General features: G+C 30.7%; 1 protein-coding gene across 2 annotated transcripts; it reads left to right on the top strand.

The window, feature by feature from the left end:
* Nucleotides 1-12,479: 12,479 nt before the first annotated feature.
* On the top strand, nt 12,480-58,916 carry LOC659130 (uncharacterized). Of its 2 annotated transcripts, XM_064357849.1 has the most exons (8): nt 12,480-12,659; nt 12,834-12,986; nt 13,034-13,187; nt 53,513-53,721; nt 54,221-54,356; nt 54,420-54,553; nt 57,903-58,107; nt 58,634-58,916. In XM_064357849.1, exons 1-8 carry the CDS (start codon nt 12,495-12,497, stop codon nt 58,720-58,722), a joined length of 1,245 nt encoding a protein of 414 aa, XP_064213919.1. In that variant the 5' UTR covers nt 12,480-12,494; the 3' UTR covers nt 58,723-58,916. The 2 variants fall into 2 exon arrangements, with proteins under 2 accessions (XP_064213919.1, XP_008192816.1); XM_008194594.3 differs by lacking the exons at nt 12,480-12,659; nt 12,834-12,986; nt 13,034-13,187 and adding an exon at nt 40,837-41,058.
* Nucleotides 58,917-72,089: the final 13,173 nt, after the last annotated feature.

Genomic DNA, 72,089 nt, shown 5'->3' with positions numbered 1-72,089 from the left:
TATTCTGGCTTTTTTTTCAAAACGCTGCAATTAACTGATTTGCACAGTTTATTTGTTGCTTTTGTGCATTAGAAGATCTGGGCGTCCTCACTTTTGAAGCATAACAATTTTATATAAATAATTTAACTGTTTAAATATTTATGCTATAATTAAAATCATATAATATTTACATGGTATCGATAATTCTAACATCATTCTTCTCACGACTGTCGGATTTTGCTGCAGCAATTAAAAAAATAATGTTTAATATACTGAAATAAGAATAAGTAAATTTTTATCATTATACTTTTTTTAGTTTTTTTTTCATGTACTAATTTACATGTTGCTATCATGGCCCTCTACTCATTAATGTTATTGCTCAAGTTAATTTGTTTATCACAAGTTTAACTCAAACTGAACTGAAATTTATTTAAAAAAGCTGTTTCTGTGCATCATCAGCGAATTCACTATTGAATTCGGTAATTTATTAGTTTTTTATCACTAATTATAATTAAAAGCAATTTTTGCCACATTTGTTAAAGTAAGTAGTATATGGGCTAGATAGCCCTTCAGCAGTCTGCTTTTCTTTAACATTGTTGGTCTTCATATTTTACGATTTTTTTTAATTGCCTCATATTTATCGTAATATAGCAGCCTCTCTACAGGTGTCTCCTGCTGCATTAAATCTTAGTGCAATTTGGGCCCATGCTCTATTTTTTCATCGAACGTAATCAAGTATCTTTTTTACAATCCAGTGTTAGTTTATAATTTTGAGCATAATTGACCAAATTTTTTTCTTTGCGCTTAAAATTGCTACTTCGTTTTTTTATTTATTTGTTAACGATTTCAATGAAATTATAAAGTTATGTATATTAAAAACGTTAATGTAATTATTTTCTCAGTGATGGATATTGGGAAAGGCTTTGAAATAGTTTTGTTTCTTCTTTCTGTTTCTTGTCCGAAAAGCAATCGATAGCCTGCGATCAGTTCTGTATTTTGTGTGTGCCATTAGGTGGACATAAGACAACGTCTTTGTTTTTGCCTCATGTCCTGCCTCTAACACTAATCTCGTAGTATCCAGGCCTACCCTTTAATACATGTCGTCCTCTTTTTGTCCCATTTCTTGTTCGAAAAGCATCGATTTTCTAATAAACACAAGTTCCATTTTTATAAACATGCCAACAATTTGCTATCTCATTTAATAACAATAAAACCTCCGCTCCTGGATATGGAAACAAATTGCTCTCCCTGAAATAAAACGCTTTTTGCCATTCCAATAAAGTTCCCTCTTTTAACAATAAATTCGGCTGCAATTAAATGCAAGTCGGTGATAGAAGCGTCGTGTTTAAAACGCTGTAAATTTTTAACGATGTAAATTCGCTTCGTCGCTCTTTTTAATATGTTGACGTGTTAAGTTTTACTACGCGATAAATAATCACGATTGGCGGGAATTAAACAAACATTCTAATTTCGGTGATTTGTGCTCATTGTGACTTTCCTAATTTCGTCTCAAACAGGGAAATTGGAATTGAACACAACGCAACATTATTGCGCTCAAGGATTGTCTCGAGCTTTGCAAATACCGGGTGAGGCACCCAAGAAAATCGCGACTTCTAATGAAATAAAAACCCAGAAATTTTACACACCAGCCTGTACGTTGATAAGGACTCTTCGCGATTTTTATTACATTTTTTTGTTAATAAATAAAGTCGTAAGTGTTTTGTGAGTTTTTGGGCACTAATTGTTAATGTAACTACAAAGTTTTTAGACTAAATGAATCCTTACCTGCTAGCCCATAGAACGCTGGTATCAGAATTATAAATTTTTACTTGGTTCGTTAAATAATTGGTCTTTTTATTTAAACGCAATTATTTAAAGGCAATCCAGACGCGTGATTTATTAGAAGATGGTATAATTTGTCAACAAAAAAATCATTTACCAGTAGCCGACCTTTTTGAAGCCCCTTATTTACAGTCTTGCAATAAAATTGACAAAAACTGATGTCTGCATTCAAATATCCCAACAAAAACTTTTACAATCTTACTCAAATTAGTAATTAGAGTTCATATTATTGTCACCTAAATTTACGACGCCACAAGTAGCAACTCATAAATAAAAATAATTTGTAAAGTTAAAATGTAAAATAGCGTTTAATTCACAATCTGTTTGGTATTTTTGTGCTAATTTCGTAAACAATTATCTGAAGTGAATATGCGTCTTTAGTTGTACAGTTTGAGTTATCTTCCGGTTATATAACATTATATAACCACAATACACAAACCTAACCATTGGTTATGTTAGACTCAGCTTATATTACAGTTATCTAACCGTGGTTACGTTTTGTGTAAATAACCATGGTTATATTACGGTTAGATAACCGTTATGTTTTTTAAGCAATATGGCTCAAGCTAGATTCAGGGTATAATCAGTTGTCTAACTATAGTTATGTCTAGCCTATACAGCAAAGGTTATGTGATGGTTATATAATGGTTATATGGTTATATTACGGTTAGGTAACAGTTGTTTCTTAATCAATATGGCTCAAGCTAGATTCAGCGTATATATCAGTTATCTAACCATGGTTATGTGTAGCGTATACAGAAAAGGTTATGTGACGGTTATATAACGATTATATGGTTATATTACGGTTAGGTAACCGTAATGTTTCTTAAGCAATATGGCCCAAGCTAGATTTAGGGTATATATCAGTTATCTAACCATGGTTACGTCTAGCGTATACAGCAAAAGTTATGTGACGGTTATATAACTGCTATGTATGTAATGCAATATAGCGTATGCTTGATTCAGTTTATATATCGGTAATCTAAGCATAGTTATGTTACAGTTATATTTAATATTCGCCGGCATTTTATAATAATAGTTACAAAGCGAAATAAGTGATCTAAGAAATTTTGGTTATATGGTTGAAACTTATTTAGTTTGTTGGTGATAAAGTGCATTCAACAGTGATTTTTGCTTTTTCTTTACTTGTAGGTGTTGCAACCACGTGTTGTTTATCACGTAAGTAGAGTACAGTTTTAATTTATACTTAATTGAGAACTGAAAAAGCTTGCCTAAATGTATTTCAGTTTTGACCACAAAGAAAATGAATTTGTTAAAACCAATGCAAATTATTTCAAGAATAAATGTTTTCAAACAGGCTGGATAAAAGCATTATTTTATTTATCTTAAATATTTAAAATTTTAGTTTGTATAAAATCTACTGAGTTTTTTAAATAAAAGTTATACAAAAAGATATAAGAATGGTTATATAAAGGTTAGATCACGAAACATAACCGAAATATAAGCGAGATGTAAAGGAAATTATATAACACGCGTAAATAAAGGTTATATAACGACACATATTTGCAATCTAACCGAAATATAAGAGGAGTTATATAACAACAACTTAACTGCGCGTAGATAACGGTTAGATAAAGTGGTTAACTAACAGTTAGCTTATAAAAGCGTCATATTTGGGACTCTGTCGGTTATATTGGAGGGTTACATCTCGGTTATATAAGTGTGTGGTTTAGTATAATATTTAGAATTTAAATTTTTGGTCGAAAATTACATTTTTTTTAAATATTATTTTTATTTATAAGTGAAACTAAAAAATTAGGGGAGATATCTTTCGAACGTACAGACAGACGTCTAAAATGATTTTTTTTTATTTAATTAGAAATGCGCGAGAAGGTTGCCGCACCTGGTATACCTGCCACAAAAAATTGAGTAGAAACCTAATTGAACGCTGAAATAAGTGATGCTCTGCTGTCGAACTTCATCCAAGTCAAGTCAGTGGTGTGCTCCCTGTTATGCCATAAATTCAAATAAAATTACAACCCCATCTTCGAGTATTACAATAACTTATCGTGTATCCTCAACGGAGCAACTTGTACCGCATTTGGCTAATGCAGAATGTTGTGTAATGAAAGCGTATCAAATTGAAGCGGAACTGTTGCAAGTCATATCGATTTTGTGCATTGTTCCAACGCTCAATCAAGCAACTTCACCGATTTTCGTTAAATGAATTTGTATTTAGTGTGCGACAAAGGTTGTTTTAATTAACATTACGACGGATTGGATATAGATTTTCACTAGCCTTTGTACATCTAAATAACCTTCTTCCTCTCCGTTTTAAAAGCGTTTAATGTTTCGGCTTGGAACGCACAATGAAGTGACGCCAACACAATTTTCCCACATTGCTGTGCTTGACGATATTAATTAATAAAGACAAGGTATTTATTTTTTCGGAATAAATTGAGATAGATAACGACTGTGAGGGTATTCAGAATTAATTTGTAATCAGGCATACTTGAAGCTTGTTTTGATATAATCCAGAGATTAATTTAGCATTGATGAGATTCGCAGCAGGAAGGGACCAGCACGTGGAGTAAATTACTGCTGAGCTATGCCGAAGCGGTTACAGAATAAACGGTACAATCCTGCTAAGGTGCTAAGTGGTAAACTATGATTCCCTAAGCCGGCGGTAAACCTGTTTTGGTGATTACACAATTTTTGTTGTGATAGTTTTGGTTTCTCCTTCGACGTATAGATGACGGATGAAAGCGCCCGACTATTGTTCCGTCTCATCCCCAAACAAATCTCCTTTATGTAACAGCTGAATATTTTCCTATCGAGTGAAACGTTGAATTTTTCATGTGGATGATGTAACGATGTTGCGCAACACACGCGCTATTAACAATAACCGAGCCGAACTAATCGTCGGTGATCAATTGCATTTAACAACGTAAACTACATGACATTACATTATGTAAATCAGGTGCCATATTGGTTTATTACAATCTGATATTCATCCGGAGTGGATTTGATGCCGTTTATGCTTCAATTCACCGTTTCAGGCTTCAATCAGAAATATCGGGACGACCAATAAAACCATTTAGCATATTATTTGCATCGCAAATATTGCAAACTTTACGTGCCAGAAAATTTTGTTTTCGCGGAAAAGAAAACGCATATTGCGCACGAATGGAAAATGAAAAATATTTTCAGACAAAGCAAAATACCAAGCGGGGAAAATACGCCATATTTTCAATGAAGACTAAACTAACTTTTGATAGAAAATATAGATCCGTTTTTAACAGAAATTCAACATAATGCAAAACATTATGCTAGCCGTCGAAAAGCTAAAAAACTGAATTATGAGCAATTTTTGTCTAAAAAAATTACCCAAAAATCACAATTTACGCTAAGAGCATTTGTTCTTGCAAAAATGTCGCAGAAAAAATCGAAGCTATTGTTTTGTACTGATAAAAAATGTTGAAATAATAATTATTTTTAATGATTGCACGACGTCATATTTTACAATAGTTTTCAAAGCTTCATTTTAACTTTATTAATTTAAATACCGGGTGCTCAAAAACTGGCGCATCAACTCAGTGGAGTGTGATAAAGAATTGCTTACATATAAAGGTAAAAATAGTAAAAAAATTCTTTGCATTAAAGTTATTGATAAATAACGAATTTTAAATAAATGATATGTGGCAACGTTGTCTAATAGTCGTGATCGCAATAGAATTTGATCAACAATAAAAATAAATTATTTTTGAAACGGTTTCCTAGGAAATAATTCCCAGTGTTGGCACATTTACAAACTGATTTTTTTTGTAAATTTTATTTTTTTAATCAAAAAAACTGCTGAAGTCTGATAGTAAATTTAAAAATAGTTATTCATCGTTGTGTTAGGGAACGATTACTTAGTGTGAAACATAAAAATATTAAAAAATAATGAAAACTGAAGAAGTTAACAAAATAAGTTTGTAGCAACAGATTTTTTAAAATATGACTTCAGGAATTTTTTCATGATTTTTCCCGTGATCTACACATGCTTCTCAACAACGTACCACCGTGTTGGTGCGCCAGTTTTTGAGCAGCCTCGTACATAAAAAAACTCGTAGAAAATTTTTATTATACAGAGTGATTGCATTTACACTGTGAAAGATATCTAAATGAATCAAACGGCACTGCAAATGGGAAGTCAACAGTCACGTTCTAAAATTATTTTGCTCTATACAGAGTGTTTCATTTTTACAGTGCAGTTTTTAACATAGTTTTTTTTAAATGGCATTCCTTGTATCTTTGTACATATTTAAATGAGCACTTTTTAAGCTTTATAAATCAGTTTAGTTTTTGCAATTTGCTTTAACGATTCAGAAGTTATTTAATTTTTTCTACAATTTTGTGCGTCTGCAGGCACAAAATAAAAAAATCGCAGTGCGCTTGGTTTTCGAGATATTGAGTTGAAATTTTGTTCCCGTGTACACAACTGTCGGGAGTATCTTTCGGCGACAAGACTTTCCATTTGCATTGTGGCATTATCATGCAGTGACACATTTATTTTGGTACAATTTGAAGAACCATAACTTGATTTTTTTCAAATAGCATTTTTGTGTTATTTTTTTTTGATATTTTTTTGGTATCTTATTACTGAGTATTATTCAGTATCTCATTTTACATCTTTTTTACCTCCTAAATTTTTTTTCAAAAGTTGATAGTTTCTGAGATCTGAAAAATGCACATAATATCTCTTGAATACCAACGTAGCCATGTAAAACAATAAATTTTGACATAACATCAGACTGGCGTTTAAAACAGTCTAAAAAAGTGCAAATTTTAATATGTACAATAATACGGAAGGTGCTATTTAAAAAAAAAGCTGCACACTAAAAATGAAACATCCTGTATAAGGCAAAATAATTTTCGAACGGACATTTTAACTTTCCATTTGCAGTGTCACCCAAAAACTGTCAAACTGTTTCAAAATATATGCATTTTGAAAATTTCATTCATTTCAATTAATTCTTACCTAATCATCATTTTATTATCACATTACTTAATGTTTTTAGACGAAATTTTTAATTGTTTATGTTTAATTTTTTTATTGATGCAAGGTAGAAAAGCATAATATTTAACAAAAAAATGCCCGGCGCATCCACCATATTTAACAAATACATCTTTAGTAAAATAATAAAATATAGTTCTTGTTAAAAAATAACACAACTGGAATTTTATAGTGGCAAATCAGTTTTTTAACATTATGTACAGAACTAAGACCACAAGTTGCAGTAAAAGTACAAATATAACTTCTCAGCAGAAAATTTTATTACAAATTGGCAAAAAATGTGTGTAGAACTTCCTTTTTTTTTTCAAATTAAAAAAATATAAACCAAATTAAATACCTTTTGATAATTTTTTTAATTATTTAATTATTTATTATCTTGGAATTGTGTCACATTGTTTTTCGGTTTTAAAGAAGTCGGAAAAATACTGTCATCTGTATTAGGCCCCAACTGGTCTGGAGTTTATTTTCGCGTTTAAAATATTAATTTGCACTAATTAGAGTAATTGCCAAAACGCTGTGAAACCTCCCTTGAAAGCAATGCGTGTGACACGCGATATTGACTGTTCTCTTGACAGTTTCAGAAAGGCCACACTTGCTATAGAAATCTCATCTCCAACCTTCAATCGGAATTTATTATGAATGGGAAGCTAAACACAAGTTATTATCCGCTGTAAAAGCCTAGTGAATAAAATCGGCAGGGAGATATCGCCGAAAGCATGAAATTAATCAAACAAAAGAGGCTTCGTTTTAATTGTACCGGTCTTAATGAGAATATTCAAACATACGATTAGTTGAATAAAACGTATATTTGCTGGCAAATAAAATCTACTTTATTGCCACTTTCGTGTAATTTAAATCGAATCACAGAAGCTTTTAAAGTAGAGGACTCTTCAAAACCAATTAAAAGCCGTGATCTTGATCAGATACAAATAAATCTTCCCAATAAATGTCGCAAGTCGAGCGAATTCTTACGATTGGCCGAGTGTTTAACAAAATTGGAAATCTTTGCAACTATTCAACTAGTCGATTGTCGCTCGCAAACGTATTAATTATAATGGAGCAAATTGCTTCCGGGAGCGTGACACGAGTATATGAAATTAATTTGAGCAAAAAAGCGATTAAAAAAGCAGCGTGGAATTTAATTAGCGACCGCGTAGCCTCTTAAATAAACTCTCTGGATCGATATTTTGCCCGGACTTCCGGAAAAAGCGGAGAGGATACGTTTATCCGTTTAATTTATTGGGTTTATTGAACACATATCGAGGTTTATTGTAAGTTGGCGCTCTTGATGCTCCTTCTGTAAATTCTGCACACGTAGCATAGCGTGTTCAATTTCGCCCGAGATGACGGAACGTTGTTTTATTATAGATATCCGCATCCGCGGACCAAGAGATAATGCTAAGTATGATCCTGCCGTTTGCTTCGAGAACTTACTCCAGACTCACATAATTAACTCGATCGATACGTCGACGCAAATATTTCCTTCTTTATTAACGAAGTATGTCGAAGAGCGGTCTTGGAAACGTGGACTGGAGGAGAGATACAAAAGCTGCATTTGCAAAATTGAAATAGATATGGGAATAGTGGAAGGCGTATTTTTTCACTGACAGGAGATTTGCTTCGGGGTTTTCTAATAAAGTAAATAGACAACTAGGAAAATTGGAAAACCAGGTTTTCTTTATTCCAGTCGAGACTACCAAATAAAATTCCAAAAATTTTAAACAGCAATTAACTCACAAAAATGTGGAATTAAATGAACTAGAACTTTACCTCCGTGACGGATTGTAAAAAACTATAAAACCCAATGGTCGGAACAAACAATTAAAAATAATTCTTTTTTTAAGAATTTCTCTCAAGTATGAATTTTTCATTCAGTTAACATTTTATTTTTAAAAGTTTTGTGGATTCTAATTTTTTTGTAAAGTTGGTGTTGGTTTGTCATTAGTCAATAGTTCCACAACTTTTAATGTAAATTTCTAGAGAAATTTTAATTATGTTTACCTGTTCAACAGTTTCAAATAAGTCATCTATTTCAAATCTTGTTATGCTACTTATTAAAGTTTCAAGATAAGTTTTGAAATTATATAGTAAATATAATTTTGTGTATTTTCATTTGCATTTGCTTAATAATCCTCACAATTAAAAACCTTAGAAATTAATTTAACAACCAAAGAATTAAATATTTGTAATTTGAAAATAATTTTATCTCTTCCATATAAATATCCTCGTTGCCCAAAGTGCGACAATAGGTTGGAGGTAATTGAACATCAAGAAGTGTTTTGAATTCACGATAAACCAAATTTTTACATTAAGCAGAATATATAAACAACTCATTTTCGAAATTTAAAAAAACAAAAAAATCACATTGGTTTTAATAGAGATGTTTAAAAAAACCGATTTATTTCGAGATTTAAAATAGATCTTGAAAATTGCATGTTAGAAGTTTTCTAAAATTTGGTTTCTATTTATTCTTAACAGGTTTGGACACAAACATAACAATTCCAAAAAATAGAAAAAATTAAAAAAATAAAAACAAAATAAAATCTTATGAAAAAGTAACAAAAACAACTGTTTTCAAATCTTTTCTACGAGAACAATAACATTTTAATTCAATATTTCAAGAAGCACGAAGATGGCTATAAACTATCAGATTATACAGAATTTTACATTGGTATTTTACATTAGTTTAAAATAACAGTTCTTTACATTCATTACGTTGTTTACGCATCCATTACGTGAAAACGTAAAGAATAATATTTTACGCTTGAAATTTAATGCTGAAATTTACCGAAAATAGGCGCTTAGAACTTTTAATCAAAAAATAAAACATTTGAGTCCAGTTTTTTTCTAGATAAAAACCAGCATCAAGAAAAAATTTATTTTGGAATTTTTTTTATTTAATATACATTACTTAATTATCAAAATATTATATTAATAGTTTTAAACATAATTTTAAATTGTTCACTAATTTGTTAGTAACAAGTCAGAAAAACATAGTTTTTAAGCCCGGCGCATCCACCATTTTTAACGAGTAATAGTTTTGTGTTTGTTTTTAATTTACGCAAAAATGAAACTTTTAAGTTTCAAAAATTAAATTTTTAGAACGTTTAATTACAGAATAGAACAACTGAAGATAAAAAGCCTCAAATAAACATTTATTTTTGCATTTTTTTTCTAAAGTTAATTACTGTACTATTAAAACACTTGTTCTGTTTACATTTTAAATGTTTACCGGTTGTTTAAGAAATGTAAATGAGACAAGTTACAAAAAATAAAATGTAGTTAATTAAACCCGGCGCATCCACCATTTTTGCAACCATTTTTAATCATTAAAATTTTGAGTTTATTTGAGAAATTACCTAAATTTATTACGTTGCGTTTAAAATGTTAATCGTTTATATTAAAGTAATAAAAGAATTACAAAAAATCTCCACAAATAAGCAAAACGACCAAAGGAAGTAGAATTTTACCTTCGCGCCGGATTTTTATTAATTTGATTGTTATTATTTACGCAAAAATGCGACTTTTAAGTTTCAAAAATTAAATTTTTAGAACGTGTAATTACAGAATAGAACAATTGAAGATAAAAAGCTTCAAATTAAAATTTATTTTTACATTTTTTTTCTAAAGTTAGTTAATGTACTATCAAAACACTTGTTCTGTTTGCATTTTAAATGTTTACCGGTTGTTTAAGAAATGTAAATGAGACAAGTTACAAAAAATAAAATGTAGTTAATTAAACCCGGCGCATCCACCATTTTTGCAACCATTCTTAATCATTAAAATTTTGATTATATTTGAGAAATTACATAAATTTATTACGTTGCGTTTAAAATGGTAATCGTTTATATTAAAGTAATAAAAGAATTACAAAAAAATCTCCACAAATAAGCAAAACGACCAAAGGAAGTAGAATTTTACCTTTGCGCCGGATTTTTATTAATTTGATTGTTGGACAAGTTGGTCGGACAATGAAGACAGAATTTTAATTGGAGTCATCACATTACAACAAAGAGTGTAATTATAGACGCGCTTTAATTTAATTATCGAATTAAATTCTGTTAGTCGAGTTTTCTAACTCTTGCGAACCGGTTCATTTTATCATTGTGTTGGTGCAGAACCGAGCCATTAACTCGATCAAAATTTAATTCGTTTAGTGTTCGGACGATTTCATTTCCATTAACAAATAAGTCTATTGTAGGAGCGGGCGGTAAAAATTATCATATTTATTGCTCGCATTCTCCGAGATTAATCGCTTCTTTTCACCGATAAATCGGTTTTCTCGTGCAACGCCAATTACGAAATATTTTTTGCCGATACGTTTCATTTTATTTTCCGGAGATCAGACGGGCATATAATAAAGCTTCAACTCCGGCTCAGAACCATCACGAAAGATGAATGTTACGAGCGGTTCTATTGTAGATGCGCCCGAAATGACGGCCGATTTCTAAATGTATCAACGGAAGTAGCGAAATGTTGCGGTTTTAAATAGGGCCACAGCAGTGATTTATTAAGGAAATACGCAAAAGTGGGAGCTTTATTAAATTTCCAATCATCTCTTGTGTTGAGACAGTCGAACGCCGCGCGGGAAATTCCACAATTAAGTGACGCTCTAGAAAGGATCACAAAAAAGATTGAAAAATAAGGAAAATGAGCTCTTTGTTTTCCGCGCGCGAACGGCCCTTTATTGAAATTTTTTCATAATGAATCGTAAATAATATCAAAGTAAATATTTGTAACTCAATTTACTTCATTATCTCCCATCATATTTTTTTTAATCTGGGATTTAGTTATAATTTAAATAAACTCGAATGAGTTGCGACCAATAAATTAGTTTCTTCTTATTGCTTTCGAGCTATTTCGAATTTAATTTTTCGGGACAATGTTCTGAAAGTTTAATTCTCGCAGCGTCACCTTTGGAAATCCGAAACTCGCCGCTGAGAGTCGATATTTTCTTCGGTTGTGTTTAACTTGGTGTGTAATAACTTAATCAAGTAACACTATGTGCTTGATGGTATAATGAACGTTTGAGTTAGTGAAACAGCGCTTGTTCCAGCTAAGTAAACGCCCCCACTACAATTAATTAGAGTGACTTCATCCACATCGCAGTTTTCAGCAAGCTAGTGAAAATTTTGATTTCGGATTAATTACTCACGATAAACACATCAAAACATCTGTTTTAATTCGAGACAAACCAGAATTTATGTTCAAATAGTTGGGAGTAATTAAGATTTAATTCACCCCACACCACTTTAATTTTGCAAGTAGTTATATTCACTCCCGCTTTTGCCATCTTGCCTTGACACATGTCATAGCAAGCAAACTCTTGAATACAAGAGACTGTTGAATATCATGACTTCGCAAATTAACGCAAACCCAAATAGAATTTTCGGAAAAAATTCCTCCCGTTGGAAAAATCCGTCTGAATAGACAACTTCCGGTCTCTGGAGTCGCAACGTCGCGGAACTTTATTTACCGAATCCTAGAATTCTCTTTCACCGCTCCTCCATCGCGTAAAAAATTCATTAAACTGCTAAATGTTGCAAGGAAACAACGGTAATTGAAAACAAACGATCCACGAACATTCTACGCGATATATGTCCGTTTTTAGCAGCTACTTGACTACACTTTACGATTAGTGATAACGATAAGAATGAGGATTTTTAACCGTGATAAAGTGTGCAGTCGTGATAATATTGATTTTGCATCATGTTCAGCTGTGATTAATAAAATGAACGAATGGCTCCGTAATCTTTACGATACACGATGTTGGTGTAATCTCAAACTTACGGGAAATATTATTGGATGGCTCGGAGTTGTAAGTAGTTGTTTATTCATTTATGATACCACAAAATAAAATTATGGAAGCACGGATAGTTTTCATAAATTCTGCAAGCGGTATTTACTTTCCATTTACGATAAAATTACTTCAAGATTGCATAAATTCTTTATTTAATACACAAGACCGAACTCTACATTCTTACCGTTTCAGATTTATCGAAGTGTCGCGATTATCGCTCTAGCGATATACATTGCAGAATTGCCAAAAGAAGCACATGTTTACACAATTCTTTTCAGCCTGCTCCTAGCTTATTGCTTTGTGTCTCTGATTGCAAACTTTACACTTCTGGTGGGAATTAACAAAGTGAGATAATTCATCTTATTTTCAAAAATTACGATCTTCTTTTATAGCAATGCCACAGATATCTTGTGCTTTATATCGGCGTTTTGGGAGCCGAAGTTTGTATTATTGTAATCCTTCTAGTTGCGGGAATTATACTCTTTTCAAAGATAAACACTCCCAATATTCTGGCATATTTCATTCCTTGCGGAGTAGTATTTCTAGGTAAGCTGGTCATAGTCATAAATTATTTATTTTAAGTTTTCTAAACAGATACAATAATAATAATAATAATAATAATAATAATAATAATAATAAAAGACTTTATTAAAAAAAAGTGAAAAAGGGAAGTCTAGCTATAGTGCTATTCAAGGGAATTTAAAAATAACTACTCGTAAAAATAAAATAAGTGCAAAAAAAATAAGAAATTTAAGTTTAGCATAAACCACTTTTATCAAAAACCTTCAAAAAGTTTAGTAATATCAGTGCAGTATTTAAACCACTATCAGCATTTCTGATTATGTTATCTAAAATATTTTGTAAACCCCAATTATGAAAAAAACTATATTATGAAAACTTACAAAAGTATAAATTTGTTAAAAAACTACTTTTTTTAATATTTTAGATAGAGTTGAAACAATGCTAATAGGCCTAAGTTTACTATAATTGTCTTGGTTTACCCACTTTTGGTAACAGTTTCACCAGAGTTGATTTCCAAACTTTTGTAAAATACTCAGATTGTAAACAAATGTTAACTATGTACGTTATGTATTTATTAATAAAGACAGCAAAGCTTTAGCATTTTAGCATATATTTAATAATGGAAGGTAGCTGAAAATAAAATTTAAAATCTTTATTGTGTGTATTTTGTAATAATAATAATTAAGTGGTTCTTTATAAGGAGAACTAGAAATGGTAGGTAGCTGAACATAAAATTTAAAATGTTTATTGTGTGCATTTTGTAATAATAATAAATAAGTTGTTCTTTATAAGAAAACCTAGAATTGAAAACCGTTAATTAATTTTATTAATATTATTTAAATACGAGAAAATTTGAAAATTTTTACAAAATTTTAAACCAATTTTTTGTTTTCGACAACATTTTATTATTTTTATTAATCTGATTCAGAAAAGCCGCTTTTCCTTTTATAATTTCAGATAAACAAAGTTACGAAGCAGTTAATTTGCTTCTAATTATTATCAAGTTTAGTTTGTTTAAATTTTGTAAGGACTATGTTTTTGTTTTTCATAATTTTTTTAATGATATCATTTAACCAAGCTGAATATTTTTTGTGAGTATGTTTGTGGAATAATTTTATAAGGTAGTTTAAAAAGGTATAACTTAGACACGATATCGGTAATGTAAAACATTTCATCTTACTTTACTTTTGTAAATCTTAGAAAGTATAAAAATATTCGTAATCTCTATAAGTAACATAATTTAAAAACTTCATACTTATTTTTATTTTCAAGGTACTACAGTGATCAAAAAAATGTCCAAATTCAATAATCATGTCTGTAAAGTTGTTATAAATAACATCTATTAAGTGTTTGACTAGACTTGGTGATAATGGTTAATAATCTCGATTATTTGATTGATTTGAAAACATTTTTAGACTTTTTAAATTCAAGATTAAATGCGTTTTAATATACAGCGTGTTAAAGGAAGATTTAACACATAAATAAAAATCCATAGTTTTCCCAAAAAATCGTTCTGAAATTTTGAAAACCGTTGAACTAGAATTATAAAAATTAGCGTAAATTTTAGTATAATTGACAAAATAGCAGAGCTAAATTAACTTCTTGGTCCACTATTTTATTCTTCTATTCCAACTTGTGTTTTGTTATTAAATTTTACGAAAAAAAATTTTTTTTGACAAGACCGGGATTCGATCCTCTCATACTAATGAACATGTTAGTCATAATTTAAAAAAAAATAATTAAAAATTTTTAATTTTTAAAACGCGCCACTATCTCTATTTTGTTTAGTAAAAAATTTAACTGCTATTCTAATAAGCGACACAGTGGCTCCCAACAGATAGGTTAATAATTTTTTTTTAACTTGTCTGATCATAAAAATTCACATAGAAAATATTGCTAAGCCATTTCCTAACACCCTGTATTTTTTGGGTTTAAATTTTGAACAATTGTTCATAAAGTAATATTTAAAAATAAAGTTAGTGAAGGTATGCAATTTTAAGCAGGTTTGATATGATTGTTTAACTTTAACCACATGCTAAACCAGAGCAATAAATTAACATTTTATATGAAACTCTGGGAACAACATTAATTAATTTTCAGTTTATACACTGAAATTATACAAACAATAAACAATCAGAAATGGTAAATCGACAAATTTTGTGCGGCGATAATTAAACTTAAGCACTCCTTTTACGAGTACAGCTAATTTTATAATTTGTATTTTTTGACAAGGAAACTATTTTTGCCATTTTTATAATAACAGTAGCTTTTTATATAAAATGATAAAACTGCATTTAATGGACGAGCGAAAACTGTTAATTCCCAAAAACGCATAGTTTTCCAAAAGCTTAATAAAAAAGTAATGTTCTTATTCAAAAACTAGCAATGATTTTCATTTTAGCACATACTAGGTCGAAGCAATTCATTCAAAATCCTGAAACACGTCTTTCTTCTTTTTTAACCAAAAGCCCAAATACTAATTTTCAAAAATATAACTTTAAAGATGATAGATGATGAATTTTTATTTAAATTTTCACATCCTATTTAACCCTTTTAGGAGGTGATTTTCCAAAAATCTTTTCTTAGTACATGCCTACGTTATAAAGGCTACCTATTGTAAAAATTACAGGTTTCTATACTTAGCCGTTTAGCAATTTTATATACGAGGGCAAGGTGAAAAATTCTCGTCCTAACAATAAAAAACTTCGTTTTTTAATTCAAATATGGATTTATTTTTTTTCTATATTCTCTATTTTTTTTAATCTCATCACTGAAGTGACTTTCTATAGGTTTGTATTTTTTGACAAGGAAACTATTTTTGCCATTTTTATAATAACAGTAGCTTTTTATATAAAATGATAAAACTGCATTTAATGGACGAGCGAAAACTGTTAATTCCCAAAAACGCATAGTTTTCCAAAAGCTTAATAAAAAAGTAATGTTCTTATTCAAAAACTAGCAATGATTTTCATTTTAGCACATACTAGGTCGAAGCAATTCATTAACAATAATTAATTTTTAGTTTATGAGCAGCGAAAACATACAAACATCGATTAGTTTTTGTGGCAATAACAAAACTTTGTAGTTCTTTAACAGTTCTGATTTATTCAAATTTGTTTCAGGTGTGTATTTTTATTTATGGCTGTGTCTGGTGCAGCTCTTCGAGCAGTTTAAGTCGGCCTATGAGGAGCGCACTTCGTTTCAATCTCGAGAAAATGATTTAAATCGGTTTTGCTGTAGTCTGAGTTGTTTCAGGTCGGCCTCACTTGACATCGCCAAATAAATAAAAGTAATGTTTGGTTTTAATCCGTTTTTGTGCGAGCTTTTGTTCGTCTCAATCATAAATTAACCCCAATAAACCCATTCACATCAATTCGCCATGAATTTAAGTCAATTTGTAGCAGACCGCCGGAAAAGCACTCTCCTTATCTTTTGTATCAATGAAGAATTTGTTCTGGAGAGTTCTTTATAGTTATGGATTGTTCCTTAAGTTTCCTCGGCACGGAAGTTATCCAATATCCAGTCGTTCCCAAGACACGGCCAAAAACGTGTCCAAAGATGCAATCTAACTTATTGCTTTAAATAATATTTTCGGGAAGTCGATGAGAATAAATATTTCTCCCCAAACGAAATTAAATTGCTTTCGGGGAGATAAAAGGAAGCTTTGTCTTTAATATATATACCTCATTTGTAACATTCTTGTGTTAACTTCCACCTTAGTAAGAAGCTACTATTAGGTCACAGTAATTTTCTCGTTCATTGAATTTTCTTCTTTCTTAGTTCGTTTTTACCACCGATCCTTTTAAGTTGATCAGGCATCTGTGCACTTCTTTCAGGCGATGCCTCTTTATAGAATGTCTCATTATCCCCGAGTCTTTCATCGGAGAAAGTTAAAGTTTAATCGATTTTCGCAAAATTTATGCATAATCCCCGCCTTGTCAACGTGATGCAATAATCCCGGAAAAACAGGCGACTTTTTGCCGATTAGGCGCCAAATCGCATTTTTAAATTTGTCATCTCTGCGGCAATCAATTCCTGCAAGCGCTAGAAATGAGAAGAGGCGCCCAAATCCTTATACGTCATTGTCTGCAACACATTGTCAATTTGTCACGAAGATTTATTTGCTTTAGTTTTTGCAAGAAACAGTGTTCTTGTGTTGCGCGTGTGTTATTTTTCAGATAATTTATCTTTTTCCTTCCACGAGGTGCACATCCAATTTGAAGAAAGCTTATTTGCAGTCGGTTGCCCTTTTCGGGATTCGAAATCGGAGCAGGTGCGCCCTCCGGAAAATTTCCTTTCATGTTTCCAGTCATCGGAATTACCGGATTTTAAATAATTATAAGCCGAGAGGAAACACTACACGGACGTTTTAAGCGACTTGTCACATTCGTTACGTTTTCTGAAATGTGTACCAAGAAGCGGATTAACTCGTTACTCCAACTTTAAACCGGCGATTAATTTTATCCGAATTTGTTAATCCCTTCAAGTTGAATTATTTTACGGAATTTGAAAAATCCGTGATGATTCTTTTATCGAACTGATAGACTGAAATAGATTACGATGCTTACGCACCGATTATCGCTCTTGCGCAAACATCTACGAATTAAACGTAACAAAATAAACTCCTGATGTTTCACTACTCACCAGTGTAAATATTTTTTTAGGATTAAACGTGGATACGGAGCTTTTGAACGAGATAAAAGTTTACTGTCTGATTTTATTTAGCGAAGGTTTGCTCATTTACAATTAGTAAAGTCCAGATTTAAGGACGCAACGTCTAAAAAGGGCAATGTTTTGGTTTGAAAATTATAATAATACTAGCAGTTGCCTATGGCTTTGCACGCATGTTCACAACCATTTTGAAAAAAAAATGTAAAACGTAATTTTATCGTGAATTTTAAAACCGTGACCCAATACAAACCCGAGTAAATTTTGCATTTTTTATAATTACAAACAAACTCATTCCCTGTGGATGTAATTTTTAAAAATCTTCAAACACATTTTTTTTAACCGTAAGTCCATATGCCAATTTTCTTAGATATAACTTACAAAATGAAGGACTTTTGCGTTTAACTCTATTAGGGGTGAAATTTCTAAAAATGCTGAAATATACATTTTTTTTTAACTAACTAACTAACTAAACTAAGATTTTAATTGAAGTGTATAACTTCCACAATAAAAAAAAATTATATCTATTAGGAGTGGAATTTCTAAAAATGCTTAAATATATGTTTCTTTTTTTTAACCGAGTGTCTAAGAGTTTAATTGATATGTATAACTTCAACAATAAAGAATTTTTTATATATATAACTTCAACAATAAAGGATCTTTTTGTTTAATCCTCTTGGAGTGAAATTTTTAACAAACCTATAACATGCGTTTTTTATGTTTAGACAAACGCCCAATTAGCAATATTTTTGATTATAACTTCGAAAATTACAGTTTTTTATATTCAACCTTCTTGAGGGTGAAACTTTCAAAATCCAAAAACACGTCTTTTTTTTCATTTTTAATCGAAAGATCAAATAACATTTTTTATTAATATAGCTTTAAAATAATAACGATTTTTTATGTTTAACCCTCCTTGGGAAAGAAATTTCTAAAAATGATAAAATACTTGTTTCTTTATTTTTGACCGAATGCCCAAATACCAGTTTTTACAGATATCAGTTGAAAAATGACTGATATTGATATTTAACTTTTTTGGGGATGGAATTTCAAAATGATGATTATATTATAAATCACTTGTTTTTTTATTTTTTGCTGAGTGCCCAAATACCAATTTTCATAAATATACGTTCAAAAATGACGAATTTTTATATTTAACTTCCTTAGAGATAAAAATTTCAAATGTGTGTAAACACAGGTTTTTTTTATCTTTAAATGAAGTTTAAGTACCAACTGCACGGATACAAATTAAATATTACGGATTTTTATACAAATTCCAACCTCTGTTCAACTCCCATGAGGTTTCTAACTAAAACAGTGTTTCTTTACTTTTCACAGAAAGTCCAATTACCAACTTTAATTAATTACAAATTTTATTAAGCCATTTAACCCTCTTAGAGATTAATTTTTCAAAAATTTTGAAACACGCTTTTTTCTATTTTAATCGAAAGCTCAAATACTAATTTTCAAGAACTTAACTTGAAAAATGAGTGATTTTTACTTAAATTTTAACTTCCCATTTATTCTTCTTAGAGGGTAATTTTCCAAAAATCCTGAAACACGTCTTTCTTCTTTTTTAACCGAAAGCCCAAATACTAATTTTCAAAAATATAACTTTAAAGATGATAGATGATAAATTTTTATTTAAATTTTCACATCCTATTTAACCCTTTTAGGAGGTGATTTTCCAAAAATCTTTTCTTAGTACATGCCTACGTTATAAAGGCTACCTATTGTAAAAATTACAGGTTTCTATACTTAGCCGTTTAGCAATTTTATATACGAGGGCAAGGTGAAAAATTCTCGTCCTAACAATAAAAAACTTCGTTTTTTAATTCAAATATGGATTTATTTCTTTTCTATATTCTCTATTTTTTTTAATCTCATCACTGAAGTGACTTTCTGTAGGTTTGCAAAATGCTTACAGCCGCAATCACCTACTCAATCGAGTGACAATTTTTCTTAACTATATATATTTTTTTAATTTGTGGTTGGTAGAAATCTGGGGAAGTCAAATCAGGCGAATACGAAGAATGTTCTAATAATTTATGTTTTAAATCCCACTATTTTTTCATTGCCAAAGTGCTTTTTTAGACAGGTACATTGGACCTTTGGCACACAATTTTTTCGTATCTAATTCTTAGTGCAAAATAAACTATACTCTTTTCTTAGATATCCCTATGACCTTAGTTATCTCATACATCTTTAATCGCCGACCATCCAATACCGAAATGTTCATTTTTTGAGGTTTTTATCCGTGGTTACTGTTTTTGATCGTCCTTCGCAAAACCTATCATTGAGACCATATTTAAATTTAGCTGACTATTTTTTATAATAGAATATGAAGAGGTTAACTCTATAAACACTGACCAACTTTGGATAAATTTTTGTTGGAAATAAGCCCTTCAAAACAAAAAATTTAATGACGGCTAAATTTTCCATTTTATCCATTGTTCAAAACAGACATGCACCTTTATTTAAAAAAATGCTCAGAAAAAAAACTATTTGTCAGATTAAGACGAAACTTGAGTGATGCCATTATGACACATGATGACTTGCTCTCGCATTAAAATTTTATTGACAACAGTGTTAATTTTGTGGTAGGGCGAGGGCATTAAAAGAGCTACCAAAAAACGGTTTTTTAAAAAATTGACCGATTTTAAGAGGAGGATGTTAACTTATTTTAATTTTTTTTATTTTCTCATTCACGGCTAAACTATTCCAAAAAGTGGAACTATTTTGATTCATACCTATGCAAAATGATCCGGGGAATCGATTAGCGTCAAAAAAATTGACAAATTTCCAACAGTTTTTTAGTTATGAATTTTTTTAAATTCTACCAATTTTTGCTTTTATCTGCAATTTGCTCGAAAACTGTTAGTCGGAGAACAATAATCTTTAAAAAAAATAGATAATGAAAAGAGCTTTCCAACGATAATACACTTCATAGGGTTATCTCTAATAGTTTCGGAGCTATTGCTCAACAAATGTTCCGGGTACTCAAAATCGACAAAAACTGCGTCGAAAATTGAAAAAATCAAACATCAAAAAATTAAACTTATGGACTTTTTGTAGACTTTTAACAACTTTTATGGGTTGCTAAGACATGTAGAAGTCCATAAAAATTTACTGGAGTGAATTTAAAAAAAAATTTTTTTTCACCACTTTGAAGGTAAGTTGTATTATTACTTTTAGCAAAAAAATTCAAAATTTTAAATCTTGTGAAAAGTTGGTATAAAACAGAAAATGAGCCGCTGAATTCAATGGAACAAACCGCATTGCTCTACAACTTTTAGTTTTCGAGTTATGAATTTTTTTGTTGAATAAAACTGTTCACCATAAATAATGGCTACGCTAAATTTAGGCAAAAAAATTTAAATTTTTTATTCTTGTGAAAAATTGATATATTACATGAAATGAGCCGTAGAATTCAATGGAACAAACCGCATTGCTCTACGACTTTTAGTTATTGAGTTATGAATATTTTTTGTAAATAAAATTTTTCACTATAGATATTGCCTATCTTAATTTTTAGCAAAAAACTTTAAAAATTTACATTTTGTTAAAAGATGGTTTTATAAGCAAAATGAGCCACTGAATTCAATGGAACAAACCGCACTACTCTACGACTTTTAGTTTTTGAGTTATAAATTTTTTTTGTTAAATAAAATTTTTCACTATAGATATTGCCTATCTTAATTTTTAGCAAAAAACTTTAAAAGTTTACATCTTGTTAAAAGATGGTTTTATACGCAAAATGAGCCGCTGAATTCAATGGAACAAACCGCATTGCTCTACGACTTTTAGTTTTTGAGTTATGAATTTTTTTTGTAAATAAAATTTTCCACTTTAGATATTGCCTATCTTAATTTTTAGCAAAAAACTTCTCACCTTGCCCTCGTATATAGATAAAAAAGTCATTTATTTTATTTCGATTAAAAGCGGAGCAGTTTTTGTAATTTGTAAGATTAATTTTATTTGAAATTATCCATAAATATTGACTGTTAATCGCATTTTTACTGACCACAGACTCAGATTATAAATTTATTAGACCTTGATCCAAAATTGCATTGTCAACTAAAATCGGCGATGAGTTTATTGATCAAACTGCTACTCCCGCGGCAGTTGTGCCAATGCAAAAAATCGAATTAAGAGCCGAATAAAATTTCGCGTAAAATATTGTTGTAAAAAGCGTTGAAAGCCGTCATCCCTTTCGGTGTTTCCCCATGAGAAAACAGCATCAGGAGCAAGCTGTCGTCAATCGCCATTAATTCCGATAGCAATTTACAAAAACGTGTCGTCTACGCCACCGTAAACTCGTCGATGATTTATAGGAAGTGGGATTATTTTTGAAATTATCAACTTGGTTCATTTGCATAGCTCGCTGCAACAGCATCATAATGACTAATGAAATTGCAAATCAGTCGCAGCATCTGTTCGGAAACGCCGCCGACAAGCTAAAACCGTGAGTAAATATAAAATTTCAATTATTTTCAATCCGTCACAAACGGAGAATACGCCGCGCTTTTGTAAATAAAAAAACGAGCCCGATATATTCAATTCAAGCAACATCGACAAATATAATTATGAACGCACCATTATTGCCTTTAATTTACTAATGAAAGTTTTTCAAGAGTGGCTCGTTTAAGCCGGGAATTCAATTAATTTAGCAATTTGGACGAAAGTGAAACGAAAATAGACTACAAACCGGGGGTTTGCATGGAGCGGAAGTTGACAGTTTGAACAAATAAACAGTTTGTTCTCACTGTTAACGATTCAAACTGTCGATTAATTAAACTTTCTTGCAATAATTCGCCTGAAATTGAATTTTCAGGTGAAAAATCAAGCGAAAACAAAGAGTTGCTAAATCAATACCGGGTTTTAGAAGGGTTTAAAGTCATAAATAAACTAGCGGCGGATAGTTGGTTGGTAGCACCCTACTTTTTCAGATATACTACATATGAGAACATAAAAATGCGGGCGCCTGAGCGACTATAAATTTAGCGACATATTTTTTACCAACTTTTACATATGTATCGCAAATTCCATCCGGAATAGTAGTTATTTTTTGCGCACGTGTTTCCAGATAAAAGGCGGATCGATTGTTTTAATTTTAGGGGAACACCCGACCTGTGTCCAAAAAGAAATCATCACCCTGTATATGCTGAGTCGCTTTAAAATTTTTCTTAAAAAATAACTTTTCACTGGCACGTCTTATTAGATTCTCCGCGTTATCAAAATCGACTTAGTGATAGAGTCTGACATTTTTTCGTCGGGATAACATCGTATTAATTAAAGGCGTGATAATGTAGCTTTAACGAGGCTCATTATCGAGCTATAATTAATCAACGTCTGCAGATGACGCCTTCATTTCGTTTCAGTTTACTTAGAATATTGATATTGTGTCATTTCGGAATTTAGATTTATTGCAATTCGTAATGAATTGCTTGTTTATTACAAGTATCGCGATGCGTTATTTGAGTAGTATGTAGTCGGAGGGGTGAGAGCAAACAAGGGTTGTACACTCAGCAGGCAATTTTCGCGCAATTAGGCGACGAGATGAAAGGGTGAATTTCAAATTTGAGAGAGACGGCACTAACGCACCAAAATTATTTCAGACTTTTTTGCAATTTTCTAAACTAGCTTCGAAATATTATAAGTGTTAATTAATATTTCAAACGCTACTAACTATATTCAATATTCATATAAACGATATAAACTAAAATGCAAATAGTACACAAAATATCAATTTTAAAAAATCTTAAAATTAATTCCCAATAAGCTGCATGTTTAAGCCAATAATATTTCAAATTATAATTTTGTTTCATGTATTTAATTGAATAAAATTTTGTTTGATAACATTTATAGCAATCATTATTTGCTGCTTTATAACTCTATTTTATTATTAATTTTCGCTTAGATATTTACTTGTTTAATGTATAATAATTAATTAATAATTAGTCTGTCTTGTGAAATATAGAATTGGTCTGTTCTTTTCTAAAAAACAACACAATAAAAAGACTGAATATGATGCCGTTGCCAAAGTACCAATATCAATTAATTTAATTAATTGCAAATTATCGTTAACAACAATTTCACAAAGAAAAACATTTTGCAAAAATGGTGGAGGCGCCGGGTAAAATTTTTATTTTATTATTTAAAGTGTAAAAATTTGATATTTTTAATAAATCAATAACTTGCAAAAAGTATTTACGTTTTTTTTCACGATTTAAATTACAAATAAGTAAACTAAACTGTCAGTCCATCTCAATGCACAAATTTTTAAAATTTATTTTTATTTTTTATGTACAGCAGAAGTAAATTTTTTGTCTCAAGAATAAGTTTATGAAACGGGACTACGGCGGACCAGACTTTTTGTAAAAATTTTGTATTATTTTTTTAAAGACTTTAACAATATCAATGATTTTATGTTATCGCCTACTAGGCTATAATTTTAGAACACAATGAATTACTTCTGTTAATGCTTATTCTCTTTTGTTTTAAATCGACACACAAAATTCTTTTTTTTCAAAATACATTAAATATAAAACAAATCGTGTATTTAAAAAAAACTATACATACTAAAACTATTTTGAAAATTTTGGTGTCAAGTTGCATTAAAATAATAAAAGCAGTAGAAAAATTAAAATAGAACATAAATGAATAAAAATATACGTTTAGTCAATAATTAACATTTAGCCAAGAGAGCAGTAAAAAGTTTTGTTTTGAAGTATTATATATCAAGAAACGAGTTGACTAAGGCGTACATTAGAATAATGCAATAACAATTATTGATTGCATCGGAATTTTTCTACGATTTTGTATCGCAAACATTAATTAAATATAAATATTAAAAGCCGGTAATATGAAAGCATCATTAAACTAATTGCAGTAAAACGATTAACTATCACGTGACCAAATTGAACAAATCTGAAGCTTACGCCCAATTCGCAATATAATACTTAAAAGCGAACTAATTGTAATTAAGCACTCTATACACCTAATATTATGTATATGTATGTATTAGAATTTAGTTTGCATTTAATTAATTAGGTTTTGAGAGTAGCGACATTTTTATAACTAATTTTTGTTCAGAATCACATCTAAGCCTTATTGATGTTAATATTAATTAATGAGTTAATTAATTTTTATTATGAGAAATTGTAGAATAAATTTGAAAAAAATAAATCCTAATAGAAAACAGCGCACATTACAGCAAACGCAAAATTTTATTTTTCATTTAGTAGTTTTGATTTAGATTAATTTTTGTAAAAATGGTGGATGCGCCGGTATAGCAATGTTTGTATTTTGAAAATAAATCATAAAATCTAAATATAAAATATTTTTATATTTATTTTTAAAAACATTGACGCCAATTAATCTTAAGTTTGCAGTATATATGTGTAAATAAATCTCTTTATTTAATTAGTGCAGATATACGTAGAGCTTTAACAATAATGGATAGTATCCCGTGTTAAAAGGAACGCCTCAACTTGGAGAACATCCTGTAAATTCTCACTCTTCTATTTGTTTTCTTTTAGTGAGTAGCGTTTATTAGTTGCTTAGACATATATTTTCTATAAGGTTTTTTTTTCATTACTGTGAATTTATTTTTATTTTGCACTTATTTTTTATTGTGTAAATTCTACTTCTGCAAGGCAGTTTTGGTAGTTGAGTTAGTTTGTACTACAGAGGACTATAACTTAGAAGATAAAACAGATACAAATTTGCAGGATTTTTTGAACACGAAAAACATAGTACGACAGAGTAAAAATAAAGACTCTTATTCGAGCATCTTACCGTCTAAACGCAAAATAGTAGTTTCAAATTTATTTAAAACCATCAAATTTTCTAATTAATTAAAAAAAATGCTGAATTTGGTTTCCATTTATTTAATTAGGTTTTGAAAATAGCGACATTTTTATAACAAATTTTTGTTCAGAATTACATCTAAGCATCATTGATTTTAATGTTAATTAATTAATTAATTAATTTTAAGTATTTTTGATTTAGAATAATTTCTTATTAGTGCGTTGTAAAAATGGTGGGTGCGCCGGACTAGCAATATTTGTATTTTAAGAATAAACCGTAAAACCTTATTATAAAATAAAGTTTTTTTACTAATCTTTATAACCATTGGCGCCAATTAATCTTAAATTTGCAGAATAAATGTGTTTATAAATCTATTTAATTAATCAGAGCAGATATACATGGAGCTTTGGTAGAATCACGGTAAACAGGTGTTCAAAACATTGTTCACTATGTTACCATATGATAGTAAGCCCAATTTGCAAATGTCTCATATTATTCAAAAGGGCAGTTAGACAAAACCGTATTCAAAATTTAGAAAAACTAAAAATAATCTTTTTTATTAAAAACATTTTTTTAAGTCGATTTAGGTTAAAACTCTTTAGAATAATGAATAGTATCTCGTGTTAAAAGAAACGCCTCAACTTCTAGAGCTCCTGTAGATTTTTACTTTTCTATTTGTTTTCTTTTAGAGAGCAGGTATAGGTACTTATTATTTTATTACTAAACATTTATTATTTTACTGAGCATTTATCATTTGCTTAGAGCATATGTTTTCTATGAAGTTTTTTTTTTATTACTACTAATTTATTTATATTTTGTACTCATTATTTTATTGTATAAATACTACTTTTGCAGGCAGTTTTGGTAGTTGAGTTTAATTTGTACTAGGGAGAACTACAACTTAGGAGATGAAACAAATACAAAATCGCAGGATTTTTTTTTAAATGAAAAAATAGGGCAGCAGAATGGAAATTAAGGCGGTTCGAGCGTTTTACCGTCCAGACGCAAAATAGTAGTCTTAAATTAATTTATAACCACCCAATTTTCTAATTATTGGGAAAAAATGATTAATTTAGTTTGCATTTATTTAATTAGGTTTTGAGAATTGCGACATTTTTATAACAAATTTTGTTCAGAATCACATATAAGCATCAATAATTTTAAAGTTAATTAATATATTAATTAATTTTAAGTATTGTTGATTTAGAAAAATTTCATATTATTGCGCCGTAAAAATGGTGGAGGCGCCGGGCTAATAATGTTTGTGTTTTAAGAATAAACCATGAAACCTTATATAAAATAAAGTTTTTTTTATTAATTTTTAAAAACATTTGCGCCAATTAATCTTAAGTTTGCAGAATAAATGTGTGGATAAATCTCTTTAATTAATCAGAGCAGATATACGTGGAGCTTTGGTAGAATCACGGTAAACAGGTGTTCAAAACATTGTTCACTTTGTTACCTTATGATAGCAACTCCAATTAGTAAATGTCTCAGTGGGAATAGAGGATACAGAGAGCCCGAACCGAAATTAATATTCGCGCAAAGCCTATTTGGGCTAATGCTTCCATTTCGCAACGCTGATGAAGTGTTCATCTCGAAATCCCCGATATTTCCAATCACTTTATCGATTCAATTCGAGTTAATTTCTTCATGTTTAAGTCAATTAAGTCGCGTCGGCATCCGTCTCACATGCCTCCGGTCCACGCTAACGTAATAATAAAGTAGTAAAAACCTCAACCACTATCTGTTACATTCACGGTTCATCAGGGTCTTTTCAGGAAGTCGACTTTCAACCGCTGATCAGCGCATTCATTCCGTGTTAACCGAGAAGAAGAGGCTCTGATGAGTGATGAGGCGTCGTGGGATATCACAAAAACTCCATTAAAAGTTGTTGCGAATCGATGAATTTCACTCTATTTGCCTTTCATGCCGCACAAAGCAAGGCCGGAAGTGCAACTTTAACGAACGCAGAGGATTTTTTTGCAGAGTGCAACTGCGGCTTAAGTTTAGATTAATTTGAGCGATTGTGGAAGCCGGCGCGCGAATGCTTACAAGTAGCATATTAATCAGAATTCCGACTCAGTAAACATTTCAGCTTTCTATGGCAGTTTGGGTAATGGCTTCACTGTCTTAAAATGCTTCGGGTAAATTCCCTATGTTTGTGTTGGCTTGAATTAAATTAACAAAAGCGAGGATTGTATTGCCGGCACGCATATTTTCATTGCCATATTTTGCAAATGTTTATGTGCGAAACTAGCAACACGAATGCTTCATTTCCTTCTCAAAATAATTGCAAAACTTATGTAAAACAACACGGGTTATTATTTCTATTAAAACAAATGCTGATCCATCGTTTGAGCTTTTAAGCTGAATTGCTAAATGTTACATTTCCTCGTTAAAGCACATGTAACATAATCTTTTTAAAAGCTTTCCATTCAGTTTTTAACAAGGTTGCGCGGAGCACTGTAATTGTTTTATTTCGAACTTGTTTTAATAAATTTATTAAAACTTTTAATTACTATTGAATGTTAAGCAGTTCGTGTTTGAATTTTGAAGAGCTCTCATGGCTTATGAAATTTGTGTGATCAGCAGAGTGCAAGAAAACAATTGAACTGTCTCAACGTTTTAATTAATACTTGGCAATTAATGGCTATTAAGAATCGTTTCAGCGAAAGTCGTAACAAGAAGTGTAATTACGGCACGGATCTAACTTATTTCAGTAGTAATTCCTGAAAACGTGAAAACTTTCAACAAACATCCGGATAAACTTGCCTAAACGTACGTGTTTTCTTCGTGTTTGAATTTATATTCCAAAGGTGTGCTTTTAAAATTACTTTAGTACTTTTAAATTAGTTGCATAATATATTTATGACGTCGAGTTTAAGAATTGCTTTCGACTTTGTTAAATTAGGTTTTAGTGTCGGTGGGAATTTCCGCCGAAAAAGTGACGATATTGCAAGAGTAATCGGCTAATAAATAAACAGAGTACATGTTGGCGGACACATTCAATCATAAATCTGATTGTAATGATGTAATCGCAGTTTCATTAGCTAATAGAGCAATACATAATATCGCTTTGAAAAGTTTGCCAATTAAAATGTTAAATGGAGGTTTATTTTTGTTGAAAAATGTTGCCATCGCGACTTTCATAATACTCATATTTCATTAAAAAATCCCCTGATATACTTGTTTACCCAGTTTGGAAATTTTCAATTACGAGTGTTTAGAACTTTGCCGATTACGACTTTATCGCCATGGCTTCTAATGTAACAAACCGATTTGCTAATTAGAGCTTGATAAAGTTGCGTATTAATTCAGCTGTGGCTACATCAAAACACAAATAGAGCAAATGCAGTTTTCTTCAAACGACGGCATTTCCTGCTCAATTCGCACTTTAATTTACGACGACAAAAGCTCCTGCAACATTTATCAGAGTTTAATTGCAAACAGACGTAATTGTACGATAGTTGAGATTCAGCAGGAAGCTCGCGAGCTCTATTTTTATTATTAATTCCAGAAAAGTATTAACTTTACATCGAAACGTTTGTAATAACATCTGTAAACACACGACTGATATTTACTTGCCAGAAGTCAACCAATTAACTGCGTATTTACTCACAATTTGATATGCACTTTGCAGGATTGCACCAGAACAAAAATCAATAATTACCTAATTGTGGATGCACCAAACTGAATTTCCTCACATTTACTTCCAATTACGTAATAATCTAACGTTACTAATTTTTGCACAAATAGAAATAGATTCTCATTCCTCCATTCGTTTTTTTTTAGTGAACAGATAGGTATTTATTGTTTTATTACTAAACATTTATCATTTTACTGAGCGTTTATAATTTACTCAGAGCTTATGTTTTTTATAAAGCTGCAATTATCATTTTATTGTCTAAATACTACTTTTGCTAGGCTGTTTTGGTAGTTGACCTTTAATTTGTACTACGGAATACTATATGTTAGGAGAAAAAACGAGGTACAAAATCGAAAAAATAGTTCGGAAAAATAAAAATGAAAGCGCGTCAATCGTTTTACCATCTTGGCGCTAAATTAAAGCTTAAATTAATTTAAATCTTTTCAAATCTTTTTTTTTAATTATTTAAAAGAAAATGCTAAAATGTTTAGCTTTGCACTTCTAGCAGACTGAAAAAAACAACTAAAATTTTTATAAGAAACATGAGAGAAAATTATTTAAAGTTTAAATTTGGCGCTTTGTCTCGTATTTCTTAAGACTGCAAATACGGTAATACAAAAAAAAATATGAAGAAAATTTTTGAATTTTTTTGTATGTTTAACCTTATCTTTTCCTTCAACGGTTTAAGCTTTAAAGATGTTTAAAAACGTTCAACCAACGGATTTGTTTTGTTTACCGGTGGTCTAGTGACGAAAAGTCACTAAAAAAAATTTAAATATCTACAAGTTTGTCATTTACATCTTCAACCGTTTTCCCTACATTTTAAAAATATGTAACGGTTGCCAAAAAATTATCGCAAGCAAATCGGTCTCTTGAGTGTCTTTGAACGACTTTGACCCGGTTGCTCACTTCGAGCTTAAGCTTTTGCTTACGTAAACTTGGTTTAAATTTATACTAGGTTTAAACCCTAGTTGTATTGTTCAGTAGAAAATTTAGCTAAGCCGTCGCTTATGCTGTACGCTTGCGCACTTCAAGTATGAGGTTTCTTGACGAGATTTTGTTTTGATAGTTCTGATTTTGAAAACTTAGGATAAGATGGTATAATATCATCATTTATCAATATTTTGATACATCTTAGGAATAATATCTTACTAAAGAATCTTAAGGTTAAAAATGTATCTCGATATAATTGTTAATTACTAAATTGGCTTTTTCTTATTTCTTTTAACTCTATTATGCGCGACATTTTCAGATTATGCTTACTTCTGACAAAGTGCAATTTATCGTTTTCTGGCTTTTCTTTCAAAACGCTGCAATAAACTGATTTGTACTGTTTATTTGTTGCTTTTGTGCATTTGAAAACTTGGAAGTCCTCATTTTTAAAGCATAACAATTTTATATAAATAATTCAACTGTAACTAATCTAAAATAACTGTTTAAAAATTTTTGCTATAATTAAACTTACATAATATTTACATAGTATCAATAATTCATCATTCTTCTCCTGACTGTCGGATTTTGCTGCAAAAATTTAAAAAATAATGTTTAATAAGTATACTGAAATAAGAATAAGTAAATAATTGTCATTATACCGTTTTAGTTTTTTTTTAATATACTAACTTACATGTTGTTGCCATAGCTCTCTACTCATTACTGTTGTTGCTCAAGTTTACTTGTTTATTACAAGTTTAACTCAAAATAAACTAAAGTTCATTAAAAACAGTTGTTTCTGTGCATCATCAGCATATTCACTATTGAATTCGGCAATTTATTAGTTTTTTATTACTAATTATCATTAAAAGCAATTTTTTTCCACATTTGTAAAAATAAGTATTATATGGGCTAGATGGCCCTTCAGCAGTCTGCTTTCTTCTAACATTGTTGGTCTGCATATTTTATGATTTTTTTAATTATCTCATGTTTTTCGTAAAGTAGCAGCCTCTTTACGGGTGACTGCTGTTGCCTTAAATCTTAGTACAATTTGGGCTCATGTTTCATACTTTTCATCGAACATAATTAAATATTTTTTTTACAATCTAGTGTTAGTTTATAAATTTAAACAAAATTGACGGCTTAAACTTAATGTTAAACTTGGTTTAAGCTGAGCAACCGGGCTTTCCTTTATTATCCCGGCGCATCCACCATTTTTAATCAATTTAATGTTCAAAAACTAGTTTGTATTTCCACCTGTCTCTGTTTGTGTTCTGTTCTATTTGTAAATGAAATGGTATTTTAAAAATATGACAAGCCAATACTTAAGCGACCAAAATCAACCGCTTAGTTAAACTAATTTTAAGCATTGGCTTAGTCGATATTTTGTAACTAAGCAACACTCCGCTGCCGCTTAAACTTAGTTTAAAGTTAAACTCGGTTTAAGCACAAACTGAGCAACCTGGCCTTTAATATAGAAATGGTTGGAGATAAGGATGTGGTTTTGCGAATTTTTTTGTAGGAAGTGTAATTCTCTATATTTTTTGCCTGTATTTTTTTGTTTGAACTAACTGTTTAACTGATACAACCATGTTTTTGATTCATTGCTCTGAAAACTTAGACGGTGGTGAAACAAATGACATTAACAGAACTATTAGGGACGGAGGAGTTTCATTTGTACCTTTAAATATTTGTATTTTGTACTTTATAAAACTTAAGTCTTCGTGCTTAAGTTTCGTCTTCCGGTGTCTTTGGCTTGCAAATCTCTGCCGTAATTGGTGTTGATATGAAGAGGTGCGAGCGGAAATGCGAGCTTATAACCCAGTGAATGCAGTTATTTCCTTTGGAAGTGATCTTTGCCACAAAATTGCGGTTCCGGGTGAACGATTACGTCCTGAGTGGGCCAGCCAACTTCGACGCCGCATTTCCATTAGGAGCTCTTGCGATAAACTCGTGGATATATTCCTATGCACGTGGATGGCCATTATTAAGCTAATTGGATCATTTCGTTTTGTAATTGTAAAACAAACACAGGGAAAAACAGGCGCTTTATCGAGAGATACCGCAATGTCTCCCTTTCAGCGCTTGTGTTTTTACACTGTTATCTGGTCAAATATTAGCCTCGCTTTCCAAAAGCCAATTTATTTTTCGTATTATGGACCAGAGGCGTTTCATCTGGACAAATAATGAAACTCCAATTTAATACTTTGCCAATTCTGGGACTGGAGGCTCGAGTAAACACCGAAAGTGATTTGTGGCAAATTTAAGGAATAACACAGATTTAATTAAGATTAAAAAACAATTAAAAAATTGAGACGTGACGGCACCACGTGAATAATTGCAGTCGAGCGTCAATACGTCCATTTTTTCGAGTTTTATAAACAAGGTCTGCGATCAGATAATGGCAGGCAATTGTGTTGGAGGTCGTCCGATTTCCCCCGAATATAACATAACAATATCATTAAAGTTCGATTAGGAATTTCTCGAGGTTGCAAGAGACATCTCTGCCAGTTGTCGGTGATTGTTGAAACGATTCGCTTTATTGTGTTTACTCTCGTAAAATAATTACCGCATTTTTCTGGGTCACTTTTTGCTAGAAATTGGAAATTCTTGAAAAAATCGCCTCGTTCAACCCCTTTGAAAATTATAGCCTACGGCGAGCTTTACACAAACCCTCGACAAACCCACTGTCACTTCAATACCGCACTACTAAATCAAAGCAAAGCAGGATTTCTCCATACCGCAAATAAACACATTACTTCTGCTACAGCAGGATTTGCTATAATTGCTGACAGGATCGCACAATTATTTGTACACCGAAAGATTTACAGCAATTTTAAAAAACTCCAATATTTATTAAACCCGCTTCAGTTCTTATTTTTCGTGCAATGCGAATACACTCGGTGAAATTAATGTAGCAAGTATATTAAAAGCGATAAACATGTCAGTTGCTATTTTTATATTTTGACAACACAACTTTTCCACTTATTCAACTTGAAACCGTTCCAGAAAGGTACAAAGAACAATCAAAAGATGTTTGATACTTTCCGCAATACGCTAGCCCAATGTAGCGGAAGATGTGAATATACACAAAGGATTGAAACGAACCAGAAAGCATTCGCATGCAACTACAAAAGGCGAATTTAAAGGAGAAACAATGCACAAAACTTGCATAGTTAATTTTTATTTGCATATGTAACGATAGCTTAAATAAAAACAGTAATTATTACACGGAACTCACCTACTGCTCGTATTTTTCTTTTAAAAAAACTTAATAATTTAAACACAAACCCCATGTAACATCTTGTTTACAAGCAACGAAAGGCAAATATTTGCCCTGATATTCCACCTACAAGCACGATTTCAATTTATTTTCTGTATTCCAAAGGTTAACCACTTGTTCTATTTTTAAAATACCATCTTATTTGCAAATGGAACACAAACAGAGACAGCTGGAAACACAAACCAGTTTTTGAACAGTTAATTAATTAAAAATGGTGGATGCGCCGGGATAATAGAGTAAAGCCTAGTTGCTCAGTTCGAGCTTAAACTGAGTTTAAGTTTAAACTAAGCTTAAGCCGACACTGAGTGTTGCTCACTTAGAAAATATCGACTAAGCCAATGCTTAGAATTGGTTTAACTAAGCGGTCCATGTTGGCCGCTTAAACATTGGCTTATCGCTGTACAATCTTAATATTAACATTATTAATACACATAATTTTATAATTTCATTAAAATCGTTAACAAATGAATAAAAAAACAACTAGCAATTTTAAGCACAAAGAAAAAAATTTGGTTAATTTTGTTCAAAATTATAAACTAACACTGGATTGTAAAAAAAAATACTTGATTACGTTTCATGAAAAAAATTAAATATAAGCCCAAATTGCACTAAGATTTAATGCAACAGCAGGCACCTGTAGAGAGGCTGCTACATTACGAAAAATATGCGACAATTAAAAAAAACGTAAAATATGCAGACCAACAATGTTAGAAAAAAGAAGAGTGCTGAAAGGCTATCAAGCCCATATACTGCTTACTTTTGAAAATGTAGAAAAAATGCTTTTAATGATAATTAGTAATAAAAAACTAATAAATTATCGAATTAATAGTGAAACAGCTGATGATGCATTGAAACAGCTTTTTTAAATAAACTTCAGTTCAGTTTGAGTTAAAGCTGTCTCAGCTAAGGCTTTTGAGCTTAATATTTCAGTTATTTGTCAACGGATTGTTATGAAATTTAGAATGCACATATTTTAGGAGGTGGTCTTTCAATTAGGGGAAAAAAAACTCAAGTTAAAAAATGAAATTCTAAAACACATTTCATTTATTTAAAATTAAGCCAAATTACCGTTGGATCATAAAACCGCAAAAAATAAATGGCCACACAAAAAAATAACCAAATCGCTCTGCTGATCCAAGAAAAAAATTAAATTTTGTTGTTAAAAACTTAATCCAAATTTTGATAGTAATTTGGGCAGTCACCTTTTGAAAGAATTGGTGAAGCATTTCTATGCGACATTTTGTGTACCACTGAAAAAAACTGTCAAAAGTGTGCGCGCTATCAGAAAATTAAAATTGTTTACATTTGGTGAAATTACTTTAAAAACCAACAACAGTGGCTGAAATTTCTGTGTTGTTAAAAAAGGAATCAATATTCGCCTATGGAAAGTGTCGTTGGACTTTTTGTGAAATGTTATTTATAAAATTTAAAGTTCAAAAAATCGTCAATAATTTGAAGACACAGGAAGCGTACCTGAACTAAATCGAGTGAAGACAAAACACGTCACTGGAAGTGAAGCAATAGTTGGGGCTGTAAATCAAGTTTTTGAAGAGAATTTCATCAGCAGTGTACGAAACATTTCCAAAGTCCTGAATGTTCAAGTGTCTAGAATTTTTGGGTTGTTGTTCAGTCTTTTAGTTCTTTTTGAAAAAATTAAAGCATCCAATACCAAAAATAAGTCAAAAATATTGTTTTTAACTTTGTATGGGTGAGAGGTAATTGTGTAATGTCCCTTGCGTGACAGTTACGTATCTGCGAGTAGGAGTGACCAAAATTTAATGGTAGTGCTCATTTGTCTCATAGAGATCTACGCTTTTGCATCTGTACCCACGTTTAACAGTTTTTTTTTTCTCGTGAAACGTCTTCCACGAACGAGTTTTTCACTGACGATAATTTTTTTTAATATAAGTCTTAAAAGGTTTAACATTTTAAAAAGGCATGTAAAAATTACCTTTTTAAGATTTGAGTTGTTACATTAATTGGATTTTAATCTTTATCTTCTAAAATATCTGCATTTTATATTTCATAAAAATCCGTTAACAAATATATGAGATATTAGGCTTGAAAGTTTTAGCTGAGAAACCCTGTATAATGATAATAATTTACTTACTAGTATTTCAGTATTCGGAAGTAAAATTACCGTTGGGGGCGCCACTGAGCTAGGTCGAAAACAGTAACCATAAATGGCGGGAAAATGTTTATTCGGATATTTTGAGTGTTGTACGAATGTTGGGGCTTCACAATTATTACATTGCCTATGCGGAATGATTATTGCATCTTTGATGCAAGAAACTTATGTTGACAAATGAGAGATGACGAGGAAAACACGAATAACGAATGACTGTTTGGTTCACTTTCTTTATTGGAAAATTATTACAAAGACATTGAAAAGCCTACCTTTTGGCATAATTTACGTTTAAATATATCAGCAGTTGTTAATCTTTATTGTAGTTTTGTAGATTTACCGCAGCATTTCATGATTTTTTCTGTGGAAAATTCTAACCTAAAATTCACACACTTCACTAATTTATTGGTTTCTTGAGCCAAACTTTGTGTTCGCTGTGATCCATTACTTATAATCTTTAATTAGACAACTGTTTGATAACACTTTGTAATCAAAATTTAAATATTTTTCACTTTTTATTCACTTTCAAGTTCCAACAATAAACACTTTATACCACGAAAAACTACAGAACCAAAGTCAACGCTAGTATTTACCACCACGTACTTTTAAAGTAATTCTTTCTATTGTAAGTAATTAACACTATACACGCAAAATTGTTGAACAATTCATTAAATGTCAGTTAAACGTGGCATTACGAAAATTTCTTTACTGTTTTCGACATAGTTCAAAAGTCATCACCAGAGGGCGTCTAGTTAATTTTATTTCCGAATATTAAATTAAATTTAATATCTTTGACCGTGACAGTGACAGTGACAGTGATCGAGCACGGCCATATCAATGCCTCACTCTGTATATTTGTCGTATTTTTGAATCTTGTTTGCTTTATTGTTGCGCCCGCTAAGGTCAGGTAAAGCAAACGGAATCCCTTGCAATCACCACCAGTGGCAGAATTAATCTTAAACCCTCACACGGCGATAATAGGAAGAACGATGGTCCCTATAAAAGCGGAGAACCGGCTTGTTGTCATCTCCTGACACAAATACAGTGTTAGAATTGCCGAGGGGCGGATTAGCCTTGTTTATCCTCGCCGAATTGGTGCCTATATGTGAGCATACTTATGTAAAATCGAGTTGTAGTGGGACAAATAAAGATGTTTTCTTGTCGTTTTCAATTATGAAACAACATAACGATGCTCAATAAAACACGCTCCATCAGGTCGCCAAATGACAAAATTGGGCTGTAATGGGCTCGGTTACGGCACAAGAACGCAGCTGGAATTCTAGGGTCGAAGGGCGAATAAATTGGGCTGTCTTGAGTCACAACGCTACGATTGCAATGCTAAGCATTTGGCAAAATTGAACTGGAATTATTTTTATGTAATTGGTGCAGTCGGTAGGTTGTTTAGTTTTTTGTAGCGGAAGGAACCCTTGTAAATCCCCCATTTGCATCATATTTCAGCCGGTCTTTCGCTGTGCTCACAGCATTGTTCTTTTTTCCTCGTGTAAGTTTAACCGCGAGAACCGAGATATATGCAGGGCAACGTGAGCATAAAACTCGATAAAGTGCAGAAATTGAAAGAGCCGCTACCACCTCTAACGAGTTGAGTGTAAACTTAATTACACAAAGTAAGGTGAACTCCCCCAAGAAGTGAAGTCGCGACTGAAATCGCATTAGTATATTGTATTAAGTTTACGCCTTTGACTACGAAACGAAGAAATACAGCAAAACTCATATTACGGAGTTATTTCGCAATATTCGGTTAGTTTCCATACTTTGATCAACATTCTGCTCGTAAATTATACGTTTGAAATTTACTACGAGCGAATAGTTGAACGCCGTTCTTGGAACAATCGTAGATAGTACTTTCGTAAATTAATACTTGAGCATCGCCTGCCTTGCTCTCCGAGGGCTTATTTTCGAGTTATCGGAGGGTGTAATTGTTCGGAGAATTTTACCCGAAATCGCTATGAGAAATAGTTGCTACTAAAAAGTTCACTTCGATCCAACAATAGTCAACAATTAGTTCTAGCTAAAATTTAACAAAGCTCTGGCAGAAAGCACACTTAAATAAAGGGCACACAGAAATATGACAATATTACACCAAAGAACAATTTATTTTATTCATATTTTTCATTTGTGTGATCTCAACCAATTGCAATTGTGATTTTTGAGCTAGGAACTTTGCAAAAAGTTAGAAATTAAATTAATTTTTGACTTCACACAAACACCGTAAAAAGGATAATCTAAAATAACTGTTTAAAAATTGTGCTATAATTAAAATCACTTAAAATTTACATAGTATCAATAGTTCTAACATAATTCATCCCCTAAATGTCAAATTTTAATTTAAAATTTTAATTTTTCATACACTTTAATTTTGACAAGAAATAAAAGTAAAAAAACGACGACACTTTTAACGATTATATGCAAAAAAAATTAAAAAAGCTTTTTGTAGAATTAATTAGAAGAGAATTTTTTTTTAAATGAATTGACCTATGTATTACTTTATTGCTTGAGAATGACGTCATTTTAAACAGTTTTGTAACAGTAAGTAATATGTTATCGCTGTTGATTTGTTATACCTCAGTTTTTTTATTTCTTTATTTCTCCATTGCAAATTTTTGTCATTTTTATTTAATGATTTCTTGTCAAAATTTTATTAAAATTTATGTTTAGATAAAATTTCTAGGTATGCATTTTACGCGAAAAATTTATTTTTACAATAAAATCAAAACGTGACGTACTATAAACGCCATTTTGACATTATTATGTCAAAATGTATTGTTTTTCACAGCACGCTACATTAGTAACCAAGAAATTTTGTGTGCATTTTTCAGAAAAAGCGAGTTATCTTCTTAACTATCAACTTTTGGAAAAAAACTAAAGAGGTAAAAAAGATGTAAAATGAGACGCTGAATAATAATTAGTAATAAAATACAGGAAGTGCTATTTAAAAAAATCAAGTTATTGTCCTTCAAAATTTACCAAAATGAATGTGTCACAGCAAGGTGATGCTACAGTGCAAATGTATGGTCTTGTCACCAACAGATACCTCAGACATTTGTTTACCTACGGACAAGGTCATATCCCAAAAACCAAGGGCACTGTGATTTTTTAATAATGTGCCTGCAGACGCACTCAATTGTAGAAAAAATTAAATAATTTCTAAACGGTAAGTTTAGTAAGTAAATTGCAAAAACTAAACTGATTTATAAAGCCTAAAAAAAGTCACATTTAAATATGTACAAATATACAGAAGATGCCATTTAAAAAAAAACTATGTTAAAAGCTGCACAGTAAAAATTAAACAATTTTGGAACGCACACTTTGACTTCCCATTTGCTGTTTAAATGATATAAATCTGATTGTTAACAGCTTTTATTATTAAAAAACTGTAATTGGCGCAGTCTGTAGGACGCATATAATATGTGAGTCCAAATTATAAACAGGAAGCCATAAATCCAAAAAATAAAAATCTCGTAATTTGCATGGCCGCACACCTAATAAAAAATACTTTATTTCTTTTTTTTTTTTAATCCGACAATAATAAATTATTTATTAATCTCCTGACCAATACATCGTAGAATTAATTTATTAGGAGGCGAAACGAGATACCAAATAACTGGATCTTCACTAACCAAAAATGTTATAACAGCAAATTCAAAAATTGCTTAAAGAAAAAACTGACGACAAAAGTGACGACGAACGTGAGAAGAAATATTTAGGCTGTAAAAACATTAGAAACTGCTCAAACAATAAATTAGTGTCTTTTTACAGGTGATTAAGTAGTAGAGCAAAGCTTTAAACGTAAAGCTTTGGTTGAAAAACAATAATTTGTTCATTTTTGTCCTCCAATAATCATTTCGTTTCATTAAACGTATTAATAGCGTTTTGAGAAAGATGAATCGTCGCGCAAATTGGTAAAAGTTTACATTTATTTAAATAAAGAATACAAAAAAAATCTTTTAACTTAGACTAAATAGGAACAAATTTTCTATCTGGAATCCTAATGAAACTAACATGAACAGAGAACTTTATTTGTAGAATAACGCATTCTTAGATTTAGGCACCTGTACTAAAACGGAGATAATTTTACAAAAAAAAATATCTTGTTGGGCGATTTCATAAAATGGCATAGAACCGGAAAAGTAGTTCTTTTCGGACTGTTTGGTGTGACAGACTACTCCATTCATTTCAAGTTCAAAAAAACAGTACAGTATATTAGGTACGGTACTAAAAAAACAAAATTTATATCATATTTAAAAAAAAATTTTAAACAACTCAATTTTATTTTTTAAATGCTACATTTTGACATAATACTGAGGGTACAATTTATGGTCCTTCAAAGTTTACCAAAATGAATGTGTCATAGCAAGGTGATGCTACAGTGCAAATGTATGGTCTTGTCACCAAAAGGTACCTCAGATATTTGTTTACCTACGGACAAGGTCCCAACTGGATATCCCAAAAACCAAGGACACTGTGATTTTTTAATAATGTGCCTGCAGACGCACTCAATTGTAGAAAAAATTAAATAATTTCTAAACGGTTAAAGTAAATTGCAAAAACTAAACTGATTTATAAAGCCTAAAAAAGGTCACATTTAAATATGTACAAATATACAGAGGGTGCCATTTAAAAAAAACTATGTTAAAGGCTGCACAGTAAAAATGAAACAATTTAGGGACGTACACTTTGACTTCCGATTTGCTGTATAAATGATATAAATCTAATTGTTAACAGCTTTCATCACTAAAAAACTATAATTGGCGCAGTCGGTAGGACGCATATAGTATGTGAGGCCAAATTATAAACAGGAAGCCATAAATCCAAAAAATAAAAATCTCGTAATTTGCATGGCCGCACACCTAATAAAAAATACTTTATGGGTCGATCCTGCACGTCGATGTGCCAATTTATGCTTGCGCGATAATTTACATCCGATACCCCGCACTTTCACCCCGAATAAATCAATTATCTCTCGCAGATAAAATTCCATCTTTCACACCAATGGCAAGAAGTCCCGGTTTAATAAAAGTGTGATTAGGCGAGTGTTAGCATTGATCACCGTCCGAGTGGAGTGCAGATTCGTATGCAAATAGATGTCAAAGTTGATAATTGCTGGTAATCATATGCATTGCTCCTCGGGGTGTTTCATTGTATTGTAAACAGCGGGGGTGCACGCTTGCGCACCCTCCGCGGCCGGAGATTTGCTACATCCACTTCTCACTCGGTCCAGCGCGTCGAAACTTCGCGGAAGAAGTGTCTTGTGGGACTTCGAAACGGCCCGAACAAGAAAACGATAAAGTTATGTTGCGATTTTGGCAGTGCTTGCAAAAGTTTGATATGGAGTGCATGTGGCCGTAGAGGACCATGCTGCAAAGTGGGCGTTTTTTGCTGTGGGTGCTGGTGGTGAACTTGCCAAGAGGTGAGACAACAACACGCCAAACTTGAGAAACACACTTGTTTGAGTAGAAGAAACAGTTTTTGTTCGTTTGAAGCACGTATCAAATTAATACTCAGAGTTAATTGTATTAAATTAAGAAAATAAAGGAATAACTAGACATTCCAACAAAAAGAGAACAACTAGGCCTCATTATAAAGTTCACGTATCGCCGAAAGCTATGCTAGTTAGCTTCCCCCGGCATTTTTTATTTTATCTGTTTTGTGATTCGATATTAAGCAAATGAAGAGTACTCGTGGGTGTGTTTGAGCGATATTGTGTGGGTTTAATTTATTACAGAGAAAATACCTAATTGTTTTTCAAACTCATCACATTTTACTCGCTATTTCCCTCTATATCTCCCAACTTTTTGATGAAAAAAATTCAGATGCTTTTTGATCAATCAAATTGCACTTTAATTAATTCAATTATTGTTTGCACAAATACTATAAAAACATATTATTCTTAATTAGGTGTCTTAAAATTTATTAAGATAATAAATTAATAATAGTTTTCTAAAAAAAAACTTGTAGCTACATCAACATCGACTTGTAGTATTGAGCAAATTAATTTAGGCTTTATATATATATTTATTTAAATATTTTCCGTTGCAAAATGCAAGCGTATCACAAAAACAAAGTTATAAATTTAATCAGCATTGTTTTGACCATATTTTGACCAACAAAATAAAATTTATTTTTATTACTTTGATAAAACTAGATATGCATAGTTCACGCATAAATTCTAAATCCAACAACAATAAATTATTTATTACTCTCCTGACCAATACATCGCAGAACTAATTTATTAGGAGGCGAAACGAGATACCAAATAACTGAATCTTCACTAACCAAAAATGTAATAACAGCAAATTCAAAAATTGCTTACAGAAAAAACTGACGACAAAAGTGACGACAAACATGGGAAGAAATATTTAGGCTGTAAAAACATTGGAAACTGCTCAAACAATGTGTCTTTTTATACGTGGCTAAGTAGTAGAGCAACGCTTCAAATTTAAAAGTAAATGGTTCAAGCCAGAAATACGGTCTTAAGCACTGGTTGAAAAAAAAATATTTTGTTCATTTTTGTTCTCCAAATTATTAACTCTATTCATAGCGTTTTGAAAAAGATGAGTTGTCGCGCAAATTGGTAAAAGTTTACATTTATTTAAATAAAGTCCACAAAAAAAATTGCTTTAAACTAGACAGAATAGGAACTACTGTCCTATCTGGGATGATGAGGAAACTAACGAGAACAGAGAATTTTATTTGTAGAGTATCACATCCATGGATTTAGGCACCTGTACTAAAACGAAGATAATTTTACAAAAAAAAATATATTGTTGAGCGATTTCGTTAAATGGCATAGGTCCGGAAAAAAAATTATTTACGGACTGTTTAGTGTTCAAAAAAACAGTACAGTATATTAGGTACGGTACTAAAAAAACAAAATTTATATCATATTTAAAAAAAATCTTAAACAGCTCAATTTTATTTTTTAAATGCTACATTTTGACATGATTGTGAAATTTATAATACCATTCGTTTTTGATTTGTGACGTCACTCTTATTTTTTTTAATGACAATTGTTTTTCAGTAAAATTAGCATAATATAGCACCTACGTGCAAATAAAAAAACACAAAACAATAACACTTTATAGAATAAAAGCGAGAACAAAAAATAAAGCTTTTTATGTAAAACTGTTAACAACTTTTATAACTTTGTTATTTTACATTTTTCTTTTCTTATAATTATTTTTTTTAGTTATTTTTTTAATTTTCTATGCTCATCAAGGAGATGAAAATGTGTGCTATCTAAAACAATAATCGAAAATGTCAGTTGTAATTTAGAAAAATTAAAAAATTTTCGTTCAAAGCGAATGAGGTCAGGTCAAAAATGTCGTTATAGTGACGAAATGTAGCCTTTAAAATGATTGACGATTTTTTTGAAAAATGACTTATTACAAAAATATGAAGATTGTGTGTTACTTCTGGTTCAGCGTCTATAGGAAAATGAGGATCAGAAAATTGCTACAATTATCATAATAAAAAAATGTGTTTGATGTGTTGAAATGTGTTGAAAATGACTTATTACAAAGATATGAAGATTGTGTCTTACTTCTGGTTCAGTCTCTATAGGAAAATAAGGATCAGAAAATTGCTACAATTATCATAATAAAAAAATGTGTTTTATCTTGAAAAAACATAACGTTTTGTTGACTGACCATTATTTAATCTGTTTGGAAATATAAGATGTCTAAGCATACAGTGTGGAATTTTTAACTGGAATAAAATTCATAACTTGGACATAAGCAATTTTTGTAAAAATTTCAAAAACAGGTTGCTTTTTGTTTTTTTTTTGCCCATCATTTGATATAAATGTTTTTTTTATCTGCTGTCAAATCTGCACAGCCACCTCCAACTTTTTTTTTCAAATCTAAGGGCATGTCATGTGACACCTCATGTGAAAAAGCACTTCGAAAGCAGTACAACGCACTCTTTGCTTTTAAGTATTGTCAACGCCCAAGTGATAAAAAATTAAAGCATTGTAGAATTAGTGACTAAAATAAAATTTGTAACTTGGATATAAGCGATTTTTGAAAAAAAAATTCTAAAACAGGTCGATTTTTTATTTTCCTTGCACCTTAGTTGCTGCATGCGGTTTTTCTTTATCTGTTTTCAAAAATGCATTTTTTTTTAATGTGACGGTATGTCAAGTGTGAAAGAGCTCCTTGCAAGGAATACAACGCACTCTTTGTTTTCTGAATATTTTCAAAGCCTACGCGATAAAAAAATGAAAACTAATTTTTATAAATTGAAATTAGGCAAATCACAATAGAAATGTTGCAAAATGTTAAAAATTCATGCTACTGTCGGTATATTAGTTCCCAGGAGAGGAACGATGCCCATTTTGAACAACGGTTGCATTAAATAATGTTCAACTTTTAAAATTGGTTTTTATTTTTTTATCACGTAGGCTTTGAAAAAATTCAAAAAACAAATAGTGCGTTGTATTGCTTGCGAATGGACTTTTATAGAGGTGTCACTTGACATACCATTACTTTTGAAAAAAAGAGGTTAGAGGTGGCTAAGCATTTCTGACAACAGATAAACAAAAACCATATACACCAAATAGTAGGTAAGAAAAAATAAAAATTGTCACCAAAAATCGCTTTAATCAAAGTTATAAATTTAATTCCAGTTAAAAATTCCACGGTGTATAAAAATACACAAAACTAGACTGGGCAATTGTGTTAGTTCCTATCTTATAATTGAGTATTTCTCACGTTACGCTGCTGTCAGAACAGTTCTTTGCAAGTTTCAATTTTCTATTTTAACAAACAAAAAGAAGAATAAGATTCTATAAATAAGTTGTCGCTGTACTTCTATTACACGGCGTTATAATGATTTATTCCAAATCTCTTAACTATCCCCTCATGTATGTACCTCTCGACAGTTGTTTTAAATTTAAGCTAACAATAATAAAAACACATACAAAACGTGTTTAAGTGTTGGAATGAAAAGGTTAAGCTGAATATTTGTTCAGTTGGATTTAAATAAAACGTCACCCTAGTATCGTATCTCCTCATTATCGCGTCCCTCCATTCACCAAAACCACAGCCCTCGCAAAAACCCTCAATTATATGTCCCTGCTATATTATTCAATAAACACCAAACATTTGTGACCTCAATTTCACAAAATCAAAACAAACTTTTATCTTCGTTTCAAACATTATAAACAATTCACAATTACACAAAGAATATTTAATTGGCGTCTCCTGGACTCGGTTAAATTTATTTACTCGTGGTAATTGCAAATTCGGAATATTATTGATTTTTGTAACAATGTTTTTACGGCTAACCCGAGCCACGGTGTGGCCTAATTACGTACCCGGTTGCCGAAAAGCAATTTTACGAGGTTTCGGATTTATTAGCGAATAACGATGTCCTGGATGCTCTGTTTAAGAGGTCGTAAATTTCGAGGTAAGGATTATGAAATAGTCTTGTTATTTCCCTTTGGTTGAGTGGCATTCGTGAATTGATGACGTTAATTACAGAACATCTGTATACGGCAGGCAGTACCAAACAACCGACCCTAATCAGTTTAGCAAAATTTATATCAAAAATGCGTAAAAGAATTTGTGTACTTAACAATTACAGATGTAATTTTGGTGATTCCTTTGTGATGGAGTGCATCTGTTGTGTTATTACAGAATAAATAAAAGGCTATCTGATGGAAAAAACATTTCCGCTTCTGTAATTAAATCTGCTCTTGTTTGAAAAGCATCGTAAATCTCTCCACCGGCGAAAATGCTTAACTTTTTTCCTCCTTATCATTTTATTTATTTTTATTTAGATAGGACCACCAGTGCGGAGCCCCGACAACTGTGTTTATTTAGAAAACAATCGGCCGTTAGTGCAATAATAAATACAAAGTTCGACCCTACTTTCGAGGTGTATTACCTCCAGATGTTTTACAAGGGTTGGCTTTTATTTCCTTGTAAATTAAATTTCTATTGTGTAATAAAAGCGCGCCGGAATTGGTTAGTAATCTATATTTTCGTGCTTTACGGGCGACACAACCATGGCCAAAACCTATTGGTGCAGGTCGCAACCATGCAAATGAAATGTTGCACATTTCTCATAAATAAATGTTGCCAACTTTATGAGCCACATTTTGGTTTAATAGTGGTTTTAATCGACCGTAAAATATAGCTGCAGAATGCGGATAGGGCGAGCTTCCGATTACCAGGTTTTGCGTTTTCACACTTTGATACTCCTGCGACAAAGAGCGAAAAACTGCGGTCAAAATTGCCTTGCAGTATAACGCTGGATAATTAGATCTTTGGTTATTGTTACAGCAAAGTCATAAAACTGTGTTTACAAATTACTATCGATATTGAATTATGTATGAAGCTTTGCTTTGCTATATTACAGCTTGCAGCTAATATAAATTGGGTAATTATTTTCGTTCTGCATTGCCTTGTACTGCCAAATTTGAATACGCTTACCAGTTTTTTTAAAAAATTGCATTTTTTTATACAGAGTGAAATAAATTAAATGGCACTGCAAATGGAAAGTTAAAGTGTACGTTCTAAAATTATTTTATTTTTATTTTTACAGTGTAGCCTTTAACATAGTTTTTTTTAAATGGCACTTCTTGTATATTTGTACATATTTAAATTTGCACTTTTTAGGCTGTATAAATCAGTTTAGTTTTTGCAATTTACTTTAACCGTTTAGAAATTATTTAATTTTTTCTACAATATAGTGCGTTTGCAGGCATATTATTAAAAAATCGCAGTACCCTTGGTTTTTGAGATATTAAGTTGGGACTTTGTTCATTGGTAAACAAATGTCTGAGGTATCTTTTGGTGACGAAACCATACATTTGCATTGTACTATCACCTTGCTGTGACACATTCATTTTGATAAATTTTGAAGGACCATAACTTGATTTTTTTAAATAGCACTCCCTGTATTTTAATACTAATTATTATTTAGCGTCTCACTTTACATCTTTTTTAACTCTTTTTTACAAAAGTTGGTAGTTAAGGAAATAATTCCATTTTTCTGAAAAATACACACAAAATCTCTTGGATACTAATATAGTGTGCTATGAAAAACAATACATTTTGATATACTAATGTCAAAATAGCATTTATAGTACGTTACGTTTTGATTTTATTGTGAAAATAAATTTTTTGCGTAAAATGCATCCTAGAAATCTCATCTAAACATAAATTTTAATACAATTTTGACAAAAATTATTACACAAAAACAACAATGGAGAAATAAGGAAATAAAATAAATCAACGAATAACAAATCAACAGCGATAACATATTACTTGCAGTTACAAAACTGTTTAAATGACGGCATCTTTAAGCAATAAAGTAATACACTGGTCAATTTTTTTTTTAATTCAGCGCCTCTAATGTGGGGTGATCAATTCTACAAAAAGCTATTTTTAGTTCATTATTGCATATTTTCTCTAATAATGCCGTCGTATTTTTTTTCATTTTTATTTAATGATTTTTTATCAAAGTTAAAGTTTATATCTCGACGAGATGTGTATGCAATTTACATGAAAAATTCATTTTCACAACAAAATCAAAACGTCACGTGCAAAAAACGCCAGTCTGTTGTTATGTTAGAATGTATTATTTTACATGGCACACTACGTTGGATTTAAAAAAAAATTATGTGCATTTTTTTCAGAAAAACCGAGTTATCTAAGAAACTATCAACTTTTGGAAAAAATTTACGAGGTAAAAAAGATATAAAATAAAACGCTGAATAATAATTAGTAATAAAATACAGGAAGTGCTATTTAAAAAAATCAAGTTATGGTCCTTCAAAATTTACCAAAATGAGTATGTCACAGCAAGGTGATTCTACATTGCAAATGTATGGTTTTGTTAGCGAAAGATACCTCAGACATTTGTTTAACCACAGACAAAGTCCCAACTTAATAACCCAAAAACCAAGCGCTCTGTGATTTTTTAATAATGTGCCAGCAGCTGCACAAAATGTATAAAAAATTAAATAACTTCTGAACGATTTAAGCAAATTGCAAAAACTAAACTGATTATAAAACCTAAGAACGTGCACATTCAAATATGTACAAATATACAGGGCGTACCAGTTAAAAAAACTATCTTAAAAGCTGCACCGTAAAAATGAAACACCCTGTATAGAACAAAATAATTTTAGAACGTACACTTTGACTTCCCATTTGCCGTGCCATTTGATTTATTTCGATACCTTTGATATTGTAGGCATAATGAAGCACGTCCAAATCAATGAACCACCCTGTATTTAAGTTAACAGATTTTATATTTTTTAACGAAAATTACCTAGTACTTAGCTTGCTTTGTTTAGTCTAGCTTATTGATTAAAATTAAATTAAATGCAAAAAATCAATGCAAAATGTGGTATTAAACTTTTTCGTCTATTTTCTTAAATCTAACAACTTTTTCAATGTGATTGCTTTTATCTAATGCAAAATGTTTAACTTTTACAAAAAAATGCTTTTACTTGAGTTATATTGTGTTTCTAAACATTGATCAGATAAAAGCAAAGCTCTCCAAAAATTGCCATTTTCCAAAAAAAAATTATAAATATGCCTGTAGGTACAGTAGTCTTAAATTAATATTTGAAAATGGTAAAACCTCATTTTTCTTGTTTCTTTAGACAAACCAACAAAATCTTGGTGTACCTGCAGTTAATAAACGAGAAGTTAAATTTGTAAGGAAGCCATGGGCATCAAACAGCTTTCGACAGTGCCAACAAAATGAGTCAAAGCAAAAACGAGATTAATAATTTGCCACACGAGTTACCCTTAATTGCAAAAGCGTGAAAATTCAGTACTGCATTAATTAAAAGTTGAATAATGGTCTCAGTAAATGCATATTTGATGGAGTTTGTAATAACAAAATTTAAAATAGTTAGTTTAAAACGACAGCTGAAAATAATATAAATCTTTGTGGAATATGTTGGTAAAATTGTGATTTCCATAATGGAAAGTTCTTTCTTTGTTATTCGGTTTCGAATCAGTTTGGTGGAAATGTCACATAAATCACACTATTCTGCACAACTTGTGTTGCTCTTGTACTAATTTGAAACATGTGCTATTGGCAACGAAGTTACGTTGACTTTTTAGTTCGAAAACTTTCTGATTTATGTTATGGACCGGTAAAACATTAACTTTAAATAAACATTAAATAAGCAAAAAAACTCTTCTCCTGCTCACATGTAAACAAGTTTCCCTCATTCGTGTTTTTTAATATAAAGAAAAGCTCGTCGGTAATATTTCACCGAATTACCGGTTTCAGTATACCGCCTTTGTATAGCAAACTAGATAAAAAGCTCGTCCAGAGCCGACCAAGTCCTTTAATTTTGTCCTGTGAAAGCGAAAATTTATTTAAACAGGACCTCTGTCAGCACCTGAATGATAAATTAAACTCACTCCATTATTTCACTTGTTAATAAAATCCCATTAAGCCCTCGTCCTGGAAGAATAACAACAGGAGCGTTTCCCATCAATTAAACCGTCTCTCTTTTCCCTAATTATCGGAAATCGCCAATAAGGACCAATTTGTTGATATGACGAGCGAATTAATTAAATCACTTTGATCGCAAATTAAAGAACAAGGTTCTTTAGAAATGTTAATTGGCGCCTTTTCCAGACGAATCCAGCCAAAAGTGCACAACGTACAATAAAGACATATCCGGAAGCGTATTTTCCAGATGAGGGATTAACATGAATTGCAAATGGGCCGCTGCAATGTTGACAATAGTGTTACCTCTCATGTGAAATACAATTCGAAAAGGAATATCTTCCACGATATAGGCCGCTTAAAGCGGTTTCGTTGAGAATACAGATCTGATGGCAGAGATGGGGAAAGCGCTGGATTAGAGGAAGCGCTATCCTAAAGCACACTGCATATGCATACGAAAATTATATCCACTTCTGAAACATCTTATTAAAAACTCGCACAAGATTTCAAATTACGCTCTCGCAAAAATTTTAATAACAAATCATGAATACGAATTATAAGCCAAGTTTTATATAATACTAAAAACAAATTTATGTTTTATTCATCGTTTTATTTGTTTTATTAGTTTCTTACCACCGTGTCTAGTAATTTAAATTCGTTTATTGTATTTATCATTAAGCCATATAGCAGGGTTTTATTATTGAAAAATATTGTTCTTTATTATTCTCTTTCTTTTGTTACAATTAATTATCGGTTATACATTTATATTTTTATAATTGTTCTATTTCGTTTAATTATTCTATGAATATCAAAGTGCAGTAAAGATATTAACTATACAGAGTGCTCAAAAACTGGCGCACCAACTCAGTGGTACGCTGTTGAGAAGCATGTGTAGATCACGGAAAAAATCTTGAAAAAATTCCTAATGTCATATTTTAAAAAATATGGAGCTACAAACTTATTTTGTAAACTTCTTTAGTTTTCATTATTTTTTAATGGTTTTATGTTTCACACTAAGTAAACGTTCCCTAACACAACAATGAATAATTATTTTTAAATTTCCTATCAGACTTTAGCAGATTTTTTAATTAAAAAAAATAAAATTCGTCAAAAAAATCACAATTTGTAGATGTGTCAGCACTGGGAATTATTACCTAGGAAACCGTTTCCAAAATAATTTATTTTTATTGTTGATCAAGTTCTTATGCGATCATGACTGTTAGACAACGTTGCCACATATCATTTAATTAAAATTCGTTATTTATCACTAATTTTAATACAAAGAATTTTTTTACTATTTTTACCTTTATATGTAAGCCATTCTCTACCACACTCCAACGAGTTGGTGCGCCGGTTATTGAGCACTCGGTATTTTTTCTTTTTTTTACTTTTATTTACAAATTTTGTTTTGTTTACTGTTTTATAATTTTCTTACTGCTCAACATACAACTTTGTGAAACTTTTATGCTTTTGTCTATAAATTATGGACTCATTACTTGCTGTTATTCCTTAGACAATCTAAATATCGTCTGCAAAAAATTCTAAACAATTGCTGCGCTTTTTTTGATTCAAAAAAGCACGATGATGTATCAAATAAAATGGGGGGATGGTAAAAAAATGAGCTTATTTGTGTCATTTTTCTGTATTTATTTAAGATTTATTTTTAACATCGACACCTCTTTACCTAAGGAGAAAGTTTTATTTAATATGTATTTTATTGTATCACAAATCATTTACATAAAGTAATTAGAACATATAACAAATACATCCAATATTCTGGAATTTCAGTATTCGCACTCAAGAGTAAAATTAAGTATTTGCTTTTAATTAATTTTTCTTTCTATGTTGTTTATTAATTTTATTGTTTTTTAATTTTATTTTATTTTTATTTTATATTATGTTATATTTTTTATTAATTTTTCTTTCACTACTTAAGAATATAAGAATAGCTTGAAACTAGACATCGTTTCCCCATCTGTTTATTATTGATTATTGTTTTTACTATTATTATCTATTCATTTATTTATTTGTACAGTGTGGAATTTTCAACTGGGAAAAATTTATAACTTGGATATTGTCAATTTTTGTACAAATTCCAGAAACAGGTCGTTTTTTGTTTTTTTTTGCCAATCATTTGGTGGATATAGTTTTTGTTTATCTGCTGTCAAAACTGCACAGCCACCTCCAACTTTTTTTTCAAATGTAATGGTATGCCGTGTGACACCTCATGTAAAAGAGCACTTCAAAAACAGAACAACGGATTATTTGCTTTCTAAATATTGTCAATGCCCAAGTGATAAAAAAATTAAAACAGTGTGGAATTATTGACTAAAATAAAAAATTGACTAAAATTTGTAACTTAGGTATAAGCGATTTTTGTAAAAAATCCTGAAACAGGTTGATTTTTTATTTTTTTTACACATCGTTTGGTGCATGCTGTTTTTGTTTATCTGTTTTCAAAAATGCCCAGCCACCTATAATTTTTTTTTCATATGTAACGTTATGTCAAGTGAAAGAGCACTTTCCAAAGAATACAACTCACTTTTTGTTTTCTGAATATTTTCAAGGCCTACGCGATAAAAAAATAAAAATAAATTTTTATAAATTGAAATTAGGCAAATCGCACTAGAAATGTTGCAAAATGTTAGAAACTCATGCTACTATCGGTATGTTATTTCCCAGGAGAAAAACGGTGGCCATTTTGAATAACTGTTGCATTAAATAATATTCAACTTATAAAATTGGTTTTTATTTTTTTATCACGTAGGCTTTGAAAAAATTCGAAAAACAAACAGTGCGTTGTAATGCTTGCAAAAATGGTTTTCATACGAGGTGTCACTTGACATACCATTACGTTTGAAAAAAAAAGTTAAAGGTGGCTGTGCTTTTCTGACAACAGATAAACAAAAAGGCAAAGAAAAAGAAAAATTGAACTGTTTCACCAAAATTGCCTTAATCAAAGTTATGAATTTTATTCAAATTAAAAATTTCACACTGTATAACAAATACATTCAAATTAGAAATTGAGTATCCACACTCAAGAGTAAAATTAAGAATTTGCTTTTAAATAATTAACTTTGCTGAACTGTATTGCTGACTGCTGTTGATAATAAATGCCAAAAAAAATTAAGTAAAAATTAAGTAATTTTATAATTTATTTTATTTTCTATGTTGTTTATAATTTTATTTTTATTTTTGAATATTTTATAATTTCTATTAATTTTTCTTTCACTGCTTAAGAACTTAAGAATGGCCTGAAGCTAGACTTCGGCTTCCCATCTATAAATTATTGATTAATAAAAGCCTTCTATTATTATTATCTATTTATTTATTTATATATTTTGTCTTGTATATTTTTTAGTTCTTCAGTATCTAGATTTTATTTACTTATACAAGATTTTGTATTTTATTTAAATGAATCTTTCGTCACAGTTAATTATCGTTTACCGGTTTACCCGTTGTTAACTGTTTTCCCATCTTCTTCTTCACTTTTATTCATTATTTTAGGAAAAACTGCTCAACCGTTTAAAGAGCTTAGATTTGCCAATTGTCATAATTTTGTGTAAATTACAATTTTAACATTTTTTGTATTTGTAAATTTATTTTGTTGTTTATTATTTTTTTTGTTTTACTGTATTTATTTGCTTTTGCTGGTTCCAATCTTTATATTATTAATTTTGATGTTGCGAAAATAATACTTCAAAAACAACTATAATAATAATATCAGACTGCACAGTTTATTGTTCCCGTAATTTATATTTTCCTTCTAAGGTAAACAGAATTAGTAGATAGTGTATTTACTTTCACGAAACATTCAAACAGCATTAAAATAATATTATTTTAACAACTACTCACATTTATTTCCAACTTTATAATTAATATAAAGTTGACCGCTACCTATTATTATATTAAAACTTGTTGTTTCAGTTGAAAATTTATTTAAATATATCTGATAATAAATCTGTTAATTAAACTTTAAAAAGTTGAATTCTCTTTTCAACATATTTTATTGAAAATACCACCGGATGCAGAGAATGAATAATGCAAAATCTTGCAAATTGTATTTACCGCAAAACCTATGAAACGTTTACTTGGCTTTGATTCAATCATATATTGAATAATGCATTGTCTGATGTTCAGTTCTTTGAAAGTGTAAACTTTGGATAATTCCAGCCTCTGCAAAGTACAGTTTTTGCCTTTTTGTAATTTAAATGAATGAAATTAATGAAGTAGTAATTATATTTGGACGTTTGTGCTGAAATACATAATTCATTATAAAAATGAAGAAACAACCCTTTCAATTTGCATAGCGATATTGGTTGCAAACCGTCAAGAATTCCGCAATAATTCATTCATTAAAAAGCTCTTAATATAATATTATGGAGAATTCCCCGCTCATCCCTCCCCGGTTAAATTAATAAATTTCTCCCGACTTGCAGCGATTCTGTGCTTGAAAGATGTGGTTCTGGAAATAGAGCCAGAGATCGTCCATTTGGGCGAGGACTCGACGTTGAGATGCAGCTACGACCTGGAAGATGCACCACTTTACTGCGTCAAGTGGTACAGAGGCCGGCACGAGTTCTACAGATACACACCCAAAGAGCACCCCAGCACGAAAATATTCCCTTTTACGGGGATACACGTCGACGTAAGTAGAAAATAAAACAGCGGTGACAAATTGGGGGTAATTAATTTTCGGTCGCTGCAGTTACTGAAACGTTTTACTGCTATTCATGATGAAGTTTATTTATAACTGGAAAACAGAAGCGGGAAAAATTGTCAGCGCGAAATGATATGTGGAGGGTTTCACGCTACATTGTTTCGATAATTTTCTCACGGGATATTAAAAGTGGGAGGCGAGGGCTCGGCCCAATTTGATCCGGAATTAAACAGCGGAATTTACGAGTGAGAAAAATTCTTCAAAGGTCCGAACCCGGCGGTAATTTATTCTTCGGTCTTTCGTTTATGCAAATCGCGCCTGAAACAGTTTGACCCTCGACATGGCGCAGATTTGTTGTGATTTAGTCCGCAAACATGACGAGTATTGCGGTACACGTAAGAGCACTCAGTCGTGCAAAGCCCTCGACACATTATTTCAGATGACCATAAAGTGTAACAATGACGCCCTAACAAGAATTGAATTGCAGCTAAAGCAATCGGATGAGAAGCAGGTGGTCCTGAGGGAGGTGGGGTTCAGCCTCTCTGGAAAGTTTACATGCGAAGTGACCACAGATGCGCCCCTCTTCTCCACAGCGGCTGTCTCCAAAGACATGCTAGTTGTTGGTACGTAATCGATAGTTTTGGCATTAATTGTCTCTCCTAACGAATTTTCTCACGAAATTGCAGTTTTACCCAATCAAGAGCCTACGCTTGTCACCGAAAAAACATCCTATGATAACGGGGATGTGTTGCGAGCTAATTGCACATCGCCACCCTCGCGACCTGCAGCCACACTCACTTTCATGCTCAACAATAAAGTGGTGAGTGCAAAAAGTTTTTACCAACAAAACCAACAAATACTCGGCGCAGAGTATTTTAACCGGTCGCCAAACAGCTTTTCTTATTTAATATTTTTATATTTTATTTTTTGAGGGGTTGAGTTGAATAATCCTCGACTAGACTTCGCCCCCACAAAGTGTGTACATTTATTTTTTATATTTATATTTTATTTTTCTTTAATTAAGGCCAATAATAATAATAATAATAATATATTTTTTGTATTTGTACCCAACTTTCTTTAGGAGCTGGTTTAACTCATTTATTGTTAAATTAAGAAAAATTTAAAGGTTGGAAATATTTACTCTAACTCAGTTACAAAAATTGCCCTAAAACACTTAAATTAGTTTATTAAATTCAAATAAAAAAACCTTAACGCAGCTTCATTTTTAGTAAAACTTTCGTTTACATGAGAAAAAATCCAATTTTCGAAAAGATCTTTTGAAAGTTAAATCAAATTATTTTAGTAATTTTTCGTTGCACGGAACAAAGTGTCACGAATTCAAGAAAGGTTCCAAAACAAACAAATATTTTTACAGAAAACAACACGTTAAATATTTGTATTAAAGTGATAAAAACTACATTGAGTAAAACGTAAGTACATCGTCTGTCAGAAATTAAAGCAGACTTTCGGTCTTTTACAAAGCTGTTCGACTAAAGAGTGAAGACGTTCCTATTTAATTTAACAAGTTTTAAACATTACTATTTTTGAGATTTTTTAAATTTAAATATGTCTTAAAGTTAACGTTATATCATGTAGATATGCTTAATATATTAAAAATAAAAGAATGTTTTTTGCAAAAATGATTCGCATTTTTTTAAATCTCACTAGTATTTGAAATTAAATATTCATTTATAATATTATAAATACATATTTTCATTTCAACTTACTGAATACAGATCTACTTTACTAAAAAAGGTTAAACAAGAAAAGATTTTCTAAAAACAAATTCGTTTAGGTTATATGCCAAGCAGATTTTACTCACTTTTCAAATCAAATTTTACTCTGTATGGAGTTGTAAAGTTTGGAAGATTGAAAGTAGATAATATTTTAACAATTTTCTACATAGTATGTATTTTGAAAATAAACTGTAAAAAGCCATTTTGAAAAGCTTTTTTTTTAACTTGCATTTGATTCAATTGTTTCACAAATTCCAAGCCAAATTTGAGAAAGATTCTGTTATCAGAATGAATTGAAATTTTGCATGCTTACGTAAATTAATTTATCTTGGTTGACAAACAGAGAACAAAAGTAAGGATGTGCTCTCAGAAGCTAAGAGTTGTTTACTACCACACACAGCTAAAAACAAGTGCACAAATCATCAAAATATTGGTGTTACAACGCAGTAAACTGGCAACTCAGAGAAAAAAACGATTAAAATAAGTATATATTTAAAAACAAAAAATTAAAAATAAAAAATTTTTTAATCAAATTTTACTCTGTATGGAGTTCTAAGGTTTAGAAGATAGAAAGTAGATAATATTTTAACAAAAATTGTGCACATTGGAACTAAATACGATTTTCTACATAGTATGTATTTTGAAAATAAACTGTAAAAAGCTATTTTTTAATGCTTTTACTTAACTTGCATTCGGTTCAATTGTTTCACAAATTCCGTGCCAAATTTTAGAGAGTTTCTGTTATCAGAATGAAATGAAATTTTGCATGCTTACGTAAATTAAGTTATCTTGGTTGACAAACAGAGAACAAAGGTAACGATGTGCTCTCAGAAGCTAAGAGTTGTTTTCTACCACATACAGCTAAAAACAAGTCCACAAATCATCAAAATAATAGTGGTAATACGCAGTGAAACGGCTACTCAGAGAAAAAAAAACGATTAGAATAAGTAAATATTTAAAAACAAAAAATTAAAAGTAAAAACAATGTTTAAAAAAAAATAATTTAAAAGATGCAATAAAAAAAAATATTGTTTCTCTATCAAAGGAAGATATTTTTTCTACAATTACTATCCAAAATAAATATTTGCGCTTCGAAATATAATAATAATAAAATAATTTTTACATTTTTTGAATCCTGCACTAAAAAAAGCTTCAGAATCGCTATCTGTCTTACTACTTTTAAAAAATAGAAAATGTGCAGTTTAAAACTAAGGCCTAAAGCTTCTATAATTGTGTCAGTAGTGTGGTTTTCTAGCTAAAATAGAAGAACCCAAAAAAAATTATTTTTAAATCACATTTTTACGAAATAAAATTTAAAATCAAATAATTTTTGAATCTTAACTTATTTGGAAAGTAATGAAAAATGGTTATAATTTTTATCTCGAATTATAGATCCAAGCTCATTGATTTACGAACTTCTGTTTTAGAATTCCACTCGTCCAAAAATTATGTATTGATTCGAAACTTTGAAACGCTAAAATCTTTTAAAGACCTGAATTTATAATAGAATTTAAATTTAAAAAAAAACATTATTTTGTGTTTTACATAGTTCCAAATCTAGAATTCATAAAATTTTTTAAAGTCAACAACTTACAATTCCGTTCGCAGAATATTATTTGTTATATTCTAAACTTAATGCTTCCAAATATTCTATAATTTTTTTTTGTTAAAACACTTAGGGCAGGTCTACAGAACGTTTGCAATTAAAATTTAATTTGCAATTAACTTGACGTTTGTCAATGCCAAATAAATGACAACTTAATTAGAATTAGTTTAATTACATTTTCATTTCGCTTTCTGTAAACCGACCTTTAACGTTTCAATTTATATTTTAAAAGCTAGATTTTTGTTTCTACAGAGTGAGTCAGCTAAAATTATATCTATTTATCTATTTGCTATTTAATACTTTTGGTCTGTCCATATAATAATTTTCTAATTAATTTTTCAAGTCGCTGATTTTTTAAATACCGACTTTTAGAATGTTATGAAGTTATAATTTTCGTAATCTACAGAATTAGAGGGTTTATAAGGCATTTTTTATAATTTTTTTTAAAACGATGTATTAAAATTATGAGTGATATTTTAATTTGTCAGTAACTGTTAACTTTATTTTTATTTCCCTGACTATTTTTGCAATATAGGTATTGCTTTTGCTATGACTATAATTCTACGATATTCTAGTAGTAGCAACAATTTCGTTAAGACATTCGATCGTTTTTATCCCAATTGTCTTATTAAAAAGCGTACAAATTTGTAAAAACCCCTGGTTCGATCCCGATTGCGAATCAATCATCGTCTTAAATTTACGAAAGACGCTGAAATCTGCCAGGAGCGGAAATTTACGGTGTAATTAATAAAATAGGTCGGCGTAATATCTCTCGTCGAGATTCCACGGATTTAAGGAATGTCTGGGGTTATTCTTCTTGATTGCAGGTGTGCGAAAAGTGTGCAACTCGCAAACATGCCACGCAAGAGTTGTGGTGGAGCGAACTGTCGCTCGAACTTCCTCTTTTTCCGTCTCATTTCAACAGCGATAGGATTACGCTCAAGTGCATCGCAAGAATCGGGAAGATTTACGAAAGGGACGTCCAGGTCACAATGCCCAACACGAGCATGAAAGACCCGATACCAGCACGAGGTGAGTTTGATAAATCAACGGCCACTCAAAAATCGAGGCTTCGACTGTAATTTAATTCTTTGATATAAACCCAAAGTTTAAATTGAATTTATTACCAAAAATGACAAAAGCGTGTTGATATTTTGGCATGACCTGGTTTTATAATCCCGGAGGAGCTTCATGAAAAATTTGAATAAATTACGTGTTGAAAAACATATAATTAATCGGCTTTATGATATAATTAAATCGGACGTAAACTTTAAACTTTTAGTGGTTGTTACCCCGATTATCCATAAGAGTTTTACTACGGTTTTCATCGCTCGCGTTTATTAAAATTTACAGTACGCTCTGTGCATAAAATAATAATAATAATAATACGTTTAATTGCCTCCGGAAGGCCCCAACAATTCCCACATGTGAAAAATACAATCTTGTCATTTATACCGATTTGGTCCAACTTCTTGCGCCATTTCTTGCGTTATTTCTTTTATAATTCCACGGAAATGACAAATGATGTATCAAACAAAGTTTGCTTTTTCTGTTCCAGTCACACAGAGTTCAGCTGGGAGCCACTACATCAAAACCTTCAACGTAATAAATATCTTATACCTATTATTGTTTATTTCCGTGTCTTAAGACTGTTCTGTTGAGGTGTCTTTAGTTGTAATAACTGTAAGGAATTTACTATAATTGTGATGAAATTTGCTGCAACTAGTCGTTTAGAGGGTCGTATCTAAATTTTGTATGATTTCGACGAGGATATACCATTGTAAGCGACGTTTTTGAAATGGATGGATGTTGAAAAGTAAATAAATATATTATCTATTTCCCCCAGTGTGTCATTTCGCGCCCCCAAACCTGGCCCAGATTTTTTCGATCAAGATACAAATATAAATAAAGTTATCTGGCGATCTTTAGCCACTTTAAACAAGCCCCCGACCTATTGTTTATTTTCTGAATGTCCCCCGAGGACGTCAAACAAAACCCGAAAGGGTCATGCTTTGTTTAAGGAAATCATTTGAACTTGGTTCGCTTCAAGTAGCACAGTGAGAGTGAAGTGTGCGTCGAATCTCTCCGAGATGTGCATTCTCTCTCAAAGACGATGTTGATTTTACTCGGTTTTTCTCATATCACGAAAGTAAATAGGGAGAGGTGCCAGATCGACCCCATATTTTTATAAGGTTTCTTTTTATCATCGCACCGCACCCGCAAACCAAATAAGGACGTAACAATTTTTTCTCAAAGGCAATTTGAACAACGCGGAATGGTTTTACAGCCGTGCTGCTGCTTTCGGAAAGTATACAGGGTGAGTCACTGATACGGGCGTGCTCGTCACAGATAAATAAGTAAATGAGAAGTCAAAGTGCACGTTCTAAAATTATTTTGCTCTATACAGGGTGTTTTATTTTTACAGTTCAGCTTTTAACATAGTTTTTTTAAATGGCACCCTTTGTACATTTGTACATGTTTAAATGTGCACTTTTTAGGCTGTATAAATCAGTTTAGTTTTTGCAATTTGCTTTAACCATTCAGAAGTTATTTAATTTTATCTACAATTTTGTGCGTCTGCAGGCATATAATTAAAAAATCACAGTGTGCTTGGTTTTTAAGATATTGAGTGGGTATTTTGTCTATGTGTAAACAACAGTCGGGGGTATCTTTCGGCGACAAGACTGTTCATTTGCATTCTAGCATTATCATGCTGTGACACATTCATTTTGGTAAAGTTTGAAGGACCATAACTTAATTTTTTCAAATAGCACTCTTTGTATTTTGTTACTGATTATTATTCAGCATCTCATTTTACATTTTTTTTACTTTTTTAATTTTCTTTCCAAAAGTTGATAGTTTCGGAGATAACTCGGTTTTTCTGAAAAATGCACATAAAATCCTTTGGATACCGACGTAGTGTGCCATGTAAAACAATACATTCTGACATAACAACGTCAGCCTGGCGTTTTTTGTAAGTGACGTTTTGATTTTGTTGTGAAAATGAATTTTTTATGTAAATTGCATACACATCTCATTGAGATATAAACTTTAATTTTGATAAGGAATCATTAAATAAAAATGAAAAAAAACGACGGCACTACTAGAGAAAATATGTAAGAAAAAATTAAAAAAGCTTTTTGATAGAATTAATAATGCCATATTAGAAGCGATAAATTTTTAACAAGAATTGACCAATGTACTACTTTACTGCTTAAGAATGTCGTCATTTTAAACAGTTTTGTAACTGCAAATAATATGTTACTGCTGTTGATTTGTTATACCTCGGTTTTTTTATTTCCTTATTTATCCGTGGGAAATTTCTGTCATTTTTATTTAATAATTTCTTGTCAAAATTTTGTTAAAATTTATGTATAGATGAGATTTCTGTAAGCATTTTACGCGAAAAATTTATTTTCACAATAAAGTCAAAACGTGACGTACTATAAATAATTGTTTTCCATAGCACGCTACATTAGTATCCAAGAAATTTTGTGTGCATTTTTTAGAAAAACCGAATTATCTCCTTAATTATAAGCTTTTGGAGAAAACTAAAAAGGTAAAAAAGATGTAAAATGAAACGCTGAATAATAATTAGTAATAAAATACTGAGGGTGCTATTTAAGAAAATCATGTTATGGTTCTTCAAAACTTACCAAAATGATTGTGTCACAGCAAGGTGATGCTACAATGCAAATTTATGGTCTTGTCACCAAAAGATACCCCAGACCCTTGTTTACCTACGGACGAAGTCTCAACTTAATATCAAGGACACTGCGATTTTTCAATAAAGTGCCTGCAGATGCACTAAATTGTAGAAAAAATTAAATAATTTCGAAACGGTTAAAGCAAATTGCAAAAACTAAACTGCCTAAAAAAGTGCAAATTTAAATATAAAGTAATATATACAGGAGGTTCCATTAAAAAAAACTATGTTAAAGGGTGGACTGTAAAAATGAAACACCCAGTATTGAGCAAAATAATTTTAGAACGTACACATTAACTTCCCATTTACAGTGCCATTTAATTTATTTCCATATCTTTGACAGTGCAGGAGCAATCGAACATGCCCTTATCATTGCCCACCCTGTATAAATGAAAAGTGTTCAATGGGTCATGGAATGTGAAAAATTAATGTGCTTTAATATTTTTAGCGAACAAATTATTGTTGCAAATGTGAAAACATTCTCTCAATTTTAATGTGAAATGTATTTTTTAAATATGAACTCATCTCCATTAATTTGTTTCATCAATCAGTGTGGAAATAAAAATGCAAACACTGCTGTTTATAAAATGTAATTTCACCGCTTTAAAAGTTCCAATTATGAAAGTATTCGAACACACTTTAATATGACCGTACCGACGAGCTGAAGCCCGTCACATGTAATTCCGCTAATTAAATTCCAGTTAATTCGGGAATAAATTGCAGCGAACATAATAATAAAGATGATTGCACAGCACAACAGTACGTTAAATTCCCTTTGAAAGTTAGAAATCCAGTCAAGAAGTAACGGCAGTTTCAGACAGTTTCCAACGCAACAATTATAACACAATTATCTCCAACTCCTTTACGACCTCTAAACTTATACATAGGTGGAATGTCATAATTACGGTTTAATACTGCCAAACATCATTGTATGTGGGTTTGTGTGATTGCCGTATAGTCCACTAAACTCATCGGAGCGTGCGGACCATGTAATGAATCGAATAAATTACAAACGTTTCACTGAAATAAAACACTTTTTGATGTCATTGTTTGAAAATAAATCACTCAATTAAAATTGCTACTAGAGCGTAAATAACGAGCTCTGTTGATTTTTTCCAGAGAAAATATATCGGTAACGAGCACTTATTTCAAAAGTATGACACTTGTTTATAGGCGAATTGTACATTAAATCGGCCACTTTGCATTCAGAAAGCCTTGACGAAAAGTTTAAATGGCAGCATTATGAGAATCGATGTATTGTAAATTCGGGTGCTTAAAGCTGTTCACTGAAGCGGTTCCAACAAAATGATCGATGGACCATTTACATAAAAATCCACGGAATTGAATCGAACAAGGGCAATTGCGCGGTGCTGGATTACCACCCCCAAACACTCCGACGCTTTGGAACAATTACTCTGACTTTGCTATTACGCAGAAAAAATTAGAAAAATTCTGCAATCGAAACGAAAGCACTTTTGAAGATACAAGCTGAATCAATTAAATGTAGGTTTATATTTTTGACTGTATCTTTAAAAATGATAGTCACACAAAGTTCAGAGTTTCCAAATACATACTTAATTTATTTCTCTCAAGGAGTGTAATTTTTTCAGATTTTTTTTGCTGGTTTTTATTCATCGTATTATAAAAAATCGATTTTTTTGGTTGTTTTTTTTGTTGCATTTATTTTACCGTATAATTACTTTTTTAAACCATACCATACATGTTAAAAACCATATTTACATTGCAAATTAAAGATTTAAAATAAATACCTATTTTAATAAATGACCAACTGGTTTTTGAACTTGTTTTTCATGAAATTATTTTGCTTTATAATTATTATTAAAATGATTAAAATTTGTATAACGTGCGACGACATTAAAACACGTTCCGTTGCATTGTTAAGCTCACGTTAAGCTTTATTTTAAATTGAAAAATACTTAACAACTTATGCCTATTATATATTTTCATTTCACGATTTGCATAAAATAAGTAACATTTTCCTAAATCTTTGATGCATGAAATTATATCTAAAATCTATTTCAAAATAGATGCCATTAAGATGAGTTTTAGTTGAGTTTATCTGAAAAATGGTCGGAAATTGTATAATATGTGGGAGGATACAAGTTTTTTAAATGATTATTGGTATTTTATTTGACATTTAGATTCTCTACGATAAAATCAATAAACACCACCTACTCGTACTTCTAACTTTGTTTCTAAAAGCCAGCTAAAAATAAATAGAGTCAAACACTTCCAAAGCATAACTTTCAAAAATATAAATACAGCTTGTTAAGGAGTGGTTTAGCAAAAATTTAAAGGTAGATAGAGAATGGCAAAACAAATCGATTAAGCAAAATTTGTGTAAATCAAAAATGCATACTTTTTCCAAAAACTCATTCTGAAATTAAAGCCCCAAAGTTTGAGAACCGCTGAACTAGAATTATAAAAATTAGCGTAAATTTTAATATTATTGACAAAACAGCAGAGTTAAATCAACTTTTTGGTCCACTACGTTATTTTTTTATTTCAATTTGTGATCTGTTAAAAAACAATTTTTTTGCCAGGACCGAAAATCGAACCTCCCACACAAATGAATACACTAGTCACAAATTTGAAAAATTTTAAATCGCCCATACGCCACCATCTTCATTTTGTTTAATGAAAAAATTAACTGCTAATAAAGCCACACAGTGGTTCTCAACAAGTGGGTCAACAAAAATTTCTGAAGAAAGTACGCATTTTTTAGAAAAACGATTGGAAAGTTTTTGTTTTCTCTTTATTTTCATGACAAATTCACATACGAAATATTGCTAAGCCATTCCCCGACACTCTGTATTTTTTTTAACTTATTTTTAGAGAGTACATTCCTTCTTGTCTAAAAAAGTATTTTGCTATTAGACAATTATGAGATATCAAACTAAAGCACATGAACCGGTGAAAGCTATTTCAGAAAATTTATTTTTAAAAATACTACACTTTTTAAAGCAAAAAGTCTGACATGCTAGTACACGAAGGAATTTCACAAATTTCATTCAATCAATAAAATGTCATTGTTCAACATTTGTAAGCCAATCGCAAACAGAGCTTTCGATTACCGAACACAACAGTTTTTCAGTAAAACAAGGTTTTTATGAAAAGTTCATTTGTTGTAAAAACGAGATTGTGCTAAAAAAACTATTCGCTGAATATTTCTGCGAAAAAAAAATTATTTGGAAACTTTCTGTAAAATGGACAATTTAAGTGCAAATTATGCTTCAGGAAATGTCACATGAAGATTTTTCTAAACTTTTTAACGAAATCTGTCATGTGGACACTAAACAGGTTTTTTATTTTAAAAGAATTTGAAAATTGTAAATAAAAAAAATCAGTTTTTTTCAAGGGTTTTTTAAAGCATTGTCGCAAAATCGAAAAATTAAAAATCTAAAATTAAACCATTGAACGGGTTGCAAGTTTCTCGCCCTCACGACAAAAAACTAAAACCGATCCTGAACTTCGCAGGTGTAAGACTTTAATAAGTTTCTGACTCTTTGAATAAAAATTTTTTACAACAGCGACTGAAAAAATTATACAAACTTTGTTATGAAAAAAGTGTTTCCGTCTTGTATCAGAATGTAAAGTAATAACAGTACTTTAACAGTCGTTTCATTTCAACAGACAAAATACTTTGCACTAATTTTTAAATTTTATTTTCAGTTTTTATTAACAGTATCAGTTGAGGTAAATTTTTCTTTAAAGAAACTTAATACGAGTCAAACTGTTTGCAATCCACAATTAGAACCACATTTTCAAATTTGAAATACGAGCAGAAAAAAGAAATATAAATTGATGACGGACGGGACACAAAAATGACTTCACATTTTTGTTGTAGAATAATTGTTCTGCTAATTTAAAACGCACTAATTTCTACAATTATTTTTGAAGTGAAAGCTGGAACTTGATGAATCAAGGCAATTTGTAAAATCTGTAGATTAATTTACTCTTTGTTTACACGTGACGGATGGGACATGACGGATGGGACAAAAAATTTGTGTATAAAAATAACTCCAAAAAATTACTTCACACAAGTTTTAATTAGTAATGATTATAAGTAAAAGCAACACTTACATGTTTGCAATAACGGACGGGACTGCAAAAAATACGGAGATAAAAAAGTAATATTACTAATAAATTTATTACCAATTTGCATTTTCCAAACTATCAGAAACTAGAAAAACACTCTTCAAAAGTAATCGTGTATTTTGAAAGAAACTTTACATACTAATATTATTTTGAAAATTTCAGTGTCAGGTTGCATTATTTTTAGAATGGCTGTTAATTAAATAGGCATTTACTGATTTGATTCAGAGCAAATATCGAAAGGCTAGACAATACATGCGCATAAATATTTGCATTTGGTGGAAAATTGCAAGTCGAAACATAAAGAACGTCCCGTAATTACTTTTGATATAGCTAAAAGCGTTACCAGTTGTAAAGTCAGTCGCAACGTTATGACGTAATAAATTTCTATCAATTTGCTCAATTGCAGCACCTAGCCACTATTAAAAAAATAGTCAAGATTAAAGTTATGGCTCCATTTGCAGTTAAATTGGCTCAGTAAAGTACGCTTGGCACCGGTTCAATAACATAAAAGATTGTTTAGCATTTGAATTGCTTATAAAAGATATTTTCTCACTGTTTGACCAATATCAGTCTTTGCTTGTGTTTTATTTCTCTGTGGATGCTTCGCAGCAACCATAAACAACCGGCGCTTAAAAACTTGCCTTTATTAACTCATTCTAAAATTTATGGGAATGTCGCTAGATTGATTTTTTCTCTCAAATTGTTTGCGAATTATAAAACCCCGAATCGGTGAATTTGGGCATAAAATTTCAGCGGCTGAAGTTGAGAAGGTGAAATATTGCGGCTTTAATTGAATTTTTATCAGGACGTGTACTAGTTTAATTTATTTCAGCTTGGAGTTTTTCCGGGAATTTTCGCCGACAATCAAGGCAAAATAAATAAAACCCGCAAACATGTTCAAATTTTTAATATGTAAAACCGGCGAATTATAATTAAAATTCTGCTTTGAGTTGGAATATAATTAGTAATAAGTGGAATTCCGACGGCCATAATCGTAACTCACAAAGTATTCAGGTAGACTTTTATTTCAGGGGATGTGCTAGTTAACTTTTACACAAAGCTTTTGTAATTTTTTGCCACTGCCGGCGCGGAATGAAATATGTTTAAGCGGTTTTATTTAAGTAAAAGACACGTTTTCAGGCCGTAATAATTAAGTCAAAATTGAGACGTAACAAACTTAACAGTTTTGCTGCAAAAACACTGCCTCCATTCGCCTTCCACATTGTCCCTGTAGCGGATATGGACGCTCAAGCGAAATAAAATATAGAAAAAGTTCCCGAAGAAATTCAATTGCCGGCCGTTTGTCGGGAACTTCCACCGGAAAACAAACTAAAACTTGAAACAGTATTTTCAATCAACATTTTAGAATGAGCCGAAAAGCGACGATTTATTCCGGCTTTATCGCCGGCAATTTTGATTTTTTCCCGAATTAAGGTATCAACGAGTTGGGGTAGAAATGCGAGTGTTAGGAAGAAATAAGGGTCGAGCACTTCAAACGCAGATGTTGAGATTAAATTACGTTTTTGCCGTGAAAAAATATCGAAGGCTTTCCTAATTTAACTTTTTTTGGCCAGAAATAACAACTAATTGAATATTTAAAGTCGTGGGGGTCAAAACACCGAACAGAAAAACTTCCATGCTTCGACCCAAATTCGTCCAACTTTCGCCATATATTTCCTTTATGTCTGCAGTCATTCCCGTAGACGTAAATAATAATATTTTCGACGTATATGACTTATAAAGATGTTTCCTCTTTGATAAAAAAATATTACGGATTGATACTGATGCAAAACTGTCCGATTTTATTCAATAAAAATATGGCTTTGTTGCTATCGGCAAAATGGCGAATTTTGGCTCGGTTATGGGGTCATATATTGATGATTGTGGATGCAGTTTGATAGGATTAATGTGTACGGACTCATAACAAATGTAAATTACCACCGGGTTTAAATAAGCAGCGGGATTAGAAATTGCATTACATAACGAACTGGAATTTGACGCAGTTTGCGTGCACTGGTCACACACCGGAATTTTTCAACTACCGGAGCACTAAAATCGTGTTTATGATGAATCATCGCCGACTCGGGGGCGTAGAACGAAAGTGGCAATAAATAATCGAAACGAATCGCAACCGCATATTAGTATTATTGAGCATCGTTCGCGAGAAAGTGCTCTACAATGTTTTAACACGCACAATCACCTCCGTTCAATCGACTTTAATATTTTCTATAAACGCTCCATCGATCATTGTATCAAAGTGCTTGGCCATAACACGGCCAAATTTAAAACGTCAAGCCACTGCAGGTTATTCCCCCTCGAGGAGTTGCTTGATGAAGGACGCCCACTGATCCCGGTTAGCTTTATGGGATGTTTGAGACGGGATACAAGATTGTTATTTGTGGCTGAAATAGCCCTAAATATGGGGCTGTTTAGCTGAGGCAAAATGAACGAACCTGGAATAATCAGCTTTGAATTTTTAACCACAAAATAGTTATTGGAGTGGCATTGTTTCAAAGCCATTGCTTTGTTAACACCGCAATAATCGCCTACCAAAAATTTAATTTAAATTCAATCAATATATCATAAACGTTTCAAATTAGTTGCGACTAAGCCCACATTTATTTTAATTTAGCGATAAACCTATTTTTTTTTTGGTAATAATTACAAAATAACAATTAATTTACAATAACAAAAATATTTTGATTACATTCATTTAACGTATTAAAATTAGTTGTACTGCCAATTATAGTATTCTGCGCTAATTATGCCAAAACTTTGTGTTTATTTATTTTCTCACATTTTTGAAACGCCTATAATATTGAGAAATGTTATTCTATCTTTTTTCAAAATATTTACTTTTTAATGCAATTTTCATTTTTTTTAATGCTTTTTTCTGTTTTTTTTTATTTATACTTAGTTTCACGACATTAATATAACGTTCAATTAAAAAATTACTTTAATGTTAGACAGTGCCATAAAAACCAAATTCAGTTTTTTTAAACGTTAATTATACGTTTGAAACAAACGTTTTAAATACGACTATTAGTTAAACTTAAAGTATTTTTAAGTGCTTTACATAACTGCAATTTTAAGTTTATGCGTATTTTAAACGTTAAAAATTGGTAAAACTACGTAAAATAAACGTTAAGAAAACGTAATTATACAACCAAATAACAACGTGGTAAAAACGTAAAAAATCTAGATTTGTAAAAATTGTGAAAAACGTTATTTTTTACTTTTTAGTACATTTTTTAAATAAAAGCTTTTTTCTAAAAGAACATGTTTTTTTTTATTTTTTTTTATTAATTTTTTTTAGTCTTTACTTATTCTAAACGTCTTTTCCTCTGAGATTTATTTTCGCCGTATTAACCTACATCATTATTTTGCTGATTTGTGCAAACTTGTTTAGTGGTATGTGATAGAAGACAGCTGTTAACATTAAAAAAAGATCCTAACCTCTGTTCTGTATCTATCCTCTATTGTTCAATAAAAATAAATTTTAAAATATAGCGACATTTGTTTGTAACAAAACGGAATGAAAATGATTTGGTATTAATACATTTCCCAATGACGAACATACCGTTAATGTTGGTATAAGTTATGGTATGTACACATAACTAAAAAAAACATTTAACTCCTTTAAGAGATAATTGGCGACATAGGATTGCATTGTCACGCAGATTACGTAAGTATGCAAAATTTCAATTCATTGCGACAACGGAATTTTTTTTAAATTTGGCTCCAAAAATATGAAACAGACAGACAGACAACAAAGCAAATTCAATAAAAGTTTTTAAAAACATTTGGTTTTTTCATTTTTATTAAGTCTGTTCATATATTATAAAAAATGTTTATTTTGTAGTTTTACCATAATTTCAATTTCTAAATTCTAAATTAGTTTTTTTAATACTCCACCAAAAATACTATTTCAGGTGTAAAAACCTCTTGGACCTATTGCCAGACAAATCGAAAAAAAAGTACAAAATTTATACAAATTCTCTTATTTGGAAAATTTTACTTTTTTACTCTTTAAACAATATTTTTTAGCTTCGATGTTAAAAGTGAATTGAAAGACTAATTCTTATTACATCACGAGAGATATTCAAAATTTAATATTATACAATAAAAAATTTAAAAAAAATCATCTTTTTACATATCTCTAGAGTTAAATTATTGTATTCAGAGCTCGTAGTCCGGGTCCGTAGTTTCACCTCAATCAAAATGTACGTTCAATCGTTATAACAAACTTGTATTATTGAAGGTTTTAAAAATTGCACGTAGTAATAAAAAATAAAATATTTAAAAAACAAATCTGATATGAAATTTTAGAAAAAAAACTTTGTGAAAAATTGATAGTTTTAATTAAACTAATGTATTGAAAAACACACATTCGGGGTTAAATCGAGGGCGTTTACATTGAATTAATTCCGAAATAATTTAGTTATCTCTCGCCCGGTGATCTCGATTTTACGAATCGGTGTAAAAAATAATCCAATTAGAAACTCCATTACCGTTTCTTGTTGCACCTTTCCACTCGCATTTACGTTATCAAAGCCATCTTTCACAAGAAATAAATAAAACTTTTAATTAGCCGCGTTTAAATTTTTGCTCGATTTTGATAAAATAATCGTCGCTCGTTAAACCTCGACTGTAATTTTTTGCGGATACTTAAATTAGAAAACATAAATTATTCCAACTTTTCGATATCGATTCTGTCTTCACACGCATCGCTAATAACGCGCCGGAAACGCCGGAATTTTATGGTCGAGGAGATGAATAAAGTCATGTGACGGAAGTGATAGTCGTTTGTTCGAGCATCGTTGGCCGACAAAACCTAGGTGAAAAGAGGCCCAGGAAAAGTGTCATATGGCATAATGCAAAATTTATAGGATGACGTTGTGAATTTTTGTCAAAGGGCAAAGTAAATTACCGGCATTATTACACCTTTAGGAATAAATTTATGACAGTGGAATGCACAAAAACACGCTTTATTGCGGACGTGACGAATTATTTTTCATTTAATTTTTCAACTTTATTAGAAACAGGGCCGGGAAATGTATATTTACACTTTTATCATAAAAATATCTGCATAGCTTTAATCACGGGATTCTTAACCAGAGTAAACACTACTTTACTTAATTACACGAAACAATGGAGGTGTGTAATTTGAAATATTAAAATGTCGGAGTCGCATGATGGAAAGGCTTCATATCTGGTAATTTATTACGCGAGGGCAAGGATTATGAAAGACATATCTTGACGTTATTTTTTTGCGGATCGTGAATAAATCAAAAAGAACAAAGACGTGGGAACATGAGACAAAAACAATCGAAAATTCGTGGGCGAAACGGGAACTTTAAACACTCAAGCAACTAAAAATAATTTTTGAAAAACTGTTATTGCAACATTCAAGAACTGACAATTAATTACAATTGCAAAAAATTTCTAAGACACTTCATATATTATTGGCTTAAAAAAGTTGGCAATTTTTACTATTGCCTAAACGTTGTTTGGTTTGTGAGTTAATTTAACCATAAATCAATAAATTTTAATAATAAATTTAAAATTGAATATTTGAGGCATTTGAAGCTTTTTTGCAGACAAAAAAAAAATGTTGTGCAAAAATGGTGGATGCGCCGGGATATTAATTTTACAAAATGTTGGTGGTGTTTACACTCTCTTCAATTGTTTATATTTTTTATTATTACCATTTTTTCTAAAAATTTATAATTTTTAAATTCAATAAACTTCCACATTAAAAAAATTGTAACTAGTTTTTTTGCAGTATTTCGCTGCAATAAAAGATAACACGTGCTATTTTGGTTCTTATGTAAGTATACAATACAGTATTACAACATACTATTATCTGACCTTGCTAATAGTAAAAAAATACTGTAATTCTAAAAGTTATATTCGATAAACAATATTTGTTTACGACCGTTTGTTTGAATAAGCAGAATTAAAAAAAAATTACAAAACTTTAAATACACAAATCAAAATAACTTTATTTTTTTTTAATTACAAACCGTTTTATTAAAAAAATGGATTTGTTTAATTTTTATATTTTTTTATTTTTGTTTTTTTTAATATATGTTCAAATGTGAGTTTTTTTATAAATTGTGATAATAGTATAATTTATATCAACTTCAATAAAGTTTGTACAAAAAAATATTTAATGATTTTATTCAAGTCATTTACTTTCTAGGTATATTTTTTTACGATTTCATCACAAACAAACAGTCAAATTTAAAATCTATATTTAAGATTTTTTCAAACTTTCCCTGTAAATTTAAACACACAAAACAAACGTTTATACTATAAAAATTAACCGAATTAATTTAAATAAAAATGGTGGAGGCGCCGGGCTAATGTCAATTTTTTAATATAAAGCATATTATTGCATAATGTACAGTATTAATACGTTACTTTCCAAATTTTATAAGCTTCAACATTTGATCTGTGATATATAAAACATTGGAGAAATTGTTGTAGAATTTATTTTTATTTATGCTTAATATGTATATCAATAATTCAATCGTACAAAATTACAGCTTATACACTGTGCCACCGACGCTAACCTCGTAAAAATAAAATTATGAAATTTCAAGCTTAATAGTGTTGTTTGGAAAACTATTTACTAAGTCAGTTGGACTTCTAACCAATAATTTCCATTTATTTTTTATTCAAACAGTTGTTTAACCAAACGTTTGTTAGTTAATAGTAAATGTACACGAAGTATGTAATTTGAAAACGAAATACATGAAACAAATAGATAAAAGATGTCTAATTTTTCAAATAAAATTTAAAAACTTTGTTAATTTTAATATAAAATAAATAGTTGAAAAATAACAACGTAATAAAACAATTACTTAGTTTTGTCCAGTTAGTTTATTTAATTATAACTCAAAAACGTTTTTAAAACAACAGTCACATTTATTAAAAAAAACGCTAAAAAAGAAAAAATTAAAAAAGGAATTAAAAAAACCTTATAAAATATATTACAAACTGCTTTAGGTTAGAAAAAAGTTTTTATTTTTTTTAGTTAGTCGTTTTACCTAAACTTGTTGAAATGGTGGATGCGCCGGGTTAAATAATTTCGGTAAATATTTTCGTTCGATACTTTTATAATTTTTATATGTTAAGTAAGCAATCAGCTTAAAAAAATACAATTTTAAAAACTGCCTACTCG

The sequence above is a fragment of the Tribolium castaneum genome, chromosome 7, assembly GCF_031307605.1.
Source record: "Tribolium castaneum strain GA2 chromosome 7, icTriCast1.1, whole genome shotgun sequence".
Classification (NCBI taxonomy): domain Eukaryota; kingdom Metazoa; phylum Arthropoda; class Insecta; order Coleoptera; family Tenebrionidae; genus Tribolium; species Tribolium castaneum.
This window is presented reverse-complemented; position numbering and strand designations above follow the sequence as displayed.

What these genes read in the sequence shown, in the direction of transcription:
- LOC659130 (XM_064357849.1), top strand. Translation starts at nt 12,495, where the DNA reads ATGAGGATTTTTAACCGTGATAAAGTGTGCAGTCGTGATAATATTGAT. An exon ending in TCATGCTCAACAATAAAGTG is followed by an intron (nt 54,554 to 57,902) that starts GTGAGTGCAAAA and finishes TCTTGATTGCAG; the next exon opens with GTGTGCGAAAAGTGTGCAAC. An exon ending in AGACCCGATACCAGCACGAG is followed by an intron (nt 58,108 to 58,633) that starts GTGAGTTTGATA and finishes TTTCTGTTCCAG; the next exon opens with TCACACAGAGTTCAGCTGGG.